Source organism: Manis pentadactyla, chromosome X (assembly GCF_030020395.1).
Source record: "Manis pentadactyla isolate mManPen7 chromosome X, mManPen7.hap1, whole genome shotgun sequence".
NCBI classification, from domain to species: domain Eukaryota; kingdom Metazoa; phylum Chordata; class Mammalia; order Pholidota; family Manidae; genus Manis; species Manis pentadactyla.
Genome location: NC_080038.1, coordinates 910,580 through 980,414, shown reverse-complemented (window position 1 = coordinate 980,414; position 69,835 = coordinate 910,580). Strand labels below are relative to the sequence as shown.

Sequence of the window (69,835 nt, the reverse complement as noted above, 5' to 3'; positions counted from 1 at the left end):
TAATATTTTTCTGTGGGAACTTTTCTTTGGTAATAAGCACTAGTTTCAGACTCTGCTCTGCTCCTCATCTTATCACCCCACCTTATATTCTCACAGGACGTGAGTCATATTGTTTTATACGTTCAGCGTTTGTGTAGCTTCACCACCATGTCTACCATTTTATGGTTTCTTCATTTCCTCGTGCATTCCTGCACTTTCCAACTGGGATTAGTTTTGGTTTTCTTAATGCACCATTTAAAAATTTTCCAAGGAGTCATGGTCTACTCATGAAAATGTTCTCAAGTTACCGTGTTTGTAGCTATCTTCATTTCAGCTCCATTTTTGAAAGGTGTTTTCTCTGGGATCTATTTTCTTTCAATACATCAATTGTTTTATTTATATTTTTCTTTTCCGATTGATCTGACTTCCATTGTTTGATGGACATCAGTTGCAAGACTTACCATTTCAAGACTTGGAAAATATGTTATTTTTTTAATTCTCTGGCTGCTCTTAAGGTCATCTCTTTGTCTTTGGTGTCCTGAAATGCCATAGGATGTGTGCATGTGTGATTTATTTTTATTCCTGTTGGGATTAATTATATTTCCTGTACGTGTGGGCTGCTGTCCTTTTTGATCCTTGATGATTCTCAGATGTCTCTTTTGAAGGTATTCCTGTTGGCTCAGTCCCTCCCCTTTCTTTCTGGAACTGTTAACATTGTTACCTCTTGTATCTTCAGTATTTCTTCACCTGCCATCCACATGGTTCATTTCTACATCTCTCTATTCTGGCTTCTGGATAATTCAGTCTTCCAGTTCACTGACTCTTTCTTATCTGCTTTCACCCCATTCCACTGACTTTTTACATTTCAGTGTTTGTACTTTACATCTTAGAAGTTGCGTTTTCTCTTTTTCCAATCAGGCTGGCATTTATTTCTTCATTCGGTTGCTTACGGTCTGCGTCTGATCATCCGAACCTCTGAAATCTTTGTTGCTGTTTGTTGTAAGTCTCATGTGTATTGGGAATCGCTCACAGGGACTTAAGTCCCATGGGTTTACTAGTCTTTCCACTGGAACTTCTCATTTGCCTTACGCCTAGAAGGAAGGCACGTTCCTCTAGAAAAAAGGCATGTGTTTGCTTCTTCTGGGTGTCTTGGTGGGGCTGAAACTATGATATAATAATGATGCTGTTTATTCTGATATATTGGGGCCCTTCCTATATTGGTTGTTATAGTACACATTTCATCACTATGCCTAATGACACTATCCATTCAGGACCATTTTCAACTAAATTCAAAGTTTTGAATATTGGGGGAGGGGTATCCCCGAAGTGGTGTGAGTTTCTCCTGCTAATCTGCGTGAAGGTTGACTGATGGTTAGAAATTCTCAAAAACACCCCTTTGCCTGTTAACCTAGGCCAAGGCATCTCTTCCTACAGACTCATAGGAGCAGAAGCTCTGTGTACAACCTGTCCACTTATACTGAGGATGTAGTGAGTGGTTCTCAAAACCGTTGGTTTTAGGGCTTCTTTACATTCTAAATAATGATTAGGAACCCCAAATAGCTTCTGTCTATGTGCTTTTTATCAAGTTATATGTAATACATTAGCAATTAAAAGTGAAATGTTTTGCACATCTATTTTGATAGACACATTTAAAAGTAATACTAAACCCATTACATATTAACACAAATATATTAATCTATTCACAGTGTATGGTGAATATATTATATTCTTATTATATAACATATATCCTCTATGTATTATAGTCTCACAAATGAGAGAATATTAGTGACAAGAACAATGTTTTACATTTTTGCAAATTTCTTAATGCCTGATAGAATAGAAGCCAAGTGGGTTTTTATATCTGAATTCAGTCTGCTGTGTTACCACCCATCACAGAGCCTCTAGAAAAGCCCCCTGGTAAGAGACTGAAAAAAGACAAATAGCATCTCCGTGTTGTTAAGAACATGGTTTTGACTCAAGGAACACTCCCTGGGGTTCCCAGTACCACACTTTGTGAACCACTGGTGTAGAACTTTGGAGTCACGACATAATGCAGGAAAATCCCTCAGGAGACTCCATCTTGACAAGGACCTTTGTGTTTTTTGGAGACATGAGAAGAAGTGAAATGCAAAGCTTAAGTTGGACCAACTCACCAACTATCCTGTGGGAAAAAGTGGCTGCAAGAATCCCCTTCCTTCCCTGAGTACCAGCCTCCCTTAGAAGACGGCTCAGCAGTGCTGTCACCCAGCACACTGAGCTCGTTTCAGCAGGAGTGTTGAGCCAAATAACCTCATCCTTTCTGGGACCAGAAACAGACCGCATACCAAGAGACATAAGCATGCCAGATTAAGAAGGCAAGAAGAAAATAAGGATATTAAGGACTTAAATTATATCACAGAAGGAAAGTCTAATGGCTGTATAATCAAGTCCATATCCATAAAATATATATTACCTATTCTAACCATGTATTAGCTCACAGGGGAAACATCTCTGATACAAATACTGTAAAGAGGACCCACCAGGTTTGGCCATGAGTGTCACGAGGTGAGAATTTAATAACAGAATATCGACAAATGAAGCTACCAACCAGATGGAATTTTAGAACTCCCCTTTCAGTGTGTTGGGGTAAGAAAAAAGGAAATTAACACAAGACAGTCACCATTTTAGGACTTTGGGGATCTGACTGAAGTTACTGTCAGGTGTTGGGAAGGGGCGATTGACTTTTTAGAATGGGTTTAGTTTTTTACGTAATGAATTAAACATTTGGTTGCAACGTGTGTACAGAGAAACAATCTCAGGAAAGCAAGACAATGAAATTTGTAATAAAGGAGGAATTTCATACATGAGAATGTAGACCAGGAGCAGAAATGGTCATCATTTTGCTGATAATATAAAACCCAAATGTGTCCCCAAAGCCTACAGGGCCTTAGGGTGATTTGTAGATGAGTTTCTGCTCTGCGCTCCAGTCTAGCATTTATTACCCTCCGTCCATGCAAACACCCAGCGTGCTTGCTGCTCTGAGGTCACAACCCACCTCAGGGTCTGGGCACTGGCTGTTTGCTTGCTAGGACTTACAGCACCCAGATGTGAGCGTGACGGGCTGCTCTGCCCTCTGGTCTACGCTCAGGCATCACCTGGTTGTAGAGTCTTTATCATTCCCTGATCCTTCATCCTATTAACCAGAATTTCATAGCATGTATGATGACCTCACATATTGTATGTTCCATACATGTTCACACATACATTTATTTTCTGCAGTTACCCACCTGTCAGCTCCACCAAGTAGGAGGGAGATTTCAATATTGTGTTCATTGCTGTCTGTCCACCTTCTTAGGACATTGCATAGTCTAAACCAGATGCTCAATAAATACTTTTAATAAGTGCATACAACATAGCAGGGACCTCGTTTTCTGAAAAAAAAAAAAAAAACATTTGGATAAACCACTGGACAGCAAAATGAAAAGAGTCAAGGGTCCACAACAAAAGCTAACTTAAAAACAGTACAGGAATCACAAAAAAATCAGTCTGATTTGCAGTGGTTTGTGCCAATACATTTGAAAACCAGAAAGGGAGGGACAACTCTGGGAAAAATACACATTACCAAAATTTAGAAAAACAAGGCAAATATCAGTAAGCCACTTTCAGTGGAGAAATTTAGACAGATAGATATCAGAATGTCATTGTACGTTTCCCATGAGTTATGGAGACTGCAAAGTCCCATGATCTCCCATCACAAGTTGGAGTCTCAGGAGGGTGATGCACCGCCGAGACCTAAGAAGGACAGCAGAGGGCAGGTGACGGGCATCCCAGCTCACCAGTGAGGCGGGTGCCGCATGCATTCTCCCTTCTTCTGCCTTTATGGGCCTAAGCAGGCTTTCAACTGATGAGACAAGGCCCTCCCACACTGGGGAGGGACACCTGCTTGACACAGTTTGAGGTCTGTGCATGTCAGGATCATGCCTTCAAAGTGGGAAGGACTGGCCAAGGTGACACTTAACGCCATGCCTAGCTCTGAGGTCACGATGCGTAGTGCAGGGCCGGGACCCTCAGCCCCACGGCATCAGCTTCCCTGTTTGTGCCACATGGAAGACGTCCCCAGAAGGCAGACCAGGACCCACAGAGACAGTCCTGCCACCTTGGTGGGCTGCCCAAACACTTCAACTCCCTCCTGCTGTCCCGGCTGACCCCCTGCAGAGTTACCCCTCCACGCAGGCCCCAGATGACTCCATCTCTCTCAGGGACAGAGCAGCCAGGCCTTGGTGTGATGACTAAGTTTGATGTGTCTCCTTGGAGAGGCGACGGTCCCCACTTCTTCAGGCAGATGCTCATCTAGGGGTTGCTGTGGAGACCTTTGTAGTTGAGGCTAACTCAAGTTAGCAGACTTCAAGTAAAGCAGACCACCCTTGATCATGTGGGTGGGCCTCATCCAATCAGTTGAAGACCTCGAACGAAATCCAGTTTCCCAGAGAAGGAATTCTGCCTGAAGACTATAATATAAAAATTCCACCCGAGTCTCCAGGCCTGCCCTGCAGATTTCAGACTTGCCAGCCCCTACGGTTGTGTAAGCAAATTCCTTAAAATAAATCCCCCCCTTCTTCTCCGTGTCTCTGCATACACACACACACATGTCCTGATACCAACTCTCCTTAAAAAAAAAAAAAACAAAGAAGTGGGACCTACATTCTTCTGTGCATTTCTAATGTCTGTGATGGACACATTTTCTTATTCATTTTAAATGAAACATAGCGTTAGGAGATCAGCATAGAGCGTACTGACAATCACTAGGCTTATGCAGGTGGAAACACTTCCACACACACTTTAGGTCATTGATAGACATAGAGACAGCGGTGGACGTGCACCCACCTACATTCCTGGTCAACACACAGCTCCCCTTATTTTTGTTTTGCATTTTTTTGCTGTGTGTCTGGGCGTGGTTAGAATTTGGTTCTCGTTTTGACTGGCAGAACAATAGAGAGGTCATCTCAATGCAAGGTATTTTCTGCGCCTGATCAGGAGAAAATTGTATATTCTGTGACACACGCTACCAAGCCCCTATTTTTCGCTGTAAGCCTGGCTAATTATTGGCTGTGATAGATCTTTGGGTTAATTTATGCACGCCTATTTCTTGTTTCTGAGAAGCCAAAATAAGGCACAACACCGGGCCTGCAGAAACCTGTAATTGTAGCTGTCATCATTGCCTCCCCACAGCTTTTTCAAGTTTTAATCTCATCATTTCCACAAATTCAGAGACTTAAGGGAACGTACTTGGTTCTGAGCTCTTCCTGCATCCCAGGGAAACATGTGGGAAGCTAGGATGGCATCAAAGTCTGTCACTGGTTCAACTCTTGCAAGTTGGTCCCAGTCATGCCTCCAGGAAAATAGCATTAAGTTCCTTTAAAGCTCTTTTTCTCTCATCCGTGTTTACCGTGCGAGACACGGTCTGCAAGGTTCTTCTCGCAAACACGATCCTTTGCTGTTTCTTAGTTCCTGTTGCTTGTGTGGTGATTTTCAGAGGATCGGATTTGCTCAGATTGCATTTTGCACGTTTCACCCAAATGTTCACGTTGTTCGGAAGCTTTGGATCCCAACTTGGCAGCTTGCTGTCCCCGAGGAGAGTGAACGATCCCTTTCCTGCTCAGTGGAAATATCCGTTCCTGCTCTTGACGGGTCTCGGGGAAGCTGTGTAGAAGGCAGCACCTTCACCACATCATGGCTTTTGCATGGAAATGAAGATGGGTGGGAAACGAGGATAGCTTTTACATGGAGAGAAGACCCTTGGCAAACGTTTTGCTTGTGAATTTCCTCTGGAAAAACAAAGGTGCATGAGTTTTAGGAGACCACGTGTCAGCGTTCAGAAGATACCAGAGCCCAGCTGGCCCACCAAGTGTATATTCTTCCCAGTCGAAGCAACAGCAGATCCTCGACTCTAAACTTCTGCTGTTATTTCTTAAAGCGTGAGGCTATTAGCCATTATTTGAGTCTCGGGCATAATATAGAAAGGGGTGCTATGTTCTTGCACGTCACTGAAGACTTGTCTCATTGTACTCCATAATTCCTTCCATTTGTCGCAAATCACAAAATGTGCAATGACCAGAATAAAAGCCTGTGATGTTATTCCCTACTTTTAACTATTATCATATCCTATTTTTTCAAACAGCCAAATGCCTTTACATTATTTATTACATATACCGGGAAATAAGATCACGATGAATTGACACGTTTAACAAAAACCCGCACAGTATGAACACCTGTAAGAACCAACCGTCAGAAACGGTTTCAGCCACATTTACCTGAAGCCGGGGAATGAACCACATGCTAATCTCAGAACTGTGAGCTTTCACCCAGCGATTCGGTGTGTCTCTTGTCTGTTCACCGCCCCGTCCATCAGGCGGCAGGGGATACATTTGCATTTTTAATGAATGGGCTGATCTGCCCAGTGAATGAATAGCCTTGTGTTTTCTTCCAATTTTGTGAACCAGTGAAGGATTTTTTTTTTAAAGTACCAGTTTCCTGTATCATGTTCTGAGTTGGTCTGTATTTAACTTTTAGAATTAGAACTGACAGGAATTTGCCTATCTGGACCCACAGATCAGGTAGCGGGGTGCATGTTTGATCTGAGGAGAGCCCCCCAAGCCCCCTCCCACATTTTGTGCGTGTTTGTGTGCTGGGGAAGGAGTAGTTTTTTCTGTTTTGTTTTCAGGGACCTCTGATGCAGTGTCTGAGGGCATTTATGTCTGGGGTGAGGGACCTTCCCCTTCGTAGACAGTGTACTTGTCTACACTGGCACATACAATGGGAATACAGTCCCCTGCCCGGGCCAGGCTGTCTGTATGATGTCCGTCGCTGCAGATAATGACACGGCAGGCTTTTGAGACGCTGATGTGAAGGATCTTTCCTCCTGTAGTAGTATTCATATTGATGTCTGTTGACCAGGACTTGGAATTCTGCAGAAATCCGTGGTCGGATTTTACAGTGTACCAAGGTGTGCGTGTCAAACACGCCTTCATCTGCAAAAATAGAAATGTTAGAAAGCGGTGGGAAACCCACCCGGTCCAGTACTTCAAGAGCCGCAGGGGAGGGGGTCTTAAGAACCCACAGAATGGTTGGGAGCCTGAGGCAGGGCCCCAGCATCAGGCAGGGAGGACCAGGAGAGGTGGGCAGGCGCAGAGGCCGAGGACACGATGTGTCCATGGGATGGAGGGTGACGTGAAGGCAGAACAGGCAGGTGACTTCTCGGGAAGTGTTTCTCCTGACCCATTGAAAATAGAATCATCATCGAGAGCACAGTTAGCTGGAAACAAGGTCTGATTAGGGGGAAAAGAAGAGTTTTGACAGGGCTGCAGATACAGGGCATGATTTCTTCTTAAAACTACAAAACAAATTCTGTATGACCTGGGAGACTCTCAGCTCCCCAAGCCCCCTCCCACGTTTCGTGTCTGCACTGTGCCGTGGACCCTTCCCCAACCCTCTGGCTCCCTGCGTGATCAGAAAACCCTGCTAGGTAGGGGCCCTTGAGGATTGCTGTGGCCACAGGGGACTCCATGCTGAGTGACCAGTGCCTCTGTTCAAGAAGTGGCTTCCCTTCTCCTCTGCCTCGCCTGGCCCCCTTCGCCATCCCCAGGCTTCTGTTTCTGCAGTGCCCAAGTAGAACGTTTATGCACCCCAGCCCCATAAGCAAGGAGGAACTCAAAAGATGTCTCTGTGGCTAATGTTCCTGCCTGTTCCAGTAATGATTCCATCCCTGTGTTTTGATTACCACCAGATGGTCATAAGCAGTTAAGGTAGCCAGCTGAAAAGTCACAATAAATCCGAGTGAGCAGACGGGTAAAGAGACGCTGAGCTTTTACGCCACGGGAGGGGCTCTTCCTTCACCAGGAAACAAGCTGCCCTTGGAGGGCGGGGACCTCATTGGTCCAGCGGTGTTGGTCTGGCACCAGTCTCCTGCTGACACCGCCAGTTTACATCCTTCCCTGAGCCTCTTGAAGCAAGTCAGCTCATGCCAGTCCCTGGTGCGCACATACTTCCCTCTTGCTCCCAGCTGTCCCAACTCTGAATATGCCCCGCACCCTGCTGTCCGTTGACTTGTGTCCCCCCTCTTTCCAAAGCACCAGTGAAGTTCCTGAGGCCCGGTACCTGTAACAGGGACCTCGTTTAGAAGTAGTATCATTGCAGACAATCAAGTCAAGGTGAGGACATGGGGGTGGGCACAGATCGATATGACTGGTGTCCTTACAAGCACAGAAAGGACACAGAGGCGGATGCACACACAGTGGGAAAGCCATGTGAACCCACAGACACAGTCAGGAGACGATGTAGGCATGGCGATACAAATCGGGGAGGTGCATCTCATCTACAAGCCGAGGACACCAGCCATGTCTGGAATCACCAGAAGCTGCAGGAAGAATATGGACAGACTCCTGAGAGCCTCCAGATGGAACCAGTCCTGCCTGGACCTTGATTTGGGACGCCAGCATCTGGAACCCTGAGACGATCCATCTGTGTTGCTTTAATCCACCTGCTTTGAGGTGAGTTATGACCACTGTAGAAAACCAATATAAATGCCACCACGCCGGGGAAGCATTTTCCAGTATTATTGGTCAATTGACTACATCTTTATGGGTGTTCCCACAAAGCCCCTCTCTTTAGAGGATATTTGACCCATGAGCTCAGTCACGTGGACGTCTAACTAAAGCCAAACCTAGGAAGCGCCTTGGGGGTAAATCAGGGTGGCCCTACTTACTTGGAGACCTTCCGAGAGGGGCCGTAACTGCCCATCGCCGGAGCAGAGTGCTGCAGAGTTAGGTCGTACACCACCCAGATGGGCTCTTGTTCAACTGCACATGTGGTCTGGGCCCGTCCATGACAAAGCAGGCAGCTCACCCTTGCCTCTGCACCTCCTGCGTCGGACCATTGCCATCTCCATTTCCTGTTCCACACGTGTCTTTTATACCCACCCCTACTTCCAACACAGATGGCATTCGCCGAGGCGAATCATGTCACCATCCCCCGTGTCTTCACACCCACCTCAGGGTGCTGGGGCTACTTAAAAACTCCATCCTCGGCGTCCACAGTTGTCCAAGTCTCCTCCACCTCCCAGACAATTCTTTGTTTCTCCCTGTTTTCCTAACTGGGGTCACGTTCCCATGACATAAAATTAAAGTGCACCATGCAGGGGAATTCCTTCTGTAGGCTGAGGCTGATAATGACTGTGTTCACTCGTACGTCTACATCTGCAACGTGTAGGGGTGTGATGGACATTCAGAAAGCGTTTGCTGACTTGATCAACGGGACAACCAATATTGAAGCGATTACACCGTGTCACGGGCAGAACCTCTCACGCTGGTTGGGGAAAGTCCAACCTCAAAACACACTTTAACCTTATCTTCAAGCATCTCATGTATCTTTGTCTTATTCGTAGGAAAATGTGATTTTCCTGATCGTGTGAGCCTTGGCCATCCTCTAAACCCTTTGGTTCCATGAGGGCAGAGAGTGTGGACTGTTTTATAAATAGCCCCTGAAACACCCACACAGTATAAAGACCCTCATGGCCACAACTGAGGCTAGAGAAATGGCAGCCATGTGCAGAAGAGGCCGCGCTGGGATGGGGAGGCTGTGCTTCTAACAATGGGGGCCTCTCCTCATGATCGATGCCACCCTTGGCCATCCCCCAGGTCCTTCCCTCTCCCCTGGAGAGCCGCATTCCACCCCCCCCCAAGATAATGAGAGCTATTCCACATCTGCATTTGCCTGCCATTCAACAGATAGACATTTCTGCTGTCATCCTGGCACATATGCATCCTTATTTTCAACACCCACTCATTGCATTTTCCCTCCTATCCCCTGTCCCATCTCTGTGGGATGTAATTGTCCTCTGCTGGCTGAGGAAAGGCGGCCACGTGTCAAATGGCAAATTCGAGTCGCTCCGGAGCTTGGCTGCGCGCTGAAGCCGACGTGTGGAAGGGCAGCCACCTGGGCTTGTGTGTGATTCATGTCAACTCGCGTCTTCTCTTCTCCCAGGCGGCCACCTTTTGTCCAGAGCATCAACCTGCTCTTTCTGTTTGTCATAAATCATGTCCTGACTATCAATCTATGTCAATGAGTTAATTGATGAAAATGTTTAGCGTCTGACACATAGTTATCGCTCAGTAAATATTAAATCTTACAGGAAGGGGGGTCAAGGGGAGGTACGAAGGAAGGTTTCGGGTTTCTCTGAGAAGGTGACGTTTAAGCTGATATGTGGAGAAAAGTTAGGTCTGTGCAGAGGGAGACCTTTGGAACAGGAAGATGAACCCAAGCAGAGGTGCTGACTCACAGGGTGGAAGGATCAGGGATGAGATGGAGCCAGAGGCGGGTGGGGGGGTCCCCGCTGGAGAAGTGGACAGCCAGAGGGCTCCGTTTGGAGGACAGTCGTCAGGGCTGCGTCCACGTGGTTATTCAGTGCACCCCCTCGACGATGCTCTCTCCCTGTCTCTCATCTCTCTTGTCTCTCTGTCTCCGTCTCTGATTCTGCCCTGATATGCTAACCATACCATTCCCAAGGTCAAGGGGACGTCTGAGCCCGCAAGCCAGCTCCGTCTCCCGCCTTCAGCTGGAACTCCCGTCTCGGTTGCTGAGTCACGCTCTGCATGCTGGTTCCACTGCCTCCCCAGAGCCCGCAAATGCCCCCGGGACACCCCTGTTCTCCAAGAGGCCAGATGCTCCCTAGGGGGGTGCAGTGACCCCAGGCTCTTGGGGATGGGCACTGGTTTTTCTGTCTGAACGTCTGCCTCCACATTCCTCGGAACCCCAGGTCACCTTCCCGCACAAAGCACGGTTGCCTGCTTCCCCATGCCCCGTCCCGAGCTGCACCCACCGCCAGCTGGCCTGTCGGCCTCAGAAACGTGCCTGTCCATTCTCCAGTGCATCCCTGGCTGGCCGCACCTAACAGAGTCATGGAGAAAAGACGCCCCATGGTGGGACACGTCCCGTGGTTGGTCAGTCCTGTGGCTTCTGGTCCTGGCAAATGGATAATACTAATTTCTTCCATACCATGGGGTTGTGACGATTAGAATCAAACCATGCCATTCTGCCCTCCACCCATGATAGTGATTGCCTTGAATTCTCCATCTCTGCGCCCACCTCGGCCCAGCATTTGGCCACCATCAAAACCCTCGTTCTGACGACTAGCAATTAACAAATGGACCCGGTACCAGCATGTGGCTGGCGACGGCCGTCACTGCATCCCCGTCACCAGGAAATGTGTTCCCCACGTGCAGACCCCGCGCTGACTCACTGGGTTCCCCAAATTCCTCCAGGGGCCCCGTAGAGTCCAGGAATTATTCTGAGTCATCACTGACAGGCTGTATGTAGCGGCGTTTTAGGTTTACAGAGAAACTGAGCAGAGTGTGCAGACGGCTCTGTTTGTGTCAGTGTCACAACCCGTATGGATAGATTACTGTCATGAAGAACTTGTATCTTCGGTTGTCCTTAACTCCTCGCTGGTGTCACACATTCTGTGGGACTGGACACCCCAGTGACGCGGATCCATGTTTATGGCATCATACAGAGGAGTATCTCACTGCCCCCTCAGTCCTCTGGGTGACCCTGTAGTGATGGATCCGTGTCACATACATGTGTCCAAACCCACAGAAACAGCAACACCATGAGTGACCCCGATGTAGACCCTAGACTCTGGGGGTAGGGGGTGGGGGACGATGACGTGTCTACGTAGATTCATCAGCGCCCCGAATGTCCCATCTCGTGGGGACGCTGACAGTGGAGAAGCCTGTGCATGTGGGGGGGGGAGTCCAGGAAAACTCTGCCCTTTCCCCTCCATTTTGCTTGAACCTACAACTGCTTTTAAAAATTGTCTTTAAAAAGAAAAGTTCTCTGTGCCCTGGCAGTTCATCCCTCCCTCTCTCCACGTAAGCCCCTGGGTCCGAACCAGCAGTCTTGTTGGTCATTGGCTGTAATGGCAGGGCTACGTTTTTGCATCTGTTGCCTGGACAAGTAAGTGGTGGGGCCTGGGTGGCTGGGTCACTAGTCTGTGGCTCTGGAAACAGCTCGCTTGTGAAGTGCACCACCAGCCCCCGGCCTCCTTGAATGTTGCTTCCTGGGGCCAACTTCTGTTCCCCTGCATTGGAGGAAAGATCTGCCTCTGTGAGCCCATGTCTGTGGTGGGGACCCGCAAAAGCAGAGCCTGAGGTAAGGGTCTGGTGCCTCCTGATGGAGCAGGACGGAGCCAGAAGGGAAGGCAGGAAGCCTGGAGAGGTTGGGTCTCAGTGCAGGTCCAAGCAGAGGGCGGCTGTGTACCCTCTGTCTCCCCACTCTGGGCAGAGAAGCTGCTTAGGGTAGGAAGTAAAACCTGTGCACTGTGGGATATCTGAGCGTGCACATGGAGGAAGAGATGAAGGGGGACTGTGAGCACATGGGGGCAAGGGCTCTGTCTGCTGCAGGTCCTTCCACATGAAAGCCTGTCTGTGTGCCACCGTGTCGGTGCCTTGCGGCTCCAAGTCTGACCCCCACAGGTGGCACCCACTGGCTTCCTTCCTGAGAGCTGCCCCCCACATGCATCCAACAGAGCTGAGCGTGGACCCAGCACACAGTGTCCTGGAGCGCATTCATGACAGAAGTACCACCTCCAGTGGGTGCCCACGGAGAGCCATGCTCCTACATCATCCCTGCCCAGTGCCCACCCGCTCTTCCCACATCCGGGCTTCATAAGACTCCTCGAGAACCCCTTCTGCGTGGGGGCACCTGCCTTCTCACAATTTGCCCATCACCTCTCTTTGGGGAAACAAGGTTGGAAAAACGGACTGAAGTTTTTATAAGCGCTGGCTTCATGCAAAGTCCAGGATGGTAGTGACGCTCACCCACTCCTTGGCACAAAGAGGGTTTCTGAGGACAGTGTTCCTTCCTGGCCCCGGGTCTCTGAGAGGCACCCAGAGCCCTCCCTGTGGGCTGGGCACCCGAGGACAGCATTTATGGCACTTTTCCCATCCTCTTTGTGATAAGCTCCCTTTGCCCAGAATCGCCCACGGACGGCTCACCCTCCTGGCACCCAGTCATTTCCCCGACACCCTGAATTAACTGTGCGGGTAATTGGGGGGGCCGTTTCCAGGAGAGGTGACGCCCCTTCCTCTCCAGGATGGTTCTCTCTGTGGTACGGATGCCTGCCTCTTGTCTCCACATGATTTTGCAGGCTCAGTGCTTTGAGTCCCTGCGCCTCCCGATCACCCGGGAATAATGGTGTTTGCCAGTTGGTGTGTGTTTCTGAGGGGCGGGCTTGCCATGGGGTAAGCGTGTCCCCCTCTGATAAGAACAGAAAATCCAGGATTTTCTCAAGGTCCCCAAAGCAGTGAGTGACGGGTGAGATTCTAGGTTAGGTCTTCTGGACAGCAAAGCAAGTCATTTCGATCATTCATTCATGGAAACATGTTGAACTTGTACTATACATACCAGGGTCTGGAGACTAGGCTGGAAAAAAAAATGAACAGAAATCAGTGAAATACAGTCATCTGTGTGCCTGTCTGCAATGTGTTTATGTGGGAATAGGAGGGAGACATAAGAGAGGAAGAAAAAAGAGAGACACTCACACTTTAGTATAAATAATGATGAGGAGTCTGCATCTTTGCAATAAAAGAAAGTAAAGGTCCTAAGAAACAATAATTGATGGAGAAATGGGACTTGGCAGGAGCTGGCTGAAGTGTCACCAAATGTATCCTTAATTCCTGCCTCCCTGCACGCAGTAAACCTGTTACACTTGCAGGAAGATAGAAGCCTGAGCCAGGGGACTGGTGGATTTGTAAAGCCGGCCACACACTTGGCCGCCTCCAGGTCCCCCTGCACACCTGGTCCTTCCCAAGATCCCCTCTGAGCTTCACTCCCCACCAATCTCTTGGTGCCTCTCTTCGTCTTAATTAGACACATTGAGAAACAAATGCCGATAGACCGGCCGTGGGAAGAGGCTGCACCCCTTGGCGGGTTCCCATCCGTGGCCACAGGACAATTCCAGGGTCCTCCGTGGGACGTGGTGTCCAGCTCCAGTGTCTGGTGAGGGTCCATGGTGTCGGGCACCCAGAGCCGGGCTGTGCCCATTAGAAACCTCCCAGCACCCTGTGATGCGAGCACAGGCCCGTGGCCCGGGCCTGCTGCCGTGGGCTGACGGGCACCCTCCCACCCTCTCCGCGGGCTGGGTCTTCCCCCCACGACCACCCACACACACACACCTTAGGGTACAGGTTTCCGCCACTCACCCCCGCGTTATGCACCTGGAATGCCCAGCCTGGCTGGCTCCCCCTTAACTGCAGGTTAGGGCTGCCCGAGCGACGGGCACTGGGGAATGGGTGTCTACGAGCGAGCCTGCCTCTCCAAAATAGAAAGACCTTTCCAACATCCTGGGAAGGAACCCGGAGGCTGCCGCTCTCAAAGGAATAATGGTCCCCTGACAAAATGAACACTTAAACAGTCACATCCGTGCCTGGCCATCAAGGGGGAGGTCCCCACAAAAGCGGGGGCATGTTTCAGGCAGGATCAAAGTGTGAGAAAATAGGCGGGGGTGCAAGCAAACCCCACGGGTGTCTGGGAGATGCCAATGTGAGTCACCCAGATCTCAGCACGTGGGTTTGTTGCAAAGACTTTAAAGTTGAGGCGATGCAAACACATTCCCCTTTGTGAGCAACGTGGTGCAGCCGTGAATCACTTAAGATTTCTGGGTCTGACTGGATATGGGAATTCAGTCTCTGTCTCTCTTGTTACTGACATTGATCTCAGTTTATAAAAAATCTTAAGGAAAACCGCCTCTCTCTCTTGAATTCATTAGGAATCCCTAGGGGAGGAAGGAAATTTATCTGTGAAAACAATTTTTTTATTTTGGTATCATTAATCTACAATTACATGAGGAACATTATGGTTACTAGACTCCCCCCTTCACCAAGTCCCCCCCCCACCCCATTACAGTCACTGTCCATCAGCGTAATAAGATGTTGTGGAATCACTACTTGTCTTCTCTGTGTTGCACAGCCCTCCCTGTGCTGCCCCCCACATTATACATGCTAATCATAAGGCCCCCTTTCTTCCCCCGCCCCCTTATCCCTCCCTTCCCACCCACCCTCCCCAGTCCCTTCCCTTTGGTACCTGTTAGTCCATTCTTGGGTTCTGTGAGTCTTCTGCTGTTTTGCTCCTTCAGTTTTTTGTTTGTTCTTATGCTCCACAGATGAGTGAAATCATTTGGTACTTGTCCTTCTCTGCCAGGCTTATTTCACTGAGCATAATACCCTCTAGCTCCATCCATGTTGTTGCAAATGGTAGGATTTGTGAAAAAAATTTTAAAAGTTGAACAGAGTAGGGAGGTTTAGGGGGTTTGGGCGTTTTGCTTTAAAAAATACTGGGGTGGTTATTTATTTTTTATTTGTTTTGGAGGAAAGGGGTTCTATTCGGATGGGGTAGCATGTTTTCTAGAAAGAACACATTGGTGGTCCTGTGGCAAATGGATTAGATGGGAATAAGCCCAGAACAGGGAAACCAGCCGTAATGCTGGAGGGGCAGAGAGAGAGAAGTGCACCGTGTGAAGGAGACAGAACCGATTCTGGGAACGGGTGGCTGTGGATTTCAAAGAAGTGGGGAGGGAAGCAAATTCAGCTGTTTTCAGGGATTCCCACAGCCAGGCAAGGAAGCGGGAACTGGGGAGGGTCTGGGGGCAAGCCTTGGGGAGCTCACTGGTGGACATGTGCCCACCATCCATGTGGCAATTTCTGGCATCCAGTCGCCTCACGGCAATTACCTAGTCTCAGATTCCAGGCATATGCCATCAACTGGTCTTTGACAAGGAGCCAAGAACTCACAGTGGGGACTGGGTGGCCTCTTCTGCACACGGTGTTGGGAAAACTCGATGGTCACATCCAGAAGAATAGCCTTTCTTCTGGACCTTTGCCTCACGCTACACACAAACATTTACTCAAGATGCATGAAAGACGTAAAATATAAGATCTGAAGCCATAAAACTCCTAGCAGAAAACAGAGTAAGAGCTTTAGGACATTGGTCTCAGCAAGGATGTCACGCAGGGGACCCCAAAATCAGAGACAAGATAAACGGAAGCAGGTAAGTGGGATGGCAGCAAATTGGGAACCATGTACACGGCAGAGGAATCCATCGAGGGTGCGGGCACAGCCTACAGAATATTTGCAAACCATGTACTTGATCATAAAGAGCCCGCATTTCGGGTGTCATCAGCTACCTTAAAAAATAGTCCGGAGCTATAATCTAACTCCACATTAGATTGTGAGTTTTGCTTTATAACAGGAGTTCTGAATTCTGCTTTGTCCAGATGGAGCAATTTGTCTTCCTTCTGCATACAAGCTAACTCGACGTTACCTTCTTACCCAGAGATACAACCTGTATTCTTATGTGCTTTCTGGCCCCCCAGGAATATAAAAAGGACTCTGAAATTGTTTGATTTCTCAGACAGTTGGTAGGCTTTCCTTGATTCTCTGAAGGACCCTCCTTCACACTGGTGTTCCTCCCGCATCTTGAGGCAACCCCCAGGTCCTCTGAGGGGCTCCCCGAGCCTTGCAAATCAGATTCTGTGTTTCTGAAAACTGTGTCTTACTGCTTTAAAAGGGTTTTATTTTGCCTTTCATCCAATTCCCTTTAAAATTCTCTGAACAAGTGTATGCCTGCCCAAAATTCACACTCGGGGAACTTCCAGTAGGCAATTTGATGCATTATGTTGGCATGAATGAGGTTGGAAGACACAAAGTTCATTTTTCTGGAGCTGCGCCACAAACAGCCCTGGCTTTGCACACAGAAAAAAACTGGGAAGCCATCAACAAAAGCCACCGTTCTGCTGACCTCACAGGAGGAAGGAGGTCCCCCGCTGAGGGCCAATGCTCCTGTCTGGGCACAATAAAGGACAAGGGGATCAGGCATATGTCCAGAGAATCACACTCATGTGGAAAATTGCTATGTGTCATGGAGCCTGGAAACTGCATTTTGCTGTCACTGTTCATCAAACTACCCAGGCATTTCCTGTCAAACTTGTATATTGAAGCAAACTCCCCAAATGCTCTATTGACAGTATATTATTTGGGAAGGAAAAGCCACTCCCAAAACACTTCCCTTAAAGATCTACAATTGTTCATGTGACTCAGAAAAGCCATGCTTGGCATCATGACAGAAATTCAAGCTTTAATGCTTGCTTCCACTTTTTATGGTTTTGACCTACAGAGCCAAGCGGGTCTGTTCCAATTCTCTTAGAAGCACTGTAATTTCTGATTCTCAAATGGAAATGCACACTAGCAGGACTTCATCCTTTGGGTGATGGAGGTAGATGTCAGGATCTGGGATGTCCTTCCAGTCACCTCCTAGGACCATTATTTTAACTCTGATTTTTGAGCCTCACAATAAAGCCAATGAGAAAAAGTAAATCCACAAAGTTTAAAAATTTAAAAATACAAGCGGCACGTGCGTAGCGGCATTATCCACAGTAGCTAAAATGCTGAAGCAACTTGAATAGAAGGGTGTCCCTCCAAATTCACTTCCACCCAACACCTCAGAATGGGACCTTATTTGGAAATAGGGTCTTTGCAGATGTGTTTAGTTAAGGTAATATCACACCAATATGGCGAGTATCCTCATAAGGAATGCCAAAGATGGCTAGGAATTTAGACTTCCAGGCACAGCACAAAATCTCTCTCAGAGCTTCCAGAAGGTGTCAACCCTACTGACACCTTGAATTCACATTTCTAGTCTCTAGAGCTGAGAAGATTTCTTTGTTTAAAGCCACCAAGGTGGGTGTTTTGTTACAACAGCCCTAGAAGAGTAACACAGGTCTTGATGACTGATTTAGGTATATTTGAATGATCGACTCTGCTCAAGGGAATTTCAGCCCCATGGCCAGAAGGTGCCATATGGTTATCAGGCCAATCCATCTAAATCATGCAACAGGTATGAGTGTATCTAGTCAACATAACAAGATGACAGAGTAGGGCCAAGAGATGATTATTTTGCCTACCTCATATCATACACAAATTCCCATGGGGATGGAGAAAATGATGCAGGATTAAATCCTACTGGGATTACCTGTCAGTGTCTCAGGTCAAGAATATTTCACAGTAGAGGAACACTGGGAAATTTTTGCAATACATCCTGTCCACAAAGCAAGCATAGCCTTTCTGGGTAAAGGATTTCGACCCCCTCAAGTGGATCCTGGTGGCTGACTCTTTGACATCCAAATATGACAGTTCAGATGCAGGTGGTTCACCCGATGCACCCAAGTGGCCATCAGGCATCTAGAGCAAGTCTCTCCCCGTCCCACCAGCTGGGGTCTGCTGGCGATGCGGTCCCTTCCTGCCAGCCCATGTCTAAGCTTGGCCCTTGTCCTTACCAGTCTGTTATGGTAAGAGAAGCCTTCTGGTTACCAGCATACCAATGTGGTTATTTTAATAGATTTAGACAAACTTAATTGGGACAAAAGGTGATCAGAATGCTTAAGTAACCAACTGTAAATCTGGCACAACCAACATTATTAGTGATGAAAGAAGCTTTCACAGAGAGAACGGGGTAACTCCCTGAAAGTAACCAAGCTGCTCTGCCTTTAAAATGGGCAAAAATCAACAAAAGTCCGCCATCCTTTGTGTCTTAGAAGGACACTAATTCTAGCAATGGGGGCCCCACCCTCATGACCTCATTTAAACCCAATGACCTTCCAGAAGTCCCACCTCCCAATGACATCCCTCTGGGTGGGGTCAGGAGGTCACGCCCGTTCAGTCCACAGAATTTAGTCTTGTATATAGCAGTATCCAGTTGCTCAAAACGGAATCCAGGAATGGGTTCCCAACTGTTCCTTCTCCTCTTTCCCTGTAGCCAATTCGTTTTTATGCTTTGTCAATGCTGCCCACGGTGCATCCGTCCCATCTGTCTGCTTCTCCCCATCGCAGCTGGACCACAGTCATAGTCCTGGAAATGTGTCTCTCCCCCTTCCGACAGTTCTCGTAATCACTCCTCAAGAAGTGCAGCGGATGCAGCAGCCGTGACTCCAGCACAGGCTAAACAACCCCCCGCCGTACATATAAGCCCCAGATGCTCCGTTCCTGCCCCAGGCTTTTCCATCTCACGGGCTCCTGTTGCAAACACACCAAGCCTGTCTCTGCTGTCTGATGGCAGCCATTCCGTCCATCCTGGCCCAAAGTGGTCCTTTCTTGAGGGCATCCGTTCTCTCTTGGAAGGCTCAGGAAGAATGTCAGCTCCTCAGAGAGACTTCCCCTGATTTTTCCATTCACAGGGACCTCTTCCCCCTATTGGGATTCATGTTCTCCAGGAGTAGAAAGAGTCTCTAATGGAGGCTGTCTGCTCCTCCCAGGACCTGCCTCCTAAGCGGTGATCGGTCAAAACGTGTTAGATGAATCAGAGAGGGAGTGACTGCTGTCACCGACCTCCCATGTCTGGGAGAGATGCCTCCTCCCCTAAGATGTCTTTCACCATCTCGTCTGCCCAGGTAGTAGCTGGTCGCCTGAGGCTCACCCCTAGTGCTAATTCTTCCTCCTTCACCTCCAAACCCCAATTACAGGAAGAATAAGATGGGCAAGCAGAGAGAAACCCCTGGAAAGCAGATCTGGTTGGCACTCCTGCACCAGAAACATGCAGGGAGTTTGGCCAGACATGGTGCTAAGCATAAAATCAAACAAAAGACAAACCAGAGCTGTTGAAGAAGGAGAAGAAGATCTTAAGGAAAATCATAGCAATTACGAGGGTCAGAGGAAATTGGAATATTCGATCCTAGGAAATAAACAAAGACAAAATGGTCTTCGCAACATAGAAAAAATATAAGTGCCGAGTTTAAAACACCATCGCAAGTGGTTTGCACTGTGGGAAATGAAATTATGGTGAAATGGAAAATCGACAAGAAAAAAAAATGTTTCCTGCATGCAGAAGGAAACATTAAATGCTGGGGGAAAAACAAGAGAAAAAGATCAATGTGGAGACGTTAAGAAGACTCCCCAAAGCCAACTTGTGAGAAATGGGATTTCCTACAAAAGAATATGGAATAAATGGCTCAGAAGCAATAATTATAGAAATAATAGAAATGTTGCCAGCCAGAGAAGTAGACAGAAAAATGACATTGCTGAAAGCTGAGCAAAAATTTATTCTGGGAGAATTGTCAAACAAGGTAAAGAAAACTCTTACAAGTATTCACAGGAAGATAAAAATAACAAAAAAGCCAAAAGCATTTTGTCTTCATTTTATCTGAGCCATAATGATACAGGATTGCCAAGCATTGATAGGGAAAAATATTGTTATTAAGATAACAATGAGGCCATTTGTAGAATTATCTATTTCTTCTACAGTATTGTTAAAATCATTTTAAATATATCATTGTAAATATAAATAATGTTAAATATATTTCAATTTCAAGTAATTTTAAATATAGTTAATACAAGTAGTTCACACTATTTGGCACAGTGATGACGCCATGTGGCAAAGTCATGTGGTGGACAGGAAACCACTTTCTACATAAATCCTGTATGGAAAGGGTGAATCCCTTAAATCACACCATTTTCCCCATGGCTGACGATCGCATTCAGAGCAGTTAGGAAGTGGAGACAGGGTTCGATCTTTATTGCACACTTCAAAAAAGCATGGCTAACCAAAAACAAAACAGACCATGATTTTCAAATGTCATTGCTAAATGGCCACAGGTCATCTTTGTCCTGCAATCTATCCAGCCGTGGAACAGGAACAAAATATCTTTCATAGGATTTTTTGTTTGTTTTTGTTTTGTTTTGCTATTACAAAGTTGCAGTGAATATCCTTCTTCATATTTCTTGGTGAACTTTTGCTCATCTATCTATAGGGGAAATTCTTATCAGTAGAATTTTGTAACCTTTAACGTGTGGGTCTTGTCTTTTCTTTGTTAAGTCATCACTGATATATACTCTTATGAAGGTTTCACATAAAAAACGATGGTTACTACATTTGCTGGTATTATCAAGTCCTGGTGATACCCCATTGCAGTCACTGTCCTTCAGTGCAGTAAGATGCCACAGAGTCCCTATTTGCCTTCTCTGTGCTACATTGTCTTCCCTGTGACCCGACACACACCATGTGCACTAATCATGATACCTCAACAATCCCCTTCTCGTTCCCTCCTCACCCACCCTCCCCTTTGGTAACCACTAGTCCCTTCTTGGAGTCTGGGTGTCTACTGCTGTTTTGTTCCTTCAGTTTTGCTTTGTTGTTATACTCCACAAATGAGTGAAATCATTTGGTACTTGTCTTTCTCCGCCTGGCTTATTTCACTGAGCATAATACCCTCTAGCTCCATCCATGTTGTTGCAAATAGGATTTGTTTTCTTATGGCTGAATAATATTCCATTGCGTATATGTACCACATCTTCTTTATCCATTCATCTACTGATGGACACTTAGGTTGTTTCCATATCTTGGCTATTGTAAATAGTGCTGTGATAAACATAGGGATGCATCTGTCTTTTTGAATCTGAGATCTTGCTTTCTTTGGGTAAATTCCTAGGAATGGAACCCCTGGGTCAAATGGTATTTCTATTTTGAGTTTTTTGAGGAACCTCCATACTGCTTTCCACAATGGTGGAACTACCTTACATTCCCACCAGCAGTGTAGGAGGGTCCCCTTTCTCTGCATCCTCACCAGCATTTGTTGTTCTTAGTCTTTTCTATGTTGGCCATCCTAACTGGTGTGAGGTGATATCTCATTGTGGTTTTCATTTGCATTTGCCTGATAATTAGTGATGTGGAGCATCTTTTCATGTGTCTGTTGGCCATCTGAATTTCTTCTTTGGAGAAGTGTCTGTTCATATCCTCTGCCCATTTTTTAATCAGGTTATTTGTTTTTTGGTTGTTGAGGCATGTGAGTTCTTTATATACTTTGGATGTTAACCCCTTGTCAGATATGTCATTTATGAATATATTCTCCCATACTGTAGGATGCCTTTTTGTTCTGTTGATGTGTCCTTTGCTGTACAGAAGCTTTTTAGCATGATGTAGTCCCATTTATTCATTGTTGCTTTTGTTTCCCTTGCTTGAGGAGGTGCGTTCAGGAAAAAGTTGCTCATGTTTATATTCAAGAGATTTTTGCCTATGTTTTCTTCTAAGAGTTTTATGGTTTCATGACTTACATTCAAGTCTTTGATCCATTTCAAATTTACTTTTGTGTATGGGGTTAGACAGTGATCCAGTTTCATTCTCTTACATGTAGCGGTCCAGTTTTGCCAGCACCATCTGTTGAAGAGACTGTCATTTCCCCATTGTATGTCCATGGCTCCTTTATCAAATATTAATTGGCCATATATGTTTGGGTTAATGTTTGGAGTCTCTAGTCTGTTCCACTGGTCTGTAGCTCTGTTCTTGTGCCAGTACCAAATTGTCTTGATCACTGTGGCTTTGTAGCAGAGCTTGAAGTTGGAGAGCATAATCCCCCCAGCTTTATTCTTCCTTCTCAGGATTTCTTTGGCTATTCAGGGTCTTTTGTGGTTCCATATGAATTTTAGAACTATTTGCTCTAGTTCATTGAAGAATGCTATTGGTATTTTGATAGGGATTGAGTTGAATCTGTAGATTGCTTTAGGCAGGATGGCCATTTTGACAGCTTTAATTCTTCCTATCCATGAGCACAGGATGTGTTTCCGTTTATTGGTATCTTCCTTAATTTATCTCATGAGTGTCTTGTAGTTTTCAGAATATCAGTCTTTCACTTCCTTAGTTAGGGTTATTCCTAGGTATTTTATTCTTTTTGATGCAATTGTAGATGAAACTGTTTTCCTGATTTCCTTTAATAGGATTTTATACACTGCATATTCCTGTCTGAGAGACTAAACCAAAATTGGTTGATTATAATTGGTGGGATACTTTCCTTGCTAGATTAATCTTTTGTAAAAAGGGAGAAAACTCTTCCCACATTAAAATAAAGGATTGAAAACCTCTTTAAGAAAGTATTTCCCCAAATCCCCTCAACTTTCCTATGCTACAAAAAATTTGTTTGGGAAAGAGGCCTATCTAAGGTGGGATATTTTAAGAACCAGGCTGACACGTGTATCTTTTATACTTTCAGAAGAGCAGGATGGTCCTTTGCTTTATGGAGGACCGTGTTTAGCACCGAGAAAGTGGAATCCGCATGACCCAGATCCGCAGAGACCCACTCCAGTGCCCCTCTTCTTAAGGAGAACCAGCGAATCTGGTGAGTGTGCGCATGACAGTGGCCTGTGCATTTCATGAGCCACTTAGCAGAAAATTAGATTGTTCACGTTGACCATGTGCCGTAGGTGTTTGGGGGCTATGTGACCAGGGATTCCCTGGTGCAACCAGCCGGACCCGTAAAACCCATTCAGTTCTGAGCTGGGGCTGGGTTGGGGGTCCATGGAGGCTTTGTAGAACATGAACTACAGGGAGTCTGATGCAAAATGTGAATGGGGTTAGAGAAAATGCTTGACTGAGTTGTCTAGAGTTTACTCTCTGCCCATCCCTCCTCCTGGCCCGCTGCACGTCTTCACTGTGCCATCTCCAGAACAGCCCTGGAAGGAAGATGCTTTTCTGGGCACAGCACAGCTCCATGTGGTTAGTAAATGTGGGTGCATCTGCATGTGAATTCAGGCAGCACGGGGGCCAGGAGGAAGCAGTGACTGCTGGGTGGAGGCTAAGAGTTAATGTCACAGTGTGGTCACGATCTGTTGGAAAACCCACAACACCCAGACTTTTAGAGGTGGAAGGACCTTCCTTCCAGGGCGGAAGTTCCTTCACCCATGTTCCCTGGGGGAGAGTCAGTGGGCTTCTGCACAGAAGCACCCAGGGATGACGTCACAGAGTTCTGTGTGGCCGGCGGGGCTGCCTCGGCATGGGTGTCTGACTTGCCCTGCGAAGGACAAGGTGTGGGTAATGGTGATAGTCTCTATAGCAGGGCTGTACTTGCTGGAGTTGTGGTGATGTCTAAGAATGTCCCTCAGACCCCATCTGGTCCCTGAGCTCCTGTCCAGCAGGCTCGACCCCTGGAATTCCAAGTTCCCGTCTACATTGTCCCATTTTAGCAAGACCCCTGCCTGTCACTCTAATGAGAAGCTTGACCCTCAATGTCTGGCCCCCTCAGCACCTGTGAGCATCCCCCATCCACACCCCAGGTGAAGTGTGATCACCAGGCATCCTGCTTGGTCCCCTTAGCCGGAATCCCCCCACCCTAATGTCCTGTGACTTGTTTTGTACCCACACACAGGTGCTCTGGGCACCTTGTCCTCGCCATACTCAGGCTTGAGCTGGATCGGCGCCGAGGTGTCCTCCCTGTCGCCCAAGCCCCCGGTGGAATCTGGTTTTGCTGTGTTAATGGATGTCTGGCTCTGGGTGTTTCCCTTCTGGTACTACTAGTTGTGATCGTCCTGGTTGTACCAGTCAGTTCTGTACTACTAGTCTGTATCCAGTGTAATCACCATTGTGTTTGCAGCATTCGTATTCGTGCTGGCATCACAGTGGTCCCCAGTCTCGCCCACATGGAGGGTCGGGTGGGGGCTGTCCGCACCTTCCATGGATGGGCTCCTGGAATCCTCTCGGGGACTTTGTGGTGCTACGTCCTGTCCCTGAGAGGCTGAGTGACCCGGCCAAGATCACACAGCCGGGAGGGGGTCTAGGCCACATTCCTAGGCGTTGTGCCTTCTGTACATCACCAGGCTTAGCAGATGAGCAGATAAAAAGATACTTTCCAGAAAAAACAGAGAAAAAGGAGGCATTCTCATAGTCCTCAAAGTATTCTCCACCATCAGGGTTTCAGCATGAGGTCTGTGAATGTCTGGGCAGAAATGGGGTGAGAAATAACCTCAGAAGACACGCACCTTCAAGATGACAGATGGTGTGTGTGTGTCTATGCCGGCAACCTTTCCAGGAACTGGGTCTAGAGTTTTGTTAGCCATGAAGGAGATCTTTGAATCCAAGGATCTTGACGAACCATTGAGAAAATGGTTCAGCCAAACAGCTGCTCTCCATGTCGCCGCAGCCAAGGAGATGCTCGGGAAAGCTGTCCTCATTGGGGTGGACACTCAGCCGAGCGGGATCTCAGTGCGCCTTTGAATGTCTCTTCTTCAAACCTGGACCAGTCTTGTGGCCACCCCAACCCTGGGGGGGAACCCCGGGGAGGCTTGGAGCCTGTGCACAAACTGCATAAACACCTGTTTGCCGCACGAAGTGGCCGATGTGTGCAGGCAGCCCACACTTCTCCCCCGCCAACCGCCCTGCTCCGTGCACACATCGGGCAGTGCCCCGGCCAGCATGCCTTGTCTTGTCGCCTTGAAGTTTGCTACAAGTTGCTCTCGGTTTCCTGGGAGGCCATTCCTGAGGGAGGTTGCACCTTCCCGGGGCAGAGAGCTCATGAGTGAATGCTTGTGTCTGTTTTTCCACCCCGGACAAGGTGGTCTGACCCGGAAGGCCCTCTGGGGAGCTTCATTTAAATACCAAAGTCCAGATGGCTCGATGACATATCGGGTGACAGGACCGCATCTGAGCATTTACGACTCTAATTGCACCTGTTACTGAGGCTTGGCTTTACGCATGTACAGTAGCCTGGAATCGTTAGCTGACATGCGCTTATGTGTACCTAAGACACCCATGCATACATATATGTACATATATAAGCCTACCTGCTCCCACACATGCATATGCTCACCACATACACACACACACGTACTTACACAGACACACACACATGTATACTAATATCTTTTACAAACTACCAAATATGGACAATTTGTCTCAACGTATTTCAGAATATATACTATGCAAAACTTTCCCCCAGCAGGTGAGATTTAGGAAGTTTGCTGAGAGGAGAAGACGGGGTGTTAATAAGGCAGCAATTTATTATTGTGTGTCCCCCAAAGGGCCAGATTCTTGCATTTGGAGCCATTTTGAATATACTTCCTTCCCTTCGTTCCTTCAGACCCCTGCCCACAACCCCCTGGGATGGGAGAAACTTGCCTTTAGGAATCACACACCCAGAATCATGTTTCACCAAACAGCTGGGTAGCGTGTGGCTAGGCAAGTGGACACATCAGAGTCGCATAGGGCAGCAGAGGTGGACTTATTTTATTCTCACTTTTGGGTTCTTTTTTATTGCATTTTAGCAGAGTGAATTTTTCAATATGTGGACCTTTAAGTTTGACCTCATGGTCAAGGTGTTTACAAATACAGGGCATTTTGAACCTCAGGGAAGGGGCACTAAATGTGGGCGGATTTCACAATCGAGCAACAGCTGTAAACTTCCTGGCAGCCGCTGGGAGCTCCCCCAGGCTAGAACCCCTCCAGTGAGAGCAGCCGTCACTCACGGCTCACACACTCACGGAAACAAGTCCGAAGTCTGCCAGGTAGACCAGCAGGGTGGAGGCCCGGAAGGTGCTGGTGTTGAACTAGAGTCTGGAGGCAGCCTGCTGGCAGAACTCCTTCCTGTTCGAGGGAGGTCAGTCTTTAGTCTCTTAAGGCCGTCAACGGGTTAGACAAGGGCCACCCACCCTGCAGCGTGCAAAGCCCTTTACTCAGAGTCCACTGATTTCAATGCTAAATATATCATCCAAAAGGCGTCTTTGCAGAAACATCCAGAATAGTGTTTGACCACATATCTGGGCACCGTGGCCCAGCCAACTGACAATACAATTACTATCATAGACCTACTCCCCATGCAGGGAGGGATGCATGACAAAATGAGCAGAGACTTGGCCGGTAGCAAGAGCCAGTGAGTGAACAGTACAAGCTCACAGAAAATTCACTGTGTGGCTTCCACACCCGCCGGAGCTAAGCCCCATTAAGCAAATATTACTTGCCAAGGGAAATGCCTGAATTGGTAAACTTCCCACATCTTCCTGCCTCATTGACCTGGCATTTTATAGTTGCTGTAAGGTACAAACATCACTGCCTGTTCTTTATCCTAATGGACCCATGCCCAGCCTTCTGCACAAAATCTGAAAAACAACACGTGGTGCGCTGGTGCATTTTGTGGGGAAGAATGTTTTTTATCCGTGGGTTCCTTTTGTGGAAACAGTGCCAGAGGTCAAAGACCACCCCCAGGGCTTCTCCAAATTTAGGGTGTACACAGTTCCCTGGGGAATCTTATCAATGTGAAGACACTGATTCCACAGGATTGGGGGGAGGCTGAGATACCTTTGTAGTAAACTACCAGGTGAGGTTGATGCCTCATCCGTGGGCCACATTCTGAGCCCACCAGGACAGAAACACCACATAGCATAAGCTCATCGATTCGTACCTGCTCGTAAACCAGACCCACAAAACCATTCATCACGCCGCCTTCAACAGTGTTAACTGGACATTGTTTAGAGGCCACAAAACTCCTGCCTGTGCAGAATGATTTCCATGCATTAGTCTTGGAGGGGATGCATGGAAGGCGTGGTGCACTGTGTGGGCTCACAGTCAAATTTCAAGAAGGAAAAATAATGAGATCAGGATTCAGGGTGCTACGTGGAACTCTGCCTTTGTTTATGTGGCCATGGCCAATCAATCACCCAAGCTCTGAGTCGATATACCTGGTGCTGATGGCCTAAGACCTGTGCAGTGTACCCCAATTTCCATTTATCTGGATTCCACTATGATGCACGTGATAAATTAGTTATCATTTCATGACCACCAAGTGGCCCCATAGCCATGACTGCAAACCTAAAAGAACAAGTTTTCCTGTTGCTTCAAGCTGCTCTGTTGGGGGTGTTTTGTGTGAGCTGTCCCAGAAAACAAATACCCATCCTCCATGTCTCAGATGAAGGAAATGGCAAATAAATGCCAGTAGAGCTGTGTGATAGCATACAACTTACACACTGAAATGCTTGTGATAAAGAAAATTAAGACAGAAGTTGGTACGCATGTGTAGAGAGTGCGGCCATGCACATGTGCAAAGAGATCTGTGTTTCGCGGGAGGGCCTCAGCGGCAGGCTCAGGTGCATGGACGTGCTGGGGCATGTGTGCCCAGGGAGAGTCTCTGGTGGGGCTGGGACATGGCTGATGGAAACACCTAGGGCGTCACAGTGGGTGGGAGACTGTGCTGTGATTTCTGATGGCTCCGGAAGTCTCTGGCTGTCTATGTTAACGACTAGAATGCTAAGGAAACGCGGGGGCCCCTTGCCAGGATCCGGCTGGGTCCTTGTCCAAACGTCTGCGTGTTATTCAGGGCACAAAGTGAGGTGAGAACCCTGTGTGCCCCGCCGTGGGCACACTCCTTGTGTGCCCTGTACGTTCCGGGTCCCATCACTCATGTTCCTGTCCGAGAGCGGCATGCGGAAAGGACTCTCCCAGCCCCTGATTGGCGCTCAGTCACTGAGAAGGTCAGGGGTGAGCTTCAAAATGAGGGTGACTCTAGAGAAAAAAGCTCCTGTGGTCCGAGACCTCACTGAGTACCCGCCGCTGCATTCACCCCTTCCCACACTCTGCCGAGGACGCAATAATGGATCTCCCGCCTCACAGCTTGAGGACTGAAGTTTAGAAAATTAACTAAGTAATCAGGTCAAGGCCCCTCCACTGGGAAGGGGAACAGCTTTTTTTTTCTACCTGAAAAATGCCAGCGTCATCCTGCACAGTCCCCTAGACACGGGCTACAGGAATGACAAGCCTAAACCTACAGTTTGCATGGCAGAATCGACCCGGTGTCTGCCGAGGACCTCCAGGCTTCCTCTCCCTCCCTTCCTGGGCTATACGTCCTTGTGCATTTGATGGAAGTGCTCGTCCGTCAGGGGCGTCTGGGGGCCAGGTGCCGTTCCGGTTCTATCAGACACGCCAGAGCATCACCGTGGGGTTAGGCTCCAGTCACCGCACGTGTAGCTGGCTTGACAGATCACCCTCATGGGCTGGTTTCCTGCCTGTGTCACCTCCCCACGCTCTCCTGCTGAGGCCCCAGTCCCCCCTTGCCTTCAGTCTTCACCCCAGGGTCTGCTTCCCGGAGACGCTCAGTTGAAAATCCTGACTCAGCTGCAGGAAGGACCCATGTATGCACCTAGGATTGATTACGAGGCAGGAAGGCTGCGGGGAGAGGCTGTTGTGTTTGTCCAGGGAGGGATGACGGCATCTGGGACCAGACAGGGCACACGGGGGGCATCGCAGCAAGCAGGCAGACCGGGGGCTTCCTGATGAAGTGCGTGAATAGATGGAAAGAACTGATGTCGCTACGGCAGCTTCTCTTTTCCTCACTGAGGCCATTGCTTTGACCTTTTTCTACCCCATGAATCCTTTTTCAGACTATTCTGCTCTTTTTCTCTCCCTCACCTTCCCCTATGCAGCACTTCCATCTCCATCCGGCTCATCAACGTTGTTACAGAATTTAATTCAACTCGAGGCTTTCGTGGAACACATGGCAGGTGTTAGACACTGAGTCAGGTGCCAGGGAGACAGACACGAGTACTTCCCATCCCAGGTGTGATGAGCATACCAAGCACATGATCAGGCAACGGTATAAAGTTGCACCCAGTGTGTCTCATGTGAAGACCAGTTTGGGAAAATAAAACATGTGAATCTTTCCAGAGTAGTGTTTCTAAATCCCTGTCTTTGTTATAAAATTCAATGGGTGTACATCCATATTTATCCCTGCTGATGGGTAAATGCGTATCTACAGAAACAAACACATAAATGGTGGATAATTCCCTTCTAATTAACTGGAAGTTGGGTGTTTTGCAATGTGCACCTTCTAGAGAATAAGGTCGTCGTCAGAAGCATTGCACAAGAGAATAACACCTTTGTTTACTTAGCACGTTATGACTTTGAAGGGATTGTACAGTTGAGCTCATTTGTCTAATAACGGCATCACGTGCACCCAGAACCCCCAGTGTGAAGTTGTCCTCTCTGCCTACTATGCGACCCTGTGCTAGAAACCTTTCTCCAAGGACGCACACAGCTTGTCCCATTTCTGGGCACTGTTGTTTTAGGGCTTCTGTGCCCGCTCCACATAGTCCTGACATAGCAATAAGGCTTCCTGTGCCCTGCATATACCTCCCTCACCCCCATCCCTGCCCAGACTCTAAACCCTTCGTCCTAATTACTCAGAAGGCAGCTCAGCTCACTTCCATAATCTCCTTTGCTTTTAATCCACATGGGACGGGATACAAGCAGTGACCTTGAAGGACAGACCTGACTGTAAAACCACGCAGGTGCACCAGGTCAAAACACCGGACAAGCATGCGTCTGGGTAGCGCTGCCTGAGTGTGATGGATGTCTCAGAAAGCCATTAAAAATGTTTAAAAACCCAATGTCATCCGAAAACCCAGATTATCTGCCTCTGGCCTGGGTCAAGCCAGTAAAGAGAAGCAATGTTTGGCTGATGACATCTGTTCCGACTCCACCCAATGGATCATCACGGCTAAGTAAGTTATTCTAAAAGCTTTCAGACCGTCATCCCTCACAGCCCCATGGAAAAGCGAGTGTCCTACCGTCCTCTGCACCTGCTGGGTGACCTGTGGTCAGCTCAAAGCCCCGCCGGGCACTACTGCCTCCAGCCTCGCCAGTCTGCGGCTCCACGGCCCTCACATGTGGCTCTGCCGATCTTAGAACCCATCCGTCATCTTGGGGTGTTTTTCTGACACAATCAGATACCAGTTATCAGAGGCAGTGAGGTGAAGGGTTAATGGCAGCTCCTGTCAGAGGGAGGGGTGCTCCTCATTGCTCCTGAGCTGTGCTGCAGGCAGCTTGGGGCTCAGAATGCATCCCAGGTGCTCTGAGAAAGGGCCAGGCTGACAGTACTGGGCAAATGAACCCGTAGGTGGGAGAGTGTTTCTGTAAAAGAGGCCTGGGAAATACATGAGACTAGCTGTGCCGTGGATGGTCCGGTGGGCCAGGCACGCGTGTCGGAAAAGCACAGAGGGCCGGCTGTGGGCTGATTCCCAACAGCGTGTGAGCAGAATGGGCTCCATGTTTATCAAAGGGACACACAATGCGTTCTGCATGCCAAACATTGAAATTAGTCTTGCAAAGAGCAAGGATTTAATCCAATTCAAAGAAAATGGGACTGGGGGGGGGGGAAATATTTCAGAAAATGCTACTGAAAAGTTCCAGAAAGCATAAAGCAATCCTTTTAAAAAATAGCTTTATGGGAATGTATCAAACAATGTGTGTGTGTGAATGTGAGTGCACGTCTGTTTACGTGTATATGTGCTTACGTGTATGCATGTGCATGCCTGTGTGCATGCTGAGCTTTATTGTGTGGTTGGAGGGACGCAGAGAGGCAGAGGAATCACAGGGTTTTCTGGGGAGCTGTTCAATGCTCTAATTCTAACAGAAAGTTCATATGACTTATAAAATGTCATTTTACATATAATCCCAAAATTAGTATCACCGTGTGCTCTGCCACAGTCAGTATGAGTCTCCTTTGTCTCTGAGCACATCTGATGTATGATCTCAGGACACGAAGACATACATGGCAGTCTGTTCATACTGTCACACACAATACCATGGCCGGGGAGGCTTAAGCAGTGGACATTCATTTGCTCCCGGTCCTGGAGGCTGAACGTCCAAGAGGAATGTGCCAGCAGGTAGAGTTCCTGGTGAGGGCCTGCCTCTGGCTTGCAAACGGATGCCTTCTGACAGACATCAGACAGACAGAGACAGGGAGCTGCACTTCTGTCTGATAAGGACACTAATCCCATCCGATCAGGGCCTCGAATGAATGACCTCGTTAACTTTACCTCCTTGGGGCCCTACCTCCAAATGCAGCCACGCTGGGGGTACCGCTTCAGCACCCCGATCTGGGCTGTGGGGGGGACACACCAGTCCATAGCAAGGCTGGAATGCCCCCAGCGACATCGTCAGTGGGCACCCTCGAAGGTCACCCTTAGGAAGATCCCCGAGAGAAAACCCACACAGTGCACCCCCTGGGCTTCAGACTCCACCCCCTCAGGACCTGCAAGAAAAGTAAACTTCATTCATAAAAATGTTGCCTGTTCTCCAGGAATGAATTAGCCCCAGTAATGGCCCTTGCTGGGTTTTTCCTTCCTTCCTGGTACGTAACAGCAGGACCCCTGGAAGAAAAGGCTGTTTGCCTTGATTTTGGGGTGATTGGCTCTTTTTTATTGGGGTTCACTCTGCAACGGCCTCATTATGCTGTACATTTCATCGCTGCTGTCATGATCAATATCAACATACACTTCATATAAAATAGATAAGTTTTATCATTTGCAAGTCACGTTCCTCATCTTTTTATCATTGTTATCATTTAAAAACACTCTTTCTCTTGTTTAAGCCATTTGATCCCATTTTGAATCATTTTTATCCAAGTGAGCCATGCAGAGGTGAAATTAATAGTGCTACAGGGCATATAAATAGTACTCCAGGGTGGACAGATGACATCCCCCAAAACAACCACACCCTCGTCCCTGGCTGCTGTGAATATGTGACTTTACAGGGCATAACCTTATAAGGACATAGCCTCTTTACCAGTTATCATCCCAGTTTGATGGGTCTGGGGCGCTGTGTCCCCCTGAAACAGACATTTAGGGCTAAATGATGTACGTCCCTAATGCAGTGTATGGTTTATTGTGCTTCTGTAGACACGCAGTCAGCTGGAGGCATCCCCTCCCTTCATGCCCAGTGTGAGCTCCAGAACGACCTCTCTTAGTCACCTTGCATCTCCATCTAGCAGGCAGGCCCTTGATAAATGATTGCTGGCCAGTGAAGGGAGTATGCATGGACCTGGCCCCGTGCCTCCATCAACACGGCTGGGACCAACTCCGTGAGGAGTCCAGGCGACCGTTTGCATTGCAATTAAACATCCGCCTCCTGGTGGGATTCCTACAGTGAGAATGCAATTTCTGTATCCACAGTTCCCAGGTCCGTGCTCACAGAAGAGGGTGCTCAGCCAGAGCCTTCCCAGCCCAAGAAGGACACTTGATCTTGGAGCTGCTCTGACCTTGGAACGGGTCACACAGCAAAACAGATCATTTGAATTTTCGTTTATACACAGTGTGTGAGTGCCAGTTTTAAAAAAGGTTTTCCTGCCTGCCTCTTTTGCAATTCTAAGAGCTTGTGATAAAGTCTGGAAGCTGCAGGGATGCAGGCCTTTTTTGAACAGGGCTGTAGATTGCAAGGGACCCTCTTCAACACCATAAACATTAGTGATTTCAGCAAATCATAGAAACTACCAAGACGCTTCACAGTGCCGCGTCCCCAGCAAAACTCAGAACAGAGCTTTTGAGACAAATGAAAGGCAGAGAGAGATACTAGCCCCTTTGATGCCAGAAGATGAGGATTGATTTGATGAAGAGGGTGAGATGAAGGTCCACATTGACGCTTCCTTGGTCTAGGTTGAGATCATCGCTTTGCATTTATAAGGAGCATTTTCCTGTGGCCATGATGGGTCTTCTCCGATACATGTATCCCATCCCTTCTAAAGCTCCCAGCAAGTGTACGGTGCACAGCTGTTGTCTCCACTCTACAGATGAGGAAACAGGACCATCGTGCTAAGTGTCCCCAAGAAGACCACCCAGCTACCAAGCAGCAAAGCTACCTATCTGGTGCCAAAGCCCATCCCCTCTCCATGCCTCCAGAACATTCTGCCGTCTGCTTCTCACAGCCAGTGGAAAAACAGCATTTCCCGTGGTTAAAGCATGCTGTTCAAGGGGTCTCCACGGATGGGGCAATGAAACATCCATTTTTAAAAGTATACATGTGGGACAAGATCGAGAAAGAGATGTAAAGATTGGAGCTGAATTTTAATTAACATCTTGCCTCTGAGACCCACCAGGGCAGCCTTTCTGGCACCACCTGGTGCCCGGGGAATTGGGCTGCTCTGCAAGCTGGCTTTGAAGGCAACCGAAGCTTCAGGCTGTGAGGCCAAGCTGGAAAATGGGATTGAATTATCCTTTTAAAGCTGTAGCACAGTCAGACACTGGAAAGCCTGAAAGCAGCCCTCTGCTGATGGAAAATCCCCAAGAATGACATGCTAGGCTTCTCCGTCTCCGGTGCCCCCAAGGCTGTGAAATTTCCACGTCATCCCTTGCTGTCCTTTCTCCAAACACAGAAGGCAAAGGAAGTCATTAAGGGAAGGGAGAAGGAAGCAATTGCTTCTGTGGGAACAAAAATGTGAGGCCAGAGGTTGATCTCCCACTAATCAGAAGCACTGGATTATTTCCACTGTCCACCTCTGTCCGTTCTCGGTCAAGGTTCTTGAGAATTTTCCCAGGGGCTCCTCAAAACCATGATAACATGTGGTCCCCCAGCTAGCCATTTCTCAGCCCCAAAAGCGTTGGGTGGATTTATCTGGTCCTGAAACTGAACGTGGTCACCAGTCAGGGCTCTTGTCCTGCAGTTTCTGATTTTCAGTTTGACAGCTGTAGAGATATTTGCATCTTCATCTTCCATGGACCCTTGGCTTGTTCTGTCTTTTGGAGATTGTGAATAATGCTGCTGTGTGCGCAGGTGTGCAGATAGCTCAGAGCTGGCTGGGAGAGGCAGGAAGGACCCTCGCCCAGGGCCTCCTGGGGTTGGGGGCGTGGAGCATGGTGCTGGGACACCGTGACTGTGATTATCTAGCCTCTGGAATAGACAAAGAATAAATTTCTGTTGTTCTGGCCACTAAATTTGTGGCAATTTGTCATGGCGGCCACAGGAAACAGATAGGCTGCCCTTTCTATGTCCGTGTGTAGAAGGAGCTGATGTGTGTTATGAGCTGCAGGGTCCCTACCGCACCACCCACCCCGGTGGTCCGTCCTCCTAGAAGAAGGGATAGTTAGTTGGCTTACTGTGAAACACCAGAAGCCGAGAGGTTTCTTGAATTAGTTGCATCTTCCCAGGGGTATGTAAGGTAAAGATCTCCTGTAGAAAGGCCTGTCCGTTCAATCCCCGAGATGTGGCAAGCAGCACCCCCTGCCCTGCCCCAGAGTAGACAGATGACCTCTCTCAGTGATTCCATCTGCTGCTTCAAAGAAAGACGTAAATGTCCTGTGGGGGAACCTGAGGTCTGCAGTATGGTTTCCATTCCTGTCCGAGGTCTGGATGCGTCTGGACGTAGGTCCTCAGGGCGTCAAGCTTGAGTCTCAGGTTGAGGGTCGGGCAGGTGCAGCCGTGATGTTCTGATGGACGTTCCCAGCCCCAGAAAACAGAACCAGCCTTCGGGGGGCGTGCGTGCTGCTCACCGTGGTGATGAGGACCCGTGGCTTCCTTACCTGTTAGGAGAAAAACTGCAGACAGAGCCTAGCCCATTGGGAGACCCCCACAGAATATCCATGCACAGCAGCTGAACCCACAGGTCCATGGCTTCCTTTTTTGTTTTAACTTTGGTTTTAATGTTGTGAAAGTTGACGTGGACACAAACATATATACAATGTATATATACATATATATGGTTTGGATGTATATCTAAATTATATATACACTGTACGTATCTCACATGTATAGAAATATATATAAAATGTACATATAGTTGAGATATATATTTAGTTATTTACATACATGCATAGAGTAGGCATCTAGACATCTATATTTATATGTGTACATATATATATTTGCACACACAGTTTGTACACACACACCACTCAACGTAGCCCACCCTACTAGAGCATGCAGCTAGATGGAAAGAGTCAACAGTGGTTTTATGTTATGTAATAATGCATTTTTCAAATGCAAATATATTACAAATGACTTACATGAATAAAAGAATAAAAATCAGAAAGAACAAACGATTCACTCATAATTCGTTTCAAATCCTCAGATGTAGGAGTTTAACGTAAAGGATGACTACAGTTAGAGGTGTCATGATATGAAAACGGATAGGGGAATTTGCTTGAAGCCTGTCTGGGAACATAGACTGAAAGGTGCAGTATTCGTGTTTGCTATGGATTCGGGGAAATCTGTGAATAATCAGCAAATGACCCACAGAAAAAGATGTACAAAAAACAAACACCTTTGCATGAATGGAATGGCTTTTCTGATAGACGTAGCAGATTAGGATGACAATATACTACGTTGGGCATTGCTTTATTGGGATTTTGGTAATGACTTTCACACAGGCTATAAACTTTAGACACAGAATAAATCGAGGTCCGCTGATGCGTGCACTTTGGGTTGAATGCACCCCTGATGAGAAAACAGGCGTCATAATCCTAAGAGAAGGATTCTGGATACATACGCAGGTGCCGCTCTGTCTGCTGGTGTTAAATCATTAATTCATGTTTAGGGGCTGAACTGCATCCTCCCAAAGTCTTACATTGACACCCTCAACCCCAGGACCTCAGAAAGGGGCTGTATTTAGTCTTTAAAGAGGTGACTTAGGTACAATGAGGTCATAGGCTGGGCCCAGATCCCATGCGACTGGTGTCCTTAGAGGAAAAGGAGATGAGAACACAGCAGGCACAGAGGGACGACCCTGTGAGGACCCAAGGAGGAGACACCATTCACACGCCCAGGAGGGAGGTTCAGGAGGACCAGCCCTGCCCACACCTGGACCTCGCGGTCCAGCCTGCAGGACGGGGGACATGAATGTGTGTTGTTCAAGGTGCTTTATTATGGCAGCCCCAGGAAACTCACACGTCGTGGCTTTACAAGGAAACTATTTTACAAATTTTAGCGATGATAAACCACACAGCAATTTGTGGGATATACCAGTAGATTCCCATGTCTGGCCAATAAATAACCCAATGAGATTTACATTTGAAAACCTGAATTAAGTGGCATACATTTAAAAGATCCTGTATTATACTGGACGATAAGATCCACTGTCATACATCTGGACAAGTACACGCCCTGAGAACAATACTATGCTACGGACACATGTTTGTGACTTGTATTTGAATGGAAAAGCATTTACATCCTTTGACCCTAAAATCTCCATACACACATATTCAGCATTTAACCATCTTGCTAACCAGACTCCCCACAGCAAGCTAAATTGGTAGCGATAAACAGAAAGCAGCCGTTCTCAGTAACCCAACAGCGAGCACCGTGATACATTGGTAACAAGCTGCATGGAATATCCACGATGACTAGAAACCCACCTTCCCAAAACTGGGAATTCCAGCGGCCCCCTTGTGTGCGGGGTCCGACGGGGTCTGGGTTTTCTCCAAGGCCCAATCCCTGAGGCTGCTCTCTCCCAAGCCAGCTCGGAAGGAGGCCTGCAGACAGGTGGGCAGGGCGAGATGGGGCGTCGGGCCTGGGCAGCATCAGACACCAGACTGAAAGGGGGGGACTTGGTGCCAGTGTGGCTGGGAACCACATAGCCCAGAAACAGGGGACCGCCCGGGGTGATCTACTCCCTGTCAAGGAGGTATCAAGTGTCTGGTTTGCGGAGGACATCTGCCATCTGCTTTTGGGGGACACAATTCGGCCATAACAGCTTCTGACCCATGCATGCTTCTAGGAGGCTGCAGTGAGGGTGGAGCCCCCGTCCCTGCCTCTCAAAGCACGGTCAGGCGGCTCTGATGGGACATGGCAGGCTCCCCTGGGCACCTGCTTCTGAGAGCCTGTGCTCACCTGGGAGTGGGTTTACACCCCTGGTGGGTGGGCTGAGCTGCAGGTGGGAGTGCTGTGCCCAGCCAGGCCCTGGGGTGCCAGCTATATGAGCTTCATGCTCCGTCCTGACGTGGGTTCAGTGTCCTGCCCCTGCTTGGGCGGTGAGAGGACAGAAGCCCTGGCCTTCCTGAAGGTGGGCAGTGCGACCCCACAGACACACCTCATGGCTTCCATCAGCTGCAGGGCCGACACCTTAAAGGTGTAGCCTTTGTGGGCTGGAGGACCCAGCCTCGCATGGCACCTGCCCTGGGGCAAAGATGAACCCGGACCATGGCTCAGCATTCTGTGATGCCAGCTTTTGTGTGAGAATCCGGGAGGGAAAAGGCATGTACTGGTTAAAGCCTGAGCCTCTCGCCTTCCCTTCTTTTCTTTTATTTCTTTATTATTTTATTTTATTATGCTTGGTAACAGCTTAATTGAGATGTCATTTGCATTCTGCACAATTCACTCGCTTAACATGTTTAATTCAGTGGCTTCTGGTGTGTCCATGGAATCATGCGAGCATCACTAGAGTACATGTCTCAATATTTATGTCACCCAAAATGAAACATCATACCCCTTAGTTGTCACTTGCCACCCCTCCCAGCCCAACAGCCACAAATCCGTGTTCTGTCTGTGCATCTGCCTGTTCTGGGTGTTTCCTGTGAACAGATCCCACCCCATGTGTCCCTGTGTGTCTGTGTCTCTCCCTGAACACCGAGGGGTCAGGTCCATCCTACTGTGCGTGTGTCAGGGCTGCCGTCCTCTTTAGGGCTGAGTAATATTCCCCATGTTGCATGGACCACATTGTGTGCATCCATCCATCTGTGGACACTGGGTTGTTTCCACTTTCTGGCTATTGTGAATAGCGCTGCTCTGAACATCTGTGCACACTTTTTGCACAAACCTGTGATCTTGTTTCTCCTGGGTACATATACATACACAGCTAGGAGTGGGGTTGGGGGGGAATCACATGGAAATTCTGTGTTCAAAACTTTGAGGAACTGCTGGGTTGCTTCTGAAGTGGCTGGGCCATTCTACGCCCCCAGCAGCCTGTATGAGGGTCTGACTCCCACCTGCATCCATGTCAACACTTATTACTATCTGACCTTTAGATTCTAGCCATTTAAATGGGTGTGAACACTAGGATGTTTTTTTTTCTTTTTTGCATTTCCCAAATGACTAATGTTGAACATTTTATCATATGCTTATTGGCTGTTTCTATATCTTCTTTGGAATATTATCTCTTTAGATCTTCTGCCCCTTTTTCAAAGCTGGTTTTTTAAAAATTATTAATGAATTACAACAGTTCCTTAGAGCATCTAGATACATGTCCTTTATCAAATATATGACTTACAAAAATAATTTGCTTTATTTTTAGGAAACTACCAAGTGAAATGAGGAGGGATTTTTTTTTCATTTATTTTTGCTTTGTTTTACCTTCTGGGAAGGTTAAAATGCCAAGCAGAAAGAATATAAGTGGAAGTGAAAAATCCCATGGTCTGGGGCTAAGGGGATGGAAGATAATGTGTCCTAAGATCTGAAAGCTCCTTTAGCTATTCCTGCCATTCACAAGTTTTCAGGGATCAGCATCTTTGACTGCATGTTTTATATAATCTGATTTTTATTGCTATAAACAGAAGATAACATATATTGCAGTGCTGACCATCCCAAGTCAAACATTATGGTACGGATGTAATAAAACAGGTACTCTTTTATATTGCTCCTTGAAACATGGACTTTGCTTTCTAAGCCTTTTAAAAATCCTAATGAATCAGCCCAATGCCCTGATTTCCTTATGATATGTTTACAAAATGTATTAACTGCATCCCTGGCCTAATCCTAAGGTGGTACCCAGGATCAGTGACCTTCATCAGTGTCTTTCAGTTGCAAAATAGGGAAAGGCCTAGTCTGCTACGATGAACACAGCTGTCTGTGTTAGCAAGAAGCTCTCTGACCAAACCAGATGCTCACCCTTCCAGATCAACACTAATCATTTTGGAATCTTTTGCCCCAGAGATAGGACTGTGCCTGACATGCCAATTACTCCATTAGCCGTGGAAGGCCGCTCACTTCCCTGTTGCATTTTGCGTCTGATCATTTGAGTCACACTGTTACACGTTCAGACAATGGCATGGATTTTTAGGTATTCTTGGATCATTAAGGTTTAAAGAAAAATGTCCTAGGCACTCATATTCTAAAACATTTCTAAGGGGACATTCAGTGTGTATCGCTCCTTGCAAAATCCACCATGCAGCCAACATTCTGTCTTGAGCGGGTGTTGCACAGCTGACCCGTGTATTGACCGACTCCGTGACCGCCGACATTCATCGGTGTGTGCAGGGACAGCATAGTGGATCAACAGCAAGAGCTACTGGACAAGGGATTCTATCCAGGACTTCCCAATCCCCTGGTATCACCCTTGTGGACTGTTTTTGTGTATCACATCCAGCAGCAGTAATGCTTGTATTTCCAGGATCTTCCCACAGCAACATTGTGAAGCTCCATTTTTCTCCTGGCAGAATGCAGAAAACCCATTCCGCTCTGGGCATTTTACCAGGAATTCATTCCCTTCTGGAAGCAAAAACCTACTTTTTTGTTTGTTAGAACGCGATTGATCTTTTTGGAGTCTTGCTTGCCCAAAGGCTGCCGCCTCCCTCCCCTGCAAAGGACCCCCACCTCTAAAACTACCACCCCTCCAGCAGGAGGAAGGAACCTGCCCATCCTAAAAGGGCGTCCATTTCTTATGCAGATAAACAGTATTGAACTGGGACTGGGTCACGTTGCTAGCAATGTTCACGGTGGTTTAATCCTTCAATTACGGCACCAGAATCCTTCCTACATATGGCACCAAAACCCATCTCCGTTAATGGTAGTTTGACATCAAATTGAGGTTTTGGAATAATACCCAAAGTTGTCTGTCTTCTTTTTTTAATGAATTGACCTACAGGTCATCTAGTCTAGGACTCCTCGTGTCGGTAAAGGGGAGGAAGGGGCAGGTGCCTGACCTCCCATCAGACACACACCGGGTTTGGTTTGGGTTTTGGTGGAACCACACGGGCTTTTGGATGTTGCCACCTGTTTCTAGTCCTCCATGCCATTTTCAGTTCTACCTTTCAATCGGATGCTTTTTGGTTTATCGCTTTAATCATTTCACAGGCCTGGCTAGGACATCCTGTGTGATGTGGAACTGGACTGGTGAGGGCAGGCACCTTTCCTTGCTTCCAGCTCTTGTAGGGAAAGCTTTCAGTCTCCCCAGAATGAAGGAACCCCTTTCAGTTCCCCGATCGCCGAAGGTCACACATGGGTATTGAATTTTGTCAAGGGCTTCTTAGGCATTCATCAAAATGATCTTATGGGTTTTTCTTCAGTACACTGATTGTCGAATCATGATCGTGCCCTAGATGCCCGCCAGCAACAACACTTGCTCAGCACCCATCATCCTTTTTCCAGATTCCATGTGCTCCTATTTTGTTGAGCATTTTTGCGTCTGTATCCACAAAGGACACCCATCCGTCGCTCATGTTCTTGGAGTGTATTTGTTTTTGCCTCAAGTCTGGTAACAGAAAATGAATTCTAACGCATTTCGTCGTGTTCCATGTGCTTGGAGACACTATACAGAGTTAGTGTTACTTTTCCATTAAATATATGAAAGAATTCACCCACAGAACCATCTGGACCTGGTGTTTTCTTTTTGAAATGTTTTTAACTAACAATTCAGTGAATTTAATGAACACAGGGCAATCAAGTGATCTATTTTCTTCTTCAGTTGAGTTTTGGTGGTATTTGAGGAATTGCTCTACTTGCATATAAACTGTTTAAGGTATAAACAGATCATTTGTTACTATTTTATTATCCTTTAAACTTCTGATAGGTCTGTTATGATGTCGCCTCTCGCGTTCCAGATATTTTTATTCCTTTCTCTCCGTATTTTATTTATCTCTCTATCTCTAGCTCTCCTGTTTTTCTTGGTCTTCCTGGCTAGGAATTTGTCAATCTTATTAATGTTTTCAGAGAGATAGCTTTGGGCTTTGTTCATGTTCTCATTACGTTTCTCTTTCCTATGTCATTGGCTTCTCTCATCTTCCTGAGCTCCCTCTTCTGATTGCTTTGGATTTAATTTGCCCTCCCTTGTCGAATTTCCTAAGGTAGAATCATGGATGATTGATTTGAGAATTCCCTTTTTTCCTCTCATGTAAGCACTTAATGCTGAAAATTTCTCCCCAAATACTGATTTAGCTACACCCCAAAAATGTTGTGTGTGGTTTTTTTTTCCATTGAGTTCAAAATATTTTCTAATTTCCATCAAGGTTTGGCCTTTGGTCATTTGGAAGCATGTTTTCAATTTCCAAATATTTGGTCATGTTCTGGCTATTTTCCAATTACCAATTTGAAGGCCAACGCTCTCTTGGTCAAAGAATAAGTCTTGTGAGATTTAAATTCCACACATTATGTGAGGGTTGGTCTATGGTCCAGCAAATGGTCTGTCTTGGTGAACATTCCACATGTCCTTGTAAAGAATACGTTCTCTGCCGTGCCTGTGTGGAGTGTTCTGTAAATGTCAACTAGATCCTCTATATTCTCGCCAATTTCCTATTTACTTATTCTGTTGATTTTTGAGAGAGGAGCGTGGAGTTCTCCAAGTATATTTTTTCAATTTGCCCATTTCTTTTTTGTTCTGTTCACTGCTTGCTGTCTGAACATTGAATCTCTGTTACCAACTGGGTGCACAATTCCTGTTTTTATGACTTCCTGGCAAATGGACCCTTTGTCATTATGTAATCTTCCTCTGTATCCTGGGTATTTATCTTGTCTGATTATTAATCTAGCCTCTCCGTGGTATGTCTTTGTCCATCCCTTGACATTGCATGTGTTTATATCTTTCCATTTATAGTGGGTTGCTTTTGCACAACAGATCATTGGGCCTTTCTTGACTTTTATCCAGTGGACAATCTTTGTTCTTGGTACGTTTACGTCGTTTTCATCAAATCTCATGGTGAAGTGTACAGAAAACTCAGATCGATAACGGAGCCCCCTAACTTTGCACCATGAGGGTCTCCCTTCTCCTGGTTTTTGTACCTCGAATGGGGCATCTGCTTAGCACTTTGGGTACCTGTGACACTGTCACCGTGGCTGTGTAACACCTCAGCCAGAGCTGACCTCTGGATCTTTCTCCAAAAAGGAAAAAGAGATTTAAAATAAACAGAATCTTCCCATCTGTTCTGGCCCAAGGGGTCGTGTCCCCCAGGTATCTGTTCAGGTGGGTGGGGCCTTTCCTGGTCTTTTCCAGCAATTCTTGGTGCCCTCTGGCTTGTGGCTGCATCTCCCCAATCTCTGCTTCTGTCACCACATGGCACCTCCCTGTGTGTGTCTGTGTCCACATTTCTTACTTTTAAGACACCATCATTGGAACAAGGGCCTCCCTGTTCCTTAGTGGGCATCCTTCCAAATAAGGTCATGTTCTGAGATTCCAGACGGACATGGATCTGGGGGATAGATGTTCAACCCGAGACAGTGAATTCTCTGAGTGTCAGCTTTCCACTTGATCTGGGGTCCTCGGCCGTTGCATTCTGCGTCTTGTCTAGTGTTTCTTGGCAAGTTGAAGAAAGAGGCTCTGTTAGGCTTCCTCCACCGTGGCCTCTCTCCACAACACAGCCTTCTCTCCAGGCCGGGCAGGCAGCCGTGCCAGCGAGAATGCCCACAGGGCAGTTTAATGAGACTCGGTGCATCCTCAGCACACAGCCTGGCGTTCCCGTGCCAGGCGACCCACCTGCAGGCCAGCAGGGGCTCCCAGCTGAGCGGTGTGCTGCCCAGGGTGACCCTGGAGGTTCTCAGATGCTGCAAAGCTCCCTGGCTCAGAGAACATGGGGCATGTGCAGGGCTGGCTCCATGCACTGCTGCTCTGCACCCAGCCCTCCACACCCCCGGCTCAGATCCATCCACCTGCAGTGCTGGCTCAGAGCGCCTCCCACTGGGTCCTGACTCATGCAGCTCTCCCCAGAGGGTCCTGGGTGTCAGCACGGGGGCTGGTCGGCTGCACCACCAGGCTCGCCGTTCCTGAGCTTGGAAAGGAAGCTACTGGGAGCCATCAGCGCAGCAGGGAACACCCGGGGACCCGCACAAACCTCTCTTCCTCAAGCCCTGCGGGGTGGAAGGCGGATTTCCATGTGGTCTGCGTCCTTGGGATTGATCATACTGCATTGTCCACATGCACCCATGCAGTCACATGAGCTCTTAAGAGCTTTCTGCTTCCTGCTGGAAGAAGAGAGAGGGTCAAGGGTTCAAAGAACGGGGTCCCTTAGACATCTCTCGCCCAGAGGCATCACAAAACAGACATCTGCATTGATAAAACCAACGTTTCCTAATGTCTCTAATTGGATACTTGGAAGGCATTTCGTTTTAAATCTGATTTACAAAAGTATATTTCTTCAGAGCTTAATGACACATGTGCTCACAGGATTTATGTTTGAAAGTTCTCATTCTTTTTGTCCAAATATCCAGAAAGTCAAAAACAAACAAACAGAGCTGCCTGCACAGCTTTGATGGTGTCAGCATCTAAATCAAGTCACTTGTTTGGTGCCAATTAGGGGGAGTTTGACTTTAGTAGGAAAAAATAAAAAGGATTTTGGAAAAGAAGCTAGTTCTGGAGTCACAAGATTAGCATCCATTAAGGAGAAATAAATGCCTCACATTTGCTGCATGAAAATGGATGTTGTGATGAAGTTAGTCTATTTTTCTTACCATGGATAAAAATGTAATTTATCAAATAGGCATTTAGAAAGTGTGGGAATTAATAGTGACAACTTCAGGAAAGGCAGAAGGATGTCGAATTACTATTTGTGACATCAAGTCAATATAGACAAGAATGGATTGCTATGCTTGTGGATTCTTTGTGAGGAAACATTTTAGATTAATTTTGTAAATACTGTATAGATATAAAGAGTCAGTGCATGGATGTGCAGGATCCCTGCCAACTTCACGGTAGTAATAACCTCTACTGAGAGAAGTAAGGGCTAAGTGGGGGCTTTAAATACCTTAGACACACACACACACACACCCATTCCTATCCTATCCATCCAAATAGCTTTTGTAACAGATTATTAATATTTAATTTTCCCATAGGCACCAAGATGCAGCAGATTTGAAACATCAAGATGAGATATATGCAAATGATCTTTGTAAATTTATGTCTCATTCTCATATGCAAATTTATAAAGCCAGAAAGATAGAAATTGGTTCCCTGATTCTTGATGACACCCCCCTTTGAATATATGAAACAATCTAGACAATTTGCTAGAGATTTTGTTACACGAGAGAGATTGTGCTGAGAACCTTTCTCCAATTTAGAGGTTTTCTGAGTCAGTCAGCTATAACTTAAATTATGCCACATAACAAATAATCCCACACCTCAACTATCTATAATAATATGCACTTATTTTTCACACCTGTGGGTCTGTTGGGTTGATCTATGCTGGGCTCACCCAGACTAAGGTGAACCCAACACGAACCCAGAAATCACATCTGCGCCACATAATGTCATTATTTTGGAACGAGTGGTTTTTCCGGGTACGTTCCTGTGGTGTTGGAATGTAGATGTACACAGGGCGAACCAAACCACCTCACAACACCTCTGCTGGTAGGAATTCTGTTGACCTTGTGTTGGCAAATCAGAATTAAAGTGCAAAGTCCTGGTGCAGGGAGGTGAGGTCCTCCCACCGGCTGGCAAAGTCATGAGGGAAAGAGGGATTGTGAGCAATTAATGCAATCCACACCCTGTAGCTTCAGGCCTCATGAGAGGGGACTTCTTTTCCATTTCACCATTCCTATCCTGGAACAACCCTCCCCGTTCAGTCACTGCTGGTTTTAAGGAGGGAGAAAGGAAGGAAGATTGACACCCGTCACCCCATTTTCCCTTTGCTAATGTTAAAATGGTCTATTGTTTCATATTTGCATCAAGGAATCACAGAGTGGTTAAACCTTATTTTTGTATTTTTCCTTCCCCACTTCTGGTTTTGAATCATATTTTATATCCTTATTCCTATAACCTGTATGTATCCCAGCATATCTTTTACTTACTAATAGAATTTTTATGAACAGAGCTCCGTTAAATTAAAAATGCACTTCTGACACACACTTAGTTAGCATCAAGCGAATAAGACAGAGATGGCCATGAGCATACGAAGCCCTATGTGGATTTCTGCCATTACCATTTCCATATGCCGAGTCTCATTTTCATGAGTATGTTTCTGGGGTCTTATCTGCACTGTGCAGCTTCTCACAGGAAATGTTGTAATGGGGGGAACAAGTCCATATGTGAGGACATTTCATTCCTGAGTTTGAAACTAAAGGAAGATGTGAAAGTCCGTCATTTGGTGACTTTCTTTCTCCTTATCCTCCATTTGTGCTTAAGAAAAATAGCACATTTCCACCCAGATTTCAAGGTGGAAGGTGAATTGCATGGTATTATTAGCACCCAAGTGAGCAGACAGATGGTTCCTTTCTCATTCCTTGAACTCTCCGGTGGGGACGAGTTTGGCAATCCCCAATTATATTCTAAATTAAGCTGGGTACCCACCTCCTTCCGGGAGCTGTTGCATTGGGTGGGCAACAAACATGACCATCCAAACGTTTTCCATCACCAGTTTGCATAATTCAATAAAGTTCTTGAATGCCACCTTCTAAAATCCATTCCGACACATTACAGCCCACACCCTGCTCCCAGACCACACACACTATCCCGAGATTGAACGCTTTCCAGGCCCAGGGGTGCATTCAGAGCTTATCGCCCGTCTGCAGCCCGGCTTTTATGCACTGTGACCACGACAGGGGGACAAGTCTAAGAAAAATACCTTAGGGCAGAAGTTGGCCACCGTGTGTTCCTCATATCATCCCCACGCTGCCGCCCCAGCAGGCATCAGCCACCCAGTGTCTTGGCCAAAACTGTGCCCCGTCATGGCCTGTATGCAACCAGTTCAGGTCACAGACCAGGCCGTTGTACCAGCACAAAGCACAAGGGGCCACTAGGTTATTTCAGTGCCCAGGCACGGGAATAAAACCCAGGAAAACTTTTGTGGCATGTGTATCAGGTTCCTAGGACTGCCACAACAATGCACCACAAACTGACGGGCTTAAGAAACAGGAATTTATCTTCTCCCAGCTCTGGAGACCCGAAGTCTGAGATCCAGGTGGGGCAGAGCCTTACACCCTCCAGAGACTCTAGGGGGCGCTCTGTTGCAGGTTGACCCCCCCCCACCCAGCTTCTGCTACTTGGGCGTGTGGCGGCTTGGCTGCTGTCACCTATACCGTCTTCTCCCAGTATCTCCCTTCTTATGAGGACACCAGCGTGTTGGGTTAGGGCTGCCGTAGGACCTCATCTTGCATCATTAATTAGACCTGCAATGACCCTATTTGCAAATACGTTGACATTGTGAGGTACTGGGGACTAGGGCGTCAGCCTTACAGATTCAGCGGGGACACAGTTCAACGCGTAACACCGCAAATATCCAGAAACTTCTCCAGAGGCCCCCTTTCCTCATCTGCTCTTTGCTTGGGACTTTGCACAAGGGTGCTTATCGGCATCTCCAGCATTTCCTGTGTGATATTTTCAGTCCCCTACTAGGAGAGTAGCAAACAGAGGCAAAGCCTGTCCACATTTCAGAGTAATTGCCTCTCCATCATTGGGAAAGCCTTCTTACACATCTTTGGCATTTTTTTAAGCCTTTGATGATTCCCACACCCGACTGCAGGAAGTGTGGGTACACTTCATCTTCCCCACCCCGGTTCTGTGCAAACACCACCTGTGACGGTTCCAGGATGTGATCCGGGTAGCAAGTGTGTGACGCTCAAGAGGGCACAGAACCCGAACAGCAGGACAGAGGAGACCCAAAGCCAGCTGCTCCCTGTGACTCTTTGTGTAAGGGCCCCCATGACAAAGGATCTCAGACGGGACGGCTTGAACAACACACATTTGATGTTCCCCTTCCTGGAGGCTGGGCTCCGAGACACAGGTGTGAGCAGGACTGAGAGCACCCCCCTCCTGGGAGTGCAGACACACCTTCTCCGTGCCATCCATGGTCATCCCTCTGTGCGTGTCTGTGTGCTCATCTCTTCCTATAAGGACACCAGTCCTACGGGATCAGCGCCCACCCTATGACCTCACTTACCTTAATTCCCTCTTTAAAGACCTGTCTCCACATACAGCCCCATTCTGGGGTCCTGGGGTGAGGGCTTCAGCATGTGAATTTTAGGGGACACAAGACAGCCCATAACAAGAGGTAACCAGAACACCAGTTTATACAAACAGCACTCCACGGCTGCTAAAAAAAATCCTAAAAGCACCTGATTAACTCTATGCACTCACCAAAATACATGGAACGACCGATGGCCCAGCACGAAATGTCTCAAAACAGCACAGCTCCATAGCTGCCACTCACTGGGGTGAGGCTATTTGGGGAGATTTTTTTTTCCAACCAGTCCATTTAATAACCACAGGTCATTACGCCAACTCACCAAGGAGCTGACCTCAGGCGTAGTGACTTCATACCAGTGTTGGGTAATGAGGGTTGCTAGTTACTTGAGGGGCTCTGTATGAAATCCTAAGCAACTCTGTTTTCCAAGTTATTTTAAAGCAGTTCTTAAATTATTAAAGGGGGATAGTAAAATATCTGAATGAATTAAAACAGTAGATACCAATGAGGTTGTGTGTGTGTTGTGTGTGTGTTTCATTCCTCTGAGTTTGTAGGTAGGGCAACACGAGAAGAAGCAAAAATATGAGAATTTCACAAGTGTTTCCATCACCACAAGTCAGTTAAATGGCATTAATAGCAAAGCTAAAGAGGAGAGAGTATTGGATTGTATTGGGTGACACTTAGGATATATTTTAGAGTTATTCACCTGCCCCCCAGTTTAGGTAAAATGGACTTTTCAACCCTGCTAGATAAATATTTTAGAGAGCCCCAAAACCTAATCCTACATTTTAACTGCACTGCTTTTCTGCAAATATCGTCCTCAATATTGTCCTCAGATACCTGACACCTTTTGCTCTCTGTAATTTTTGATTATTCAAGGTCATCCTCAATGACTCACTCAAGAACACAACAACAGTTGCAAATGATTGTCACTATTATAAATAGTTCCAATAGGGCAGGCTCGGGTCTGATATCTCATTTCATTGGTGTAATGATCCTTCTGAGAAGACAGCTATGGTCCCTTTGTCTGGGCATTTCAGAGGGCAGTTCAGTCCCACACATCTGTGGTTGGAGGCAGTCATGGCATGGCTTTTGTATAACAAGTTGTGAGTGGAAAGAATATAAGTCACTTTTGAGCTTAAATGCCTTAACAAGAACCTCTAGGGCAGTCTTTTTCCTTTCCTCTTGTTCCAACTTACAGCTGCTCCACGGTGTGTCTTTGACGATAGCAATGACATGGAGTAGAGTTCCCAGCCAACACCACACGATGGATGTGCACCATGAACAAGAAATAAATGTTTGCTGCTTTAAGCTACTGAGTTTTTTGGTGCTGTTTGTTACTGCAGCATGACCTCGCCTCTCCTGCCTGATACTGGCAATTTGACTGGACACACGGAGACCTAACAGGTGGATATTGAAACAGTGACTCCAGGCAGACTCACTATAGCCTGAGAAACCTTTCCTGCACCCTCCTCTTCACCTCTTGTCTGCACACACACAGGATTTTACCTCCCATTTCTCAGAGGAGATCACTCCCTTCACTTCCTTCCCTCCTCTTGAAGTATGCCCCATCTGTTTGCCCTGTTCTTCACCCATCTCTCTTGCCCTAATGGGGAAGTGAGCCCATTGCCCACCAAGACTATTTCTCTTCTCTCTGTTCCCAAGAACATCAGACAAGAGCTGCTGCTGCCATACCAACACCCCACTTCCCATACCCCCTGCCTTATGTGGTGTGTGGTCCGAGGATTTCATCCAGCCATGGGTACCTGCTCCCCCTGCTAGGAGGCTGGCCAGAGAACTGGGGAATCCATGCACTGTCTTCCCTGCAGTCCTCTGCCAGGACTGAAGGGAGACGTTGAGTCAACACCAATGTCCCTCCCCTCTTGGCAGGAGGGCACTGGGACACACACCATATGCCAGATACCAGAGTGCCTCCTCCAGGCCATCTGCCATTGCCCAAGTGGTATCTGTCTTGATCTTGCATCATTATCTCTGCTTCTCTACCCTGCCTCCCTTCCCCACTCCTCTCTGGCTCCTCGAATTCCCTCCCATGCAAATTCCTCAGACTAGAATCCTTGTCTCAGGCTCTGCTTCTGAGAAAATCCAAACCAAGGCAAACATTCCTTCCTACTGTGTGCAGACATAAGCTCCGCAAGGAATGGGTTTGATGTTCACTCTCTTGTTTGCCAGCCCAGTGTATTAATCAAGAGCCTCAACCCAGGTTGTTCAAATCCCAGTTCGGCCACTTACCCGCTGTGTGTCCTAGAGCACATCGTATCACCTCTCTGTGCTTCAGTCTTCTCATCTCCAAATGGGAACAGTCATGGTGGCTTCCTCCCAGATGGTCTCAAAAGTGCCTGAACTCCTCAGTTAGGAAATGGTAGCTACCATTTCTAACAAGATGCAACCCCTGCAATTTCCTTTTGGCATCCCAACCCCTGCAAGGCTCTCCTTTCCCCTCTGTGATGGCATTTTTGAAAGAATAATTGAGTTTCTGTTCCATCACTTGCTTTCTCTCAACAGACTGGTTCTCATCCTCACCTTGTGCAAAAATCATCACTAGAAAAGTCACAGAAAAGTCACCTTGTCATTGCAGAGCTGTGCTTCCATTTCAGGACCTTTCCCGTGGCTACGCCCCGCTGCACACGGCAGTCCCCATCACCAGTTCCCTCTAAATCTCTCTTCTTTTCACTTCCGTGTCTCTGTTCATCCTGACTGTCTCCCAGTATTCTGACATCCTCATTTCTCTCATGCCTTCCTCTTCCTTTGCCTGTCCATTTAATGTTTTTTTTTGCATTTTATGGATTTCATGTTCTATTAAAAATATTTAATGGGAAAGAATTCTTTAAAAGACCTTTTATCATTTTAAATTTAAGAAAATTTGTTTAACTCCCCACGGCTCTCAGTAGACTCCAATTCAAAGCTCTTAAGGTAGCTTCAATTTTCCAACTGCTTTTAGATCTCATTTGCCAGGTGTTACTGAAGCAAACAAACCTGGGTCTCTGATGTGCAGCAGTGCCACACGCTGACCTAAGCATGTACTGGAAGAAACTGGGCATTTCTCGCAGGGCACCCTGCAGGGAGAATGTGTGGCTGATGGCCAAGGTCCCGGACTCCCTGTAGGGTTACATACAGGGGTTTTCAGGGCACAGTTATGGAAAAGGGTTGCAGAGAGTGTGACCATCCCAAGCCCATCTTCTGATGGTCAGCGGTGAGTGACAGGACTGCTTCAGGACTGTTGGGCCTCAGTCTCCCAGCCCCACTGAGTCTGGGGTCTGTGTGCTGTGGTCAAGGAGGTACCCCCTATGGTGGGGGATGTAACTTCCTATAAAACATCTCAAAGATACACTATTCATGAGTTTATCTGTGGCCTGGTGGGGAGCTAAGAGGCCTGCATCTGTGCAGTTCACTTTACCTTGGTTTGCAAACTCCCATTTTCTGTCATCTCTACTTGCTCATCTGATCCCCACACTCTGGGTCATAACTGTGGGACTCAGGCTTCACTTGGTTCATGAGGGGTCTGAGGGTCTTCGAAGGTGCCTCCTGGGAGCTGCCCAGGAGAACTTCCTGTCTGCATGTTCCACAAGCATTTTAAACTCAACCAGTTCACAGTGGAAATCTCCTCAGACTTCTCGAGCCCTCTCCCTAAATGCTGCCGTTCACCTGTCTCCCAAGCTCTCAGCTTTCCAAGTGAGGAGAAACGGTTCCCACAGATCTGGGAGAAGAGGGCTGGTGCTGTAGCCATGGGAACACGTCACCACCAGAACGGGTTTACACCCTTCACAATCAATCTGTGACTACTTGTCCCAGCAAATGAGCTTTGCCAACTAGCCAGCCAGGTCCAGCTCTCCCTTCTGAAGGCCAGCTGATCAAGAATAAACAAAATGTAATAAGCCTGCCACCCAGTGAAACCCAACACTGACAGTCTCAACAAAGAACCGGCTTCTACAGAGAATATCAACCTCTTTCCCCCTGAGAATTCACCCCCGTGCTCTAGTGTGCGTGGGGAGGCCGGGCCTCAAGAGCATGGCTCCCTGGTGGCTGCAGGCCATGTGTTCAGCTTTCTGTTTCAGGCAGTGAGTGGTCTACCATCATCGTTAGAGTCCTTGTATACATAAACGGAATACATATATGTGTAAGATATGTATAACATACATATGTGTGTACATATAACCAGTAAATATGTGTATATAGGCAGATATCAGTATATAATTTTAGTGTACATATGGAATACATAGATATGTATGTACATATAACATATATAACCAGTATATGTATATATATATACATGGAATATACATGTCAATATATCGAGTATATAGACATATACATAACACGTATATATAACCAGTGTATATGATAGGTAGATGTATGTACTCAGTGTGTGAGTATATACACACACATATATGTATATATAACCTACATACATATGTACATATAATCAGCATATACATAGATCCATGTAGATGTAGTTATAGCCAGTGTCTACACACACACACACACACACACACACACACACACACGGAACTGAGTTCTGTTTCTCTGCAGTGGCTCACTGAGGACACCTCTCAGAAGAGTCCCAGTGCAGCCTGACCCATCAGCCCAGAGACTGGCCCAGACTGTCTGCTACTCAGCAGAACTGACGATCAGGCCCAGCTCATTCTAAGCTCTAGGGGACCATCCTGTGCCCTGTAGGCACCATCCCTTGTCTCCACCCACCAGATGCCAGGAGCACCCTCCACCCTGAGCTGGGATAACCAAAAATGTCCCTGGACATCGCCAAGTGTCCCTGGGGTGCAGAACTGCCCAGACTGAGAACCGCTAACTTTGAACAGGCTGTTTATGCCAGGACTTAACTGGTCCCATTGTGGAATATCCACATCCTTGAGAGGGATGAGTTGGGGAAGGAAGATGCTAGAGGTCCACACGTGGGCACAAAGGCACAAAGGAGATGTACTGGAAGGTCCCTCTGGCTCTAAAATGCTTTCATTGTAAGAACATTACATAGGAGGATGTGGGCCACCTTATGACCACGTGTAGTTTAGCTCCTGGTATCTGACATGCCCCCTTCAATTCCCATACATTTAAGGAGACAGGGAAGGTGAGTCTACAGGGTCCAGGTAGAAACCTTCTCCCCAGTTGCCCAGCGTACAATTCCCCCAACATATACGTTGCCTAGAGATTGTCAAGTTATGTGCATCCCCTCCTGTGTGGGATGCAGGAAGGTTGGCTGGTTAGCCCACAGGGGACCAAAAATCTTCAGGAAACAACATGCAAGACCAGCTGAGCTCAATTTCTCTGTCCCCTCCAGGGAGCACATCCCTATACGGTCTCTCAAAGAAGGACAAAACGTGGGCAGCGGAAATGGATTGATTGGCCCAGCGAAGGAAAGTGATTGACACTCCAGAGCTGATAAGAAAGGATGCGTGCCGGGATTTTTCAGACACCAGCAACATGTGTCAGGAGTGTTAAGACCTGAAAGTCAATGGTAACGTGCATGTCGTGTAGCGTTTGAAACCTGCTCCAGGGCTGGGGCACGGGCTAGCTCACCAGGCAGGTAGAAGGTGTCAATTAGATTTTGGACCCCGGGGGAATGGAGCCGTCATGAGCGCAGACACCAAAAACTACTGGAACCAAAATGCCAGCAGGAAGATACGTTTGACTTAAACCATGGAAAATGCTTTTATTTTCCCAGGAAGGATGAGAGAAATCAAAAGCCTTCCTCTGTGGGCTTGGACGGTGGGATGCTTCTATTGCCCATTGTTAAACACATGGGATGGTATAATGCAGACCTTGAAATGTCCCATGTGTGCCTCAACTAAGAGGGATTCCCCTCACCATTTAAGCTTTTAAACTCCTTTAAGGTTCCCAAGACCTCAAGCCAGCATCTCCCCCAGTGTTGTGTTGGTGTTACTCAGGGCCCTGGGTTCAAAACGGGGACATCCCCTCCACAACTGCTATTTCAGAAAAATGCAAAAAGGGACGTTTCTCTCAGAGTCTGTATAAATAAACATCTACCCACTAGTTAACAGGGTGGGGGGGGGTATATCTCTATTCTGTACAAACACTCCCAGAAAGCAGAAACGGCAGAAATAATTTTCACCTCCTGGTCTCTTTCAGGGTGAGGACCTCTTGCCAATTCCCACAAGGTTTTTAGTTTAGGTTCTTAGCATGTGTGTTTGTTTTTGTAATCTGGGTAATAGTGGTTCATAATATGTTTGCCATCTTAAACTGTCCATATAAAGACAGTAATTTTCGTCAATAGGATGGAAGGAAACATTGGGTCCCAGAAATGGGGAGTTGCTTCCCCATTTGAAGTAAATCGAAGTCGTTCACCTGGACTACAGAACAAGAAGTAGAAATCACATCATGTCCAGAAAGACATTTGACAGATGTCAACATTCATTTATGTTAAAAACCAAAACAACCTCTTCTCAATGTAGGGATAGAGCTGAAGGACGGAGCGTTTCCTGATAGGCTCAGGGGCAAGGCCAGGAGACCCGCTCGTGTGCCTAAACATCCCAGCCGGCGCAGTCAGGGGAGGAAAAGAAAACGCTGCCGATTGGCAAAGAAGAAAGTGAACCAATTTTGGATTGCATGGATCATTGCTGTTGCTTTTCCATGTTCAATTTCAAGGATTTATGCTATTATTTCCTTCCTTCTATTTGCATTATTAAGCCGATTGTCTACAGAGAAAATCTAAAAGTACCTTTAAAAAGCTATTAAATGTAACATGGGAGTTTAGCAAGGATGTAGCATGGAACAAAATCAGTTTACGAAAGTCCATTGTATTTTTTCTATACCACCAGTGAACAATTAGAAATTATGGTTTAAATACCATTTATAATCCCATCATAGATCTAAGCATTTATTATTAGTGTTAACCTCTGAAAAAGGGTGTGTAAATTTTATTCACAAAAGACCAGAAAGCACTGATTAAAAATAAAAAAAGAAGAAAGCATAGGTCTATGGAAAAGTGTGCTATATTGGCAGATGGGGCAAGTCAATATTCCCTCAAATCACCTGTAAATTCCATAGAACCACAGTCAAAGTCCCAGCCGATGTATTTGAAGAAATAAATAAACTGACTGTAAAGTTAATAAGGAAACTCAAAAGGTGTAGACTAGCCCAAAGAGTTCTATAAAAGAACCCATTGCAGAATTGAAGCTATAAGAACATCACCACAACAAAGCTACAGTCATGCAAACAGAGTGGGACCCCCCCCCCCACCAAATCATAATCACACAGCAATTGGATTTTCCACAAATGCCAAAGCAATTCAACTGAGGAAATAAAATCTCTTTAACTAATGGTCTTAGACCACGGGCCATCCACATGTCCAAAATTGGAACATTGGTCTGTACCTCACAACGTAAAAGAAGTGAACTCACAACAGGTTATAGACCAACATGTACATCCTAAACATAAAATCCTAAATACATAAAATCTACACAAGAAACAAACACGCACAAAAAGAGGAGAAAATCTTTGCGATGTTGCACTGGCCAGAGATTTATTAGATAGGACCCAAAAAGTCCCCTCCGTCCAAGGCATCGTGCACGTGGCCTCGGCCTGAGCTTTCTAGAATACTCTGATCTGGGCAGGTCCCTCCTGTTTGAAAGCCCCTGAGGAATTCCCATTATCTGCAGCCTGAAGCCTCAGCAACGAGCCTGGTGACCAAGACCCTTTTGCAGGAGGGTCCAGCTGGCCTCTGGGGGTCACCTGCTGGCTCTTCTCTGCTGCAAGCCTACGCCGTCCCCCGCTGACCTGCTGTCTACCAGCCTGTCCTGCACCTCAAAGGCGTTGCCCACCCCTCCTCCCTCCCCGCTCCGAGCTGTCGCCCACCACACTCAGCTGGACCTCTCCTGGTCCCTCTGGCCATCCCTCTTCCATCTTTCTCACGGGTTTCATGTTCTCCAGCCCCTTGGTGGGAGTCCAGGTTCCCCCTCAACCCCCTCCCCGTTGCACGGCAGGTTCCCTCCGTGGCTGATGGCACCCGTGCTCAGGTCTCGAGCACCCATGCACCGACCCCCTCATCCTCACTGCCGACCTCTCATGGGTTCTGGCCCCACGTATGGCGGTGGACAGTGACGCATCAGATCGCACACACACAACGTTTGCATGTCCAAAACAGAATTCACCTTCCCCACCCCAGTTAGATCAGCCGTCACCAGGAACTGGGGGTGGGCACAGTGGGGCTGGCGATAAAGGAACAGAGGGGCACATTTTGGGATGAGGGAGGTACGCTGTATTTTAACAATGGTGAAGATTTGCAGAATTGTCTACATTTGCTGTCAGAACTCCCAGAACTCTGTTCCCTAGAATGGCAAATTTTACCATTCCTCCGTAAACCTCAGAAACTTTGGAAAAACCTTATGCAAATGTAGAGGTACAGAGATTTGAGCTGAACATTTAGACCAGCAAATATTTGCATTTGCACCCCTCGCCAGGTGAAGGACTAATTCAGTGTGGGTCCGGAAGACACCACCACCCCAAACTCAGCACAGGACCACCCAGACTGGGGTGATGTCAAAGCAATTACCCTACTCCCTTCCAGAACAGGAAGCCCCAATAGAAAAATAAATGAACAGGTGATGGGATGATTCACTGCAAATCTATAATTAAAAAGACCAAAATGTATCTGTGACTCTCTTCAAACACGTTTGTTGAAAGTATGAAGCAGGGAGGGAAATAAGTATCTATTTAATCCACAGATGAAAAGGTTTCCAAAACCAGTTTTACATGATAATAGGCAAGAAATATCAGTTGCTCCAAGCAAGGACCTTCATAAATGGAAAGTCACTTTGAATAATGCCCCATATGAATAAGGCAAAAGTTCCAGACCCTTAAAAAGGTTGCACTGAAATGGTTAGTTTTCACATCCAAATAAACATGATACCGGCACGATTCTGGGTCACTGTCATGACTGGATGTGCGTGTGGTCAACAGTGTTTGATCCGCTGTGCCAAGTCCTTGCTGTTTTTAAATATTTTAAACAGAAATTGGCCACTGAGAAACCTCTCTCTGAATTCCCCACCTTCCTTCACACCTGTGTCACTTTAAATTCTGAACCCATCTATTTTTAAATAAAGGAAAAAGGTAGTTAGTGAAGAGCAACAATTAGCATACATCCCACATTTTATATGTACCAGGGACATATTTTATATCTGCAAATGTTCCGTATCAGCAGGACAGGAAATCCAGTTTCCTTTAGGGGGCACAGCGGCTCCAACCCCTTAAACATAAGCCCTCAGGATTCCCGGGTCCTGGGGATATGTTCATCGCTTATGGGATGACCTATAGCAAGGGAATGCGATGCTGTTATTGCCATTTCCACATATTCTCTGGCAGAGAAAGCCCTTTGTCATTTGGGGCAAATCATCTTTGGTGTCCCTTAAGAAAAAGCAATGTTGCATGCTTAAGATTAGGAACAGAATTTCCAGTTTTGTCTTTCACGTGTGTGTGTGTATGTATAACCTGCCACCACACACACACACACACACACACACATTTCTCATCTATAAACAGAGCCATATATACTTTTACAAATGGATATAAATGTATCATCTATCTGTTCGTCGTATTAATGTAGCTATCATCTATCCATTATGTCTACCAATCAATAAGTCTATTATCTGTCAATTAATCCCCTATTATCTATCTACCTATCATCTACCTGTGTATCAATCAACCATCTATTTCTATCCATCTACGTATCTATCATCTATGTCTTTCCATCTATGTGATCTACCTGCTGCCACATGACCACACATCAAAGCATTCGATTCACAGTCCCTGTGCAGGGGGTGTCTTCCATGGACCCCTGAGTGCATCCTCAGAGGACAGACCATGTAAAAGGTCACAGTGAACTCAAGAACAGCCCGAGTGTCATGAGTATCTAGGAAGGAGAGAGGTCTCAGGTTTGGGGAGAAAGGGTTTGGAAATGATTACCTAATGGGTCTGGGGTTTCCATCTGGCTGATGGAACTAGTTAGTGGGGTGGTTGCACAGGATCACAAACATGCTTAATGTCACTCATGAAAATGCTGTTATGTGTTTTTTACCATAATTTAAAAGTAAATAAAATCATGAATTAAACAAAACACATACTCTGTATGTCCCATTTAATATAATAATGTAATTGCTTAAAAGCCTCCACAAAGCTCCTATTTGGAAAGTTACCCTGACTTCTCAGCTCTACACCTGTCCTCCTTGACAGGTGAACCCAAAAGAACATCTGTGCACGTAGCACCTCCTGGTGGCAGGAGGCCCTAATTGCAGGCACATACCCACATTCAGACCAACAGCAAAGCTGTCCTTACCAACCAACCCCCTCTCTTGTAAAACGACGCCTCTCTCCTTTTGCAATGGGGGTGGGATAGAAGAGGGACTTGAAAAAGGGGTGACATTTTTTGAGCAGCTTAGGAACGAATCAAAGCTTTCCAAAGAATTGCTTGGCGCATCCCGCTATTTGAAGCATGCCTGACACCTAATAGAAACTCCAGGCTCCCCCACCATACAGAAGCCACGGTTTGCACCCATGGCACACGAAAGGAAATGTGCCATTAAGCCAGACTGAAGTACCGTCAACATGTCATATAAAGGGGTGCTCTCTTTGTGCATGCGTTCTACCCATCGACGCATCCCATCCTGAACATACTTAGGGAAAAGGAGATAAAGTTTCCCTTTTTTCTGCCAAATAGCAATATCTCACATATGAAGAGATCAGGAATTGCACCGAGAGTAAGACACCTCGCTAGCTGTTTTCATTTACATGACCATAATGAAGACTGTGACCGTACGCCCAGACCTAATAGAGTTCTTATCTTACAAAAACAGGCACCTTCGAGGGTTTCAATTTTACTTTCTTTTTATAATCTCTCTCTCTCACCATCAATAAGCTATCATAGCACAGAAAACAGAAACGCCTTTGCAAAAAGCCAGTGCAGAGAGATGCAACACTTCTGTAAACCTGTCTTCCAGATCACCTACTGCACATAAATTGCGACTAATTCTGACACATTGTGCAGTTCCTTTTCAAACCTACCTATCGCTTGGCTCTGATTGCATTAAGGCCCCAACCTCCCTTTGAACTCATGACTGAAGTAAGCCTTAGGTCAGAGGTACTTGAAACCCCTTGGGATGCAGCGACTCTGATAAGAAGTCACAGGATGGCATAAACCATATTAGTAAGTGCATTAAAGTTGACAGAGCCTGGTGTAAGCTTTGCCTCATTGGGACTGTCCAGTAGGCAAGGGCGGACCATTATCCATTCCCATTTTACAGGCGAGAAATTAGGGCTCGACAGAATGCAAGCCTTCACCCAAGCTGGCTCAATGCCATGTGCCCTTCAGGGAAATCATAGCACTGCACTTCACCTGATTTACTGACCCCCGTGCTTTTCCTGGGAGTCAATGCATGTTCAATGAGTCTGGCGAGGCACTAACCACCACTCTGCCTAGACAGAGTTAAAGAACCAGCCCCTCCTGACATCAGCCCGGCCACCAGTCCTCTATGAATCACACTGCCCAGGGGAGAACTTCACTGTACCCCATGGACGCCATCCCAAGGAACAGCTAAGGCCAACTTCCACTGAGGCCATTTTTCTTTCTCCCTGCAAGTTTTTTTCTCTGGGCTCAAAAACTCATTCTGCCTCAGGTGGTTAGCTAACCTCCTGAGGGTTTACGTGGTGATCTTTCAGTCAGTCTCTCTTGAGGTGACACTTCACGCCCAGCCTTCAAGAATGCCAGTGCAGGGCCAGCCTGGCGGTGTGATGCGTCTCTGTCCCATCAGATGACACATTGGCACTGACCGGTATGCAAATATGGGGCCTAGAAGAACCGCAGAGTCCGAGCCCAAATTCCCATTGTCTCCCTTTGTCGTCTGATAGATACAAGAAGGGTGCCTCTGGGTGGTCAAAGCTATCACCCCATCCAGCTTCAGGGGGCTCCAGGCAATCGTGAATGTTACCCTGACTTATAGATGCCACACTCCAGTCTCTGCCTCCATCATCGCATCTGTGCCCAAATGTCCCCCTTTTTTTATGGGCACCAGTGATGTTGGATTAGGGACCCACCACCCTCCAGGATGACCTCGTCTCAGCTAATTACATCCACACTGACTGCATTTCCAAATAAGGCCACATTCAGAGGTATGGGGGTTAGGACTTCTGTGTCTTTCGGGGTGACTCAATTTAGCCCATAACTGCAAACTGCATCCCCTTTCACCAGGGCCTGCCATGGGCATCCCACCTTTCTCATCAGGAGGCGCTGGTTCGGAGCACATCTTTTTGAGCTTCATCTGCACATTCCTGGACAATCCTCAGTATTAGGCTTAGAAGGTCTGAAACAGGGATGTACACTAAAGGGTTGATTTGGCGTTTAGCCTCGATCCCCACCTTGGGAGGCCACCTCTGAGCCCTTAGGATGTCCTGTCTGATAAGGGTGTCTGTGTACCTGGGGGCCTTCAGCCACTCCAGAGAGTCCATGTGATTGATGGTGGGGCCTTTGAGGCATGGGATCTCAGTCTGAGTTCTGGAGGGTCTGGACACTAAGGTCAGCAATGTGGGTGGTCAGCCATCTCCACAGGACCAACCTTCCAGTAAAAATGCAAAACACCAAGGCTTGGTGAGCTTCTATGGTGGACGGTTCTCCATGAATACTGGCACAGTTCATTGCTGGGCAGATTAACTGGGCGCATTTCCATGCCTCCCCTGAGACAGAACAACAGGAGCCCACGTTCGTCTCCCCTGGGCCCTGCCCCATGCATCTCTTCCTGTTTTGATGTTCTCATGTGCATCCTTTCACGGTGATAACCCAGAACCGTAGTGAACCACGGAGCCTGAGGGGGGTCATGAGGACCTCCCCACACTTCAGCACAAGGGGCATTTCTGCAGCCTGGGGCTTCCAGCCTTCTCTCTTCCCCCCATCTGTAGACACCTGCCCTTCCAGTGACTACGTCCTACTGCTGAGACAGGAGACATCCCTGTCCCAACAAAGGATGACTTACGTCCAGAAGAAAGCTAGACTGGAAACTCTTCAAGGTCACGAAAGCCGTGAAGTGGTTAGTTGGCCACATGGAATATCGTAACAGCTTTTGAAGACAGGAAACATCCTTCTATGGCCAACGTCAGCTGGAGATCAATGATAGGACCAGGGGTCAAAAAGAATCTCAGGGGTCTCCTGATACAAACCCCACCTGAAAGCCATAAGTGATCCCATCCATGTCTGTGAATCTGTTTGCAGGGGAGTCTATGTGCTGTGAGCTTGCATGCCTTCACGCCACTCATTATGGGTCTAAATTGATTGTAAAATGGAAAACATGGTACTGTATCACTTAGAAAATATCTGTCCTGATCTGTGAAGGCAAAGTAATTTGCTTCACCCAAGTGAGATACAAGAACAAAAATACACATAAAAGAACCCTTGGTGAGTCCAGCGGCCCCATCATCTGTGTAGATAGGACACTTTGTCACACATTTGCTATTTTGTGAGCTTTATATTTTGAGCTCTTAGCCGGGTCTCTCTGGAACTGTTCCCCTGCATAATGCAGGCGCCATGACGGGGATGGGAATCAAATTGTGAACGACACTGACCTTCATTATGCTCAGTACAGAACCAGCTGGATATATTGGAAGCTCTCCTATGGATTCCAAAGGATGTCAAGCTGACCCACACAGGCATAAAGGTTTACCAAAATGTCCTTAAGATGGGACCCTTCACATGAGCTTTTATAACCAGTGTCAGGTAGTTAAATACGTTCGCACACAGTCATGCAGTGGCGTCCCTGTTTCCCGTACAGCAAACGTGTTCCTCCAGGCCGGTTCTTTCACTGTTTCCACAAGTAATTAAAGAAACGCAGGGGCTACCTCATGACCTGCCATCAGCGCTGTGATGATCGACAATTGTTTTGGGGCAAACAGGGAGTCATTACATAAAGCAGACGTGCGCGTGTGTGGTCAGCCCTATTGATCAGATAACAACCTCCTTTCCCAAAACCTCTGTTCTCCCAAAGCGTCCACAGCCTCACAGGGCTGCTCAAGACCTCCAGCCGTGATCGGGTTCCACTCTCAGCCTCAGCACCTCTGAATACGTTCACCGGAGGTAGTCGCTTCAGTAACAATGTTCAGAAAGGGCCGACCAGTACTAAGAACCCATGTGCAGCTGAATGAAGGTGAGTGTCCCTGTGCCACCTACTTCTCGCCTGGGCTTCCCTCTGTGGTCAGGCCACTCTCCACAGACGTCGCATCAAGCCCCCTCTTTTCTCTAAAGCAAGTCTTGAAGACCTTCCACTCTGTCTAATGACCCCACAAGACCTCCGCCCTGTCTTCCCATGGCTTCCCCTCTGTGTGTCTGTGTATCCTGTCTTCCTTTGGGGACACCAGTCCTTGGGTTACAACCACCGTACTCCGTGATACGACTTCACCTTGACTCCTTTACTAAATCTGCCAAGACCCTATCGGTCAATAAGGTCCCAGTGACCGTATGGAGAGTTAACACTAAGCACAGCATTTTGGGGAACACAGCTGTCTCCAGGACAGTCCCTGGCTGACACCTACATTCATCCTATTGCTTCCGTACCATTCACTGGTTTCCAGGATCTGATCAAAGGCCAGTCACAAAAACAGAGTTTAAAGCAACCCACGCCTGCTCAGGTTACCCTTTCCCGTGAGCCTGCGCAAAACTTCATGCCTCTCCCATGACCTTCCTCCTTCTACGTCCAGCCACATTCAGAGGAGAAGCGAGACCCCGGGGCCACACACAGTCATGGAGACCCTCATCGTCACAATGCGGTGGTTTCTGGAGCTTTTAGACCGACAAGGTATTGTGGGTGATGGCTAAGCCTCTGTGCATCTGGGATGTCCTATGACTCTGCACTTCCCAGAGGACCATGCTAGGCCAAACACTTACTCTTTGGTGCTCTTATCTATGCCCCTGCCCTTGAGGAGAAGTGTCATCCAGGGTAATTTATGTAACTGGCAGCCTGCCCTACGTTCCTGATATTGCATTAATTTTGGCAAATGCACGTAGAATCCCATCAGGGTAAGGCTCCTTCCTACTTGTCTGTTTTGTTTTGTTCTGTGTTTTGTTTCGTTTTGTTTCTTTTCCTTGAGACATATCCTGACCGGAAAGGACATTTCTTGGATCATTGCGTACCACAGTTTTCTCCTAAATCGGCAAAGACCGGTCAGACAGCCTGAGTAGTTCTTACCAGCGGGAACATGGTATTCTTACTGCGTCAGCCCCAAATGGAAGCTCCTGTTCTGTTATTTCAAAGTCATTTCATAAATGAGTAAAGGAAGGACACAGATGTTAAAATTGCTTGAAACCATTATGATATTACCGGGGAGATTCACCATCTTGGGCCTCTGGTTCAGGAAATCAAACAGAAGACTGATATTCAGGAAACAATCATATTTGTCTGTAGGTCTACAGAGATCAGAACACCACATTTTATGAGATTTCAGGTCAAGAACTACTTTCAGCAAAGCAGGTCCCATTGGCTAATTTGGTCACTGGTCGGTTCCCTTTGGCCCTGCGTTTTATCATCCGGTGGATGGTCCTTGAGAAGGTGAGAGGTTCAAGTGTATTCAGAGATGCTTATCTAGGGATGTGCAGGGGCTGGTTCTGTATTTCCCACAGGAGCGTTAAAAACACAAGCATCCCATGAGCCACAGGGCAGTGATTAGCACTCAAAAATCATCATAATTCCAGAGCATGTATTAGATTCTGATGCTTCTATAGAAATGGCCACACATGTGCGGTTTAAAACCCCAGGAGTTAAAACTTCTCCCGGCTCTGGAAGCCAGATGTGTGAGGTCCAGGTGGGACAGGGCTGAGCTCCCTCCCCAGGGTCTAGGGGAGACTCCTTCCTGCCTCTTCCAGTGTCTGGGGGCTCCAGGCAGCCCTGGGTGTGTGGCGGTGTCCCCCCCCCCCCCGTCTCTGCCTCCATCTCCATGTGGCTTCTGTTTCTTATGAGGACACCTGTCATTGGCGTTAGGGCCACCCTCAGCCAGGAGGACCTCAGCTCAGACCCTGCACTTAACCTCACCTGCAAACACTGTGTTTCCTAATAAGGCCCCATTGACAGGCTCCTACGATCGTGACGTGCAGAAGGGCGCACAGCACAACCACGTACAGTGCCCCTTCCTGCCCATGCTGCTGGCAAAGTGAACTTTGCTGCTTTCCACGTCCGTAGGGCTAGCATCGTGGCCTCCTGGGGAAGGGCTCCCACGTATAGGATGAGGTCCAGATGCTAAGCATGCAGATCATGGGGAGTACTAAGTGTGCTGCCTCACCTGGCACAAACCCTGGCTTTTCCAGATTCCCATATGGCTGTGCATGTGGGTCCCTTTCCCCCCATTCTCAGAAGCACATGTGTCTTCATTCTGGCTCCAGCGTCCTTGAAACCAGTATGGCTGGGAGGAATGCACGCACGCAGGTGAGCTCTTCGGCTGCGGGTGGGTGGGAGCCCAAGACCACTCCCAGAAATTAGGGGCTATCAGTAAAAGAAGCAGGTGGTCCCTTCCAGCACTGTGGGGCTTCCCTGGCATTTCTGCAGCCTCTTTGCAGACAAAAATCCCACAATATCGTGAACATAGGACAAGCTGCGATTTTTCTGAGTTAGCAGGATGGGGACACGCGGCCCACAAGCCCAGGAGCAGAGGTCCTGAGACCCCATCTGCCTGCCCTCCTCCTTCTCCCAGACCTGGGCGGGATTGGGGCATCCCGGCACAGGGCCAGCCTCTCTCACACTCCCTGTGTGGCCACGAGCATCTCCTGCGTCCAGCTAACAGAAGGCTGAGCTGGAAACAGGACATTTCAGCACAACTTGGAAACGTGTTGATGACACCAGTGAAAATAAGCCTTATGATTGGTACTTTGGACAGGTACCTTCTTTGGAGATGTGTGTACCGAAGAACTGAATAAATTCAGTTTTGTTTTAAAGGAAGAGGATGCAAAAAACAGGTAAAGATGAGTCAGGAAGTCCAGTGGCATCGCTCGGACCTTGATGAGCAAATCGTCACCGAAATCATTCCAGCTGTCGGAGCTGAGAATGTGCACAGCACGGTGGCAAATGAGCCCCGTCAGTCTGAAGTGTATCAAGACATGTGTATGAAAAGTGTAAAAAAGGGTATGTTCTGAAATCTTACAGTTCTTATGTAAGAGAAAGTGGATGGAGACGTCCCCCCAGGGTGTTGGTAGTCCTAAAGCCATCTATAACATTATCCATAAGGAGTTGGGGCACTCAGAGAAATAAAGACTTCTTACCCCATCAATAATAAACAGATCACCAGCCAGGATGGATTATCTTCCTGGCACCTGCGTCAATCAGACACATTCGTGTTCACAGGAAGCTAAGATCAGAGAGCATACCGCCAGAAATTGTAAGGAAAAGCAGACAGTAGCAGGCAAGGGAATTAATAAAAAAACATTACTTCCCTGCATCCTGCCATGTTGGGATATTTCTCGGCTTTTCAACATTGGCCATTTGTTATTTTCTCCTAAAGAAAGAAAAAGATGTTCGTACATTTCTTTGCATAATTTTATTTCTCTTTTCTAATAAGGACCCTGAATGATGTGTGTGTTGTTGACGCTTGCCCGAGCCCAGCGCCCTAGAAACAGTGAGGTTTGGAACCTTCCCACCTTGTTCTGTTCTGAGAAACAGCTTCCCACTAAGAACCCCCCATCCCATGACTCAGATAAGACTCTGGGATGCAGCCAAGAACCAGACTCGATCCTTAATCACCGCCCTATAAATGGGGTTCTCGCTGGTTGCCAGTCAATTGCAAACAAATGTTTTTTGCAGTGAATTCCCTAGTCTTTTTTTTTTTTTGGTGAACAGGGGTGCTGCAGGCGAGACCCCTGGAAATGGACTTGCTGTTTCAGGGGATTTGTGCATTTTTAATTTCACAGAAAAGCGTCAAGTGGGCTTCAGCAGCTTACGTCCCTGACACACACACTTCTTGACCCTTATTCCCGGGAACCGGCAATATCACCAGTTTTCTTTTCATGCTTGCCAAGTTTGTGGGTGAATATGGCCTCTTTAAATCTCATATTTCTCTGATTGTCTGGCACACGACCACTGTTTTACCAACACATTGACCATTTTTCTTATTCTTCTTTTGATATTAGGTAGGGAAAACGTGTTTTTTAACAAAAGAAGCAAAAGAGTTATTTTCAAAAGAAAAGCTGGCCCAGCGTGGATGCCCTCAAAGATGCTTCCCGATCTCAGAACGGTGGGAGGGGGGTTACCGCATGCAGACGGCCCAGCTGCCCCTCTGAAGTCCACCGCTGACCTGTCCCCCAGCACCCAGACCAACACACAAATATTTAAAAATGCTATTGTGCCAATTGTTCTGAAGCATAGGAAATCATAGTAATTGAACAGAGACACGGCTCAGCCAGACTGGGGTTTGGAGAACTTTGAGAAGATGAGCCCAGTCCAGAAGTGAAAGCTTCGTGTGCCCACAAAACCACCCACGTTCAAGATGGCAGGCCCTTGGCAAGGGTCCGAGATGCCACAGTGGGTTCCATTTTATTTTCAAAGCGTACCCTTTGCACATTTTCAAGATGGTCCTGACGGAATTGCCTGACAAGGACTGACCCCCCCACCCCGGGCAAGTCTTGACATTCACGAATCATGTCAAAGTAGATTTCAATCACTTTGAAATACTTTACTGAGCTTCTGTTAGAAGACATGGCACTGGGGGAAGAGGTGGGGTCTCAGGGGCTCTCTCCCTTTCTGCCCTCCCCCAGTGTCCCGTAAGTTCAGCAACGCTGGAGTGGGGGGAGTTTCTCAGTAGAAGGCACCCCTCACTTGCCCCCCTGAATGTTTCTGATTGACCATTTCATCTTTCCAATGAAAGGAAACATCCTCAAGTCCCCACCTAGAGATGCACGACCCCGAAACCGAGCCATCCCACCTCTGGGTAGGTACACACCCCACAGAAACACCCACAAAGGTGCCCCAAAGGGCGTGAGGGGCTGTGCACAGATTCTGTACCTGCCGCATGCCCAGGCAGGAAGCTGCCCAAATGCCCGTCGACATCGGAGGGATAAACACTCTGGGGATGTGCATCGTGAGCGTCCGAACAGGGATCTCAAAGCCTGAAACTGGGCAGAAGAACCCAACTCCCCACCCCAGAAAAAGCACATTCTCTCTAATTTATTTATGTAAATAGGGAAAGGGTGAAAACCGTCTGCAGGGTTGGAAGTCAGAGTAGTGGTGGTGGGCATGGGGACTGTCTTCAAGCATGAGTGGGAATTCCGAGGCCACTGGTGACATCACTGTGGGTAATGTCCAACTGCCGAAATAATATGGAAAATGATATTGCCTCTTGCAGGAGCTGCACCGTTTAAAATAGTACTATTTTATTTTGATTAGAACAAGTGACACAGTAGAACTTTGAACAGAATTGGTGTGTTCATGTACCTCCTCCAAAATGCAGACATGGAGATGGGATATTTTGTCCCATATTTTCCAGATAGTTTCCACAAATAGCCTTCTGTGCTCAGAAGACCTAAGAACGTTTTCTGCAGGCGTGTGCTCTGATAAGGTATAAAAGAGTTCTCTCCGTGCATTCCCACCGAGGGGTTATCACTGGTTTGCATGAAATAGAGAACAATTCCTGTAACCAAGGATAAGGTGACCCTGTTGGGCAGTTAAGTGAATTAAACCAGACACCAGTGTCCTCTTCCAAGCAAGGGGGGGGGGCATGCTCCCAGCTCTGCCTTCTCCATCTGCACACAAAGGGTAGTAAATCAGATACCCCGGCAAGATATTAGCCTCAGAAGTAGATGATCCTGAGAAGAAAGCCCACGGAAGCTACATTGCCACGAGCATCTGGTCGAACTGGCATTCTGTGCAGGACCCGCTTGAGGAAAAAGGCAGACTGGCTGGGCTTGGGGGGCAACAGAGCAAAGACAGATGAGGCTAGAGCCTCATCTCCCCTCCCCACGCCCCACCCACACGGTGCTCAGCAAGCTCTCCGTTTGGAACTTACGTTTTCTCTCTTAGGAAGTCAACAATAGCATTTATCCTCAGGGAAAAACACACACACCCGCATATGCACACACACAGCAGGTGCTGGAGTGGGTTCATTCTATATTCTTAAGGATACGTTAATACAGTTGGGGGCTCCCCCCACCCACCCAAAAGATGCTTCAGGAGACTGTGTCGTTTGCAAGACTAAATTTATACCTGCCACACATGTCAGCGTGTTACTCTTGCCTGAAGTCATAATTAAAACATGACAGAACTAAATTTGCGGCTTCCATCTGCTGTGACCTTAAAATTTGGCAAAGCTTGGATCCTCCCTTGGCACACGGAGTGGATGTGTCTCTGCAAGCCGGGTCCCTCCCCTGACACGGGCAGGCAGCCTGTCTGCTGAAATGAAGAAGTGACCCCTTGTCTGGCTCTCTGAGGCCCTCAGATCCAGCGGTGCCATCCAACGGAGACACGTAGCTTCTCCTGATAAATGCGCTGAACCTCCCAATCTGACATTTCCAGGAGGTAAACAAAATCAGCCGAGCTGTCTGCGCTCCCCAGAGCAGCTTGGAAGGTCTCTGCTACCTGCCTGAGAGATGGTGACTCAATGGTTCGTACAACTCGATCTATTCCAAGGGCGGCCGAGACGCAGCGAAAAAGCTGACCCTACAAGCAACATTAAAGCTGCACCTCGGCCCGAGGTGTGTTTCATTGCCTCTGAACACAGCAGATGAAGATTATTGTGAAGCCCAGTCTGTTGACTCCCTGCATTCTGCTCCAGATGGGCACAGCTCTCTGCCAAGCAGACCGAAGCTGGAATTCCAGCCGTGTTGTTCAGTTTTCCAGGGCGGCATGGTGGCGGAGTCTGCACACTAGCAACCTTGGGTAATAATGCTGGGTGTATGATGGGGACGCTGTAAAATTAAACAAGCCAATACACTTAAATGAAACGCTTGGGATGGCCCCTTAGGCCGGGCAAGAGCTCCATAAATGTCAGCTACCGCTGTTACTCTTTTTGTTATTCATGGGAAGATGCTGCGCAGCCCACCGAGTCACTCTGAGCTGTAAAACCCATCTGAGCTGTTCCTGCCGCAAAGAGAGTCAGCACCTCAGACTGATGGTTGTTAGAATTGGAGGGTGCCTGCCCTTGCTTCTTCTCCCCACCCTGTCTTCCTCTGCCTCCCTTCTCCCCGGTTCTTGCAACGTCAGGGTCCTGCCACCCAGACCCATCGCCATGACGCCCAGCAAGGCCTGCTCCCTAGTGGCCGCCCCTGGGAACTTCTTCCTTTACCCACCATGTCCGTGCAACCTTCCCACTGAAAGTCTTCCATACAAACAGCCAGCATGAAAGCGTGTTGGAATGAGTTGTTTAACTCAATCCCCCCTGAAAGCAGATGCATTTTAGCTCATGGGGCAAGACCCTGGGTCCCTTTGTGGATGTTTTCGGTCTGGAATTGTTTGAAGGGCCCTCGAGGCCCAGCAGTTTTCAGCTCTGGTCTCTCTCTTGCCTTCTAGACCTAAGCAATGCTCACACCAGTGCAGCACACACAGAAACATGCCCTTGAGCATCGCCTCCTAGGGGTTTTGGCCTCGTTGTGTCCACTCTGATTCTAGACCACCTTGAGCAGGCTGCCTGGGAAGCAAAAGTAAAATGGAGCTGTGGCCTCCTTGCATAATATGATTGGGCAAAACACTGCACAGGGATAGGAAGGCAGAAAGAGCAATGAAACCTAAGGGTCTATCTTCTTGGCTAGTATTTCTGCACAAAGGGGACATGTTCATCTTGTTAACAGATAGCTGAGCCAAGCAACTCAGTGGAAAGCAAGCCACTAAAGAGTGTATTGGTCAGGACAGACCAGGTGGCACCGTTGTAACAAACATCCCCGAAATGTCACTGGGCCACCTATGACCGAAATCTCACGCTACCTGGCCATCAAAGGGAGCTCCACACCATGACATCTTAGGACCAGGACACAGGTGATGGAGCAGCCTAGTTCTGGAACACGGCCAGTCCCAGAGGAGTAAGAATAAGACACATGGAGAACCAGGCACCAGCTCTTTGAACCACAGATAGGATGTGACACACCTCACTTGCACTCAAGCTGTGCTTCATGGTGGCACCTGAGGTCAGTGCCGTGTGAAAATGTGATCTTTCTCAGCTAAGGCCACCATACTGGTAATTGATTAAAGAATCTCCTGTAAGGACATAACCAAAAAATGAGAAACACCCTCCTACTCACTAT

General features: G+C 47.4%; 1 long non-coding RNA gene across 1 annotated transcript; it reads left to right on the top strand.

Annotated features, from left to right (window-relative positions):
* Positions 1-9,236: 9,236 nt before the first annotated feature.
* On the top strand, positions 9,237-55,405 carry LOC118935957 (uncharacterized). The gene is made up of 3 exons (XR_008995077.1): positions 9,237-9,331; positions 23,045-23,165; positions 52,916-55,405. It is a non-coding gene; the product is annotated as an uncharacterized LOC118935957 (long non-coding RNA).
* The last annotated feature ends 14,430 nt before the right edge of the window (positions 55,406-69,835 follow it).